At 51.2% G+C, this 60948-nt stretch overlaps 2 protein-coding genes across 9 annotated transcripts; one reads left to right on the plus strand and one right to left on the minus strand.

Moving 5' to 3' along the window:
- Window positions 1-1777: 1777 nt before the first annotated feature.
- LOC115646346 (tumor necrosis factor receptor superfamily member 10A-like) lies at window positions 1778-21885 on the plus strand. Of its 2 annotated transcripts, XM_030552062.1 has the most exons (10): window positions 1778-1997; window positions 12068-12206; window positions 14258-14389; window positions 15710-15824; window positions 16038-16126; window positions 16359-16463; window positions 17135-17166; window positions 18241-18450; window positions 19342-19414; window positions 20066-21885. In XM_030552062.1, exons 1-10 carry the CDS (start codon window positions 1938-1940, stop codon window positions 20353-20355), a joined length of 1245 nt encoding a protein of 414 aa, XP_030407922.1. In that variant the 5' UTR covers window positions 1778-1937; the 3' UTR covers window positions 20356-21885. The 2 variants fall into 2 exon arrangements, with proteins under 2 accessions (XP_030407922.1, XP_030407923.1); XM_030552063.1 differs by lacking the exon at window positions 18241-18450.
- RHOBTB2 (Rho related BTB domain containing 2) lies at window positions 21822-56717 on the minus strand. Of its 7 annotated transcripts, XM_030552054.1 has the most exons (11): window positions 56616-56717; window positions 49660-49740; window positions 37780-37981; window positions 37398-37501; window positions 35899-36084; window positions 34378-35405; window positions 32845-32963; window positions 31474-31624; window positions 25966-26054; window positions 25249-25354; window positions 21822-25012 (listed from the first exon to the last, which is right to left on the minus strand). In XM_030552054.1, exons 2-11 carry the CDS (start codon window positions 49716-49718, stop codon window positions 24768-24770), a joined length of 2289 nt encoding a protein of 762 aa, XP_030407914.1. In that variant the 5' UTR covers window positions 49719-49740; window positions 56616-56717; the 3' UTR covers window positions 21822-24767. The 7 variants fall into 7 exon arrangements, with proteins under 7 accessions (XP_030407914.1, XP_030407917.1, XP_030407915.1 ...); XM_030552057.1 differs by lacking the exons at window positions 49660-49740; window positions 56616-56717 and adding an exon at window positions 48682-48765; XM_030552055.1 differs by lacking the exons at window positions 49660-49740; window positions 56616-56717 and adding an exon at window positions 46223-46582.
- Between the last annotated feature and the right edge of the window lie 4231 nt (window positions 56718-60948).

The raw sequence follows: 60948 nt of genomic DNA on the forward strand, positions 1-60948 counted from the left end.
ATCTGCTTGCAGGGGGGTTCGGGGAACACTGGAGCAACCCGGGGAAGGAGACCTGCTTCCCCGCGGTTTGCTCTTGCGTTCCCCGAACCCCCCTTGAAGCCACCCAACAGCGCTGCAGTGTGGCCACATCTAACACCACTTGCAGCGCTGGTTGCTGTAAGTGTGGCCACTCTGCAGCGCTGGCCCTATACAGCTGTACTAATACAGCTGTAACAACCAGCGCTGCAAAATTGTAGATGGGGACAATAAAGACAGTGCCTGCGTGGGTATTTCCAGCGTAAGGCCTGATCACTGCAAACACTTACCTAACTTTACTACCATGACTAGTCCCTGGGGCTAGAGTTCAGTTAAGCACGTGTGTAAGCATTAGCAGGATCTGAGCCCAAAAGGCAAGAAAGACAATCTGATATAGGCAAACAACAAAAAAGCAATTGTAAAGAAGCATAACACCATTTCTTCTCAGTTTACCCTTCATATTTAAAATTTTATTAAAAAATGTTTAAAAATAGATGATACAGAGTGTTGAAAATTCAGTTATTAGTCATTGGGGATACCATACAGAGTATAGGGAGATATTCGTATTTTGATATTGGATAGTACATAACACATACAGTCTGCAGTATCCCCAATGGGAGGATTTAAGGTAGATGAATCAAGGTACAGTCAGCAAGCAGAGAGGGTACATCACTCATACAGGAATAACAGGCAATCATAGTTATAAATAAGTGGGCCAAGTAATGAGGATAGTATGACCCTCATATGGTGGAGTTCAGTTCGGTTCGGTGGGTTCAGGGGATAAGGTCCAACACACCCACACCCCAATCTCCCCAGCAGCTGCCAGTCGGAGTCCTAAACAACAGGATTAAAGGTAAAGAACAACAAAATGTTCTTCCCCCTTTAATGCAACACTGAAGATGGGAAACTGCTCATTAGAAAGCAGGAAATTGGTTTCCTCCACAGCACTTGCTCAGCCTGGCTGCATTGTTTCAATATCAGCAATGACGTCTTGGGGCTTAATTTGCACTCTTGCAGAGTTAGCAATAAGGTAAGTAACTTTAGACTTGCTCCTTCACTCCCTCAGATTGGTGTAAATCAGGCATCACATGGATTCAGGTATTAAATATGTGTAAGATCTTAATTGGATCCTTTAACTTTTGGAATTTCCTCCAGACTTCATTTGGAACTGAGAATTCTGCTTTTACAACATGCAAACTATTGCTTTTAAATTATTTGTCTTGTTTTGTTCTTGCTATTGTTTTAAGGCAGTGAACAGAGAACTAGATTAAACTTTTAACTAAAGCCTCCATCCTGCAGTCACTTAAGCACACGAGTAGGTTTACTGAAGGGAGTAGTTTTATTGAACTTGGGTAACCCTTGATGATGACCTGTTCTGTTCATTCCCTCTGGGGCACCTGGCATTGGCCACTGTCGGAAGACAGGATACTGGGCTAGCTGGACCAATGGTCCGACCCAGTAGGGCTGTTTTTATGTTGTCTGCAGGACTGGGGCCCTAGGCACATTCAAAACGTTTCCCTCTCCAAATCAGGGGCACATGAGTAAAGTAACACATGCATGAGAGTTTGCAGGATCAGGGCTCCCTTCTTGCAGTGCAGTTCAGTGACACACCATGCCCAGGTGCCTGCAGCTAAGGCGGTTTGGAGAGAGAGGTAGGCACAGATCTACATCTCCAGGTCCAAGGGGCTGGATCCTCCCACGCCCGCCCCTCCCTCCGCCTCTGGGCTCCTCCTCTGCATTGCTTAGTGCAGCTTTCACTTACTTGATTACTGACTAGCGAGCTGTGCGGATCGTTCGCCAAGGAGCTCCCTGAGACCAAGGCACCCCTGTGCTGAGGATACAGGCGCACAGAGCCGCAAGTTAGGAGAGCCCTGACCGGGATAGCGGGGGACTAGGAGTGGTGTCCCCTCCTCACCGGCGGAATGAGCCCGGGGCTGGCCAGCATGAGTGCCAGCCTGCTGCTGCTTCTCTGCCTGCTCGCGGTGAGCCAGCGATCGGCCCCGGGTGTCTCAAGGGAAGGGGGGGCTCTAGGACTCGGAGCGCCCCTTCACCTGGGTGCAGGCTGGGCTGGGGTCGGAGCTCCCTAGGTCTCTTCTCCGCTGCGGAACGTGTCCGGACTTGTGCGCTCCCTTCCTCGCTATGGCTGAGGAGGGGGCAGAGCTGGGGGTGGGATCGCCTGGATAAGCAAGGCAGGGGGAGGCGGCTCATCTGGGCAGGTGTATGTGGGGGGCGTTCACCTGGGCACTTTTCAAGCCGTTTTTATATGTATGTAACGGGGTGGGGAGGCGGCGAAGGGAGCTGATCACAAGAATGCGGTGTGGACAGGTCTGTGCGCTAAAGACTGCGTGTGTGAAGACTGTCCTACCCCTAAGGGAGAGGCACCCCCTCTCCCCCCTATCCAGGGATAGCCCTGTCTACACCTGGGGTTAGGCCCTACCTTGCTCGGGGTGGACTTACAAGCGATGTAGTACCTGGAGAGCGTTGGTGACTAGGGTTTGCTTTGCGCTCTGGCTGGAGTACCCAACCTGCTGCCTAACCCCAAAAGACTTCAGGCTCCCCTGCCCCGCAGAGGTCGCGGGGGACTTTCCCTTCTCCTGGATTCTGAGGGTAGGTTCCCTGTGCAGAGGTTTCCTGCTTGGATCCTACTGCTGCCAGCGGCGCTCCAAGAACATGCCAGCTCCGTGTCTTGGGGCATCTCTTCTAGCAATGGACTTACCAGTTTATTTAGAGAGCATTTGGGTTTAGTAACTTTTTGGGCTCAATTCTGCTGCTTTTACAGAGGAACAAGGGACTTTTTCCTTTTATTTTCTAAACTAATAAGGTTTGAATTTTGGGGAAAGTGGGTCTTAGGATGTGAACTTCTTAGTATATTTTGGTAGTATGTATACACTACAGCAGGGATGGGCAAACTTTTTGGCCCTAGGACCACATCAGGGTTCTGAAACTGTATGGAGGACTGGGTAGGGAAGGCTGTGCCTCCCTCAAACAGCCTGCCCATCCAACCCCCTCTGCTCCTTATCCCCAGACAACCCACTCCTGGGACCCAACCCCCCTCTACTCCCTGACTGCCCTGACCCCTATCCATACCCCTGGGACTCCCATGCCCCTTTACCATGGAACTTCTGGGATTTCCACACCTATCCAACCTTCCCTGACTACTGTGTGCCCCTCCACCCCATCCAACCTCTCCCTGTCCCATGACTGCCTCCCAGAACTCCCTGCCCCTTATCCAACCCCCCTGCTCCTTGCCATGCTGCTCAGAGCAACAGGACTGGCAGCCATGCTGCTGTACCTCCCGGCAGGAGCTCGCAGCTGGAAAGTGCTGGTGGCTTGGCAAGCTGAGGCTGTGGGGGAGGGGACAGAGGCTAGCCTCTCCTGCTGGGAGCTCAAAGGCAGGGCAGAACGGTCCCATGGGCTGGATGTGGCCCACAGGCTGTAGTTTGCCCACCTCTGCGCTATAGCTTGGAGACTCCTGGAAAAAATGGGAGTTTAGTCATTGGCTTCAGTGGAGGCAGGATTTCGCTCATGATCTGTAGTTCTGTTTGGCTGCTGGAAGTGCAGTTGCTTTTTGGATTCTGGCCTGTCCATGCTGTGGTTAAACACAGCGGTGGCTAGTCTGGTTTCAAAGCAGCAGTCTCATACCTTGTCTCTTTCCATGTTCCTCCCCCAGTTGATTTCCCTTTGTTCTGCTATTGACAGCCTTTATTATAATCTGTAGTTGCTTCTCCCACTCCCTCATCTGTGCCTCTGTCTCCTGCCCTGTATGTCAAACGCTTGTATGAACTTCCTCGGGCAACCTGGTGGAGATGCTATCAGATCTAACTTTTTAGAGAGGGGGAAAAAAAGCACACCCCAAGCAACATACTGAAAGAAACAGTTAGGAAGTGATGTGCATCACATACTGATCACGTCATTAGCATCACCCTCTTCCTTCCTCTTGTTACCCCATAATTGCTGAGTCATGTCTGAACTTGACCTGGACTTGGCTAACTTTACTCATGTGACTAGATCCTTTGAACTCCATCTGGGAACTACGTTAGGGCTCCTCCCAGGATTAAAGTTAGAGTGGTTCAAGTGTCTGCAAATCAGGGTCTTCACCTATAAGGGCTTTGGGCAGAGTGCATGGCTTCATTTGTTTCTGTGAAGCACCTAAAATGCTTTTTTTTGTTTGTTTGTTTGTTTTTAAAAGTACACAAAACTTAAAACTGTAATCTCTCTGGGGCATGGGGCATGAAGTGTTATGTCAACTTGGAAGTGTCTTACAAAATGCAGTATAGAGTTAGTACTGTTTCCTTCACTGGTGTGGACATCAAAGCTTTTTTCAGAATGTTGTAAGCCTGGTGTAGATTCTTGGCTGGGCAGAACATAAGTGATCTCTCTCCTGCCATCCATCTCCAGCTTCTGAAAAACAGAGGCTAGAGACACCGTTCCTTACGCATCCTGGCTAATAGCCATTAATGGACTTAACCTCCATAAATTTCTCCAGTTCTCTTTTAAACCCTGTTATAGTCCTAGCCTTCACCACCTCCTCAGGCAAGGAGTTCCACAGGTTGTCTGTACACTGTGTGAAGAAGAACTTCTTTTGATTTGCTTTAAACCTGCTGCCAATTAATTTCATTTGGTGGCCCCTAGTTCTTCTATTATGGGAACAAGTAAATAACTTTTTTCTTTATTCACTTTCTCCACCCCACTCATGATTTTATATACCTCTATCATATCCCCCTTTAGTCTCCCCTTTTCCAAGATGAAAAGCCCTAGCCTCTTTAATCTCTCCTCATATGGGACCTGTTCCAAACCCCTAATCATTTCAGTTGCCCTTCTCTGAACCTTTTCTAATACCAGTATGGGCTTGTCTACATCACAAAGTTGCAGCGCTGGTGAGGGGGTTACAGCACTGCAACTTAGGAGGTGTACACATCTGCAGGGCATCACCAGCGCTGCAACTCCCTGTTTGCAGCGCTGGCCGTACTCCCGTTTTGTCTCTGGTGTAGAGGATCCAGCGCTGGTAATCAAGTGTAGACACTTACCAGCGCTTTTCTTGACCTCCGTGGAATAAGCAGGTATCCCAGCATACCTGAGGAAGCGTCTGATAATCAAGCAGGTCTCCTTCCCCGGTTTGCAGGGGGGTTCGGGGAACGTGAGAGCAAACCGCGGCGAAGCTGGTCTCCTTCCCCGGTTTGCTCTCGCGTTCCCCGAACCCCCGAGCAAGCAGGTCTCCTTCCCTGCAGTTTGCAGGGGGGTTCGGGGAACGTGAGAGCAAACCGCGGTGAAGCTGGTCTCCTTCCCCGGTTTGCTCTCGCGTTCCCCGAACCTCCGTGCAAGCAGGTCTCCTTCCCTGCGGTTTGCAGGGGGGTTCGGGGAATGCGAGAGCAAACCGCGGCGAAGCTGGTCTCCTTCCCCGGTTTGCTCTTGCGTTCCCCGAACCCCCCTTGAAGCCACCCAACAGCGCTGCAGTGTGGCCACATCTAACACCACTTGCAGCGCTGGTTGCTGTAAGTGTGGCCACTCTGCAGCGCTGGCCCTATACAGCTGTACTAATACAGCTGTAACAACCAGCGCTGCAAAATTTTAGATGTAGACATACCCTATATCTTTTTTGAGATGCTCCAAAACTTGGTTTTATTGGCAGGAGAGGAAAAGTGTGTGTGTGACACTAGAACCATGCTGGCCACAAAAAATAATTTAAGGGGGAAAAATGGATCTATTCTATCTTGTATTGCAAATGGGGTACTGTGGTTCTGGGTTATGTTTAAAATGTGTCTAGTTTCTTTCTTTGCTGCAAAAATATACTGATGTCCAATGTGACAGTCCAAACTATGTTCAAACCATCTTGTTTCATGTTTTGTTTCCATCCCTGTTTGAGCAGGGCCTTGCTAAATAATCATACGTTGTACTAATGTCACCTTTTTGTTCTCCTGAACTGTATTAGGAGCTATCAGTGGCTGCTGTTGGTGAAATTCACTCCTGTATGAACAGCCAGCACCATTTAAGTGGTGCCCAGGCCTTGCTGTGGCTCTGTGCATGGGGGGCTGAATTTCATGCTATAAGGGACTCGTACTGCACTAAATAGCAGTCTGCATGACGGACTGTAACTGCCCAGGCCTGTCTTCTGGTGGGGGAATTATCCTCTCTATTCTCCAGGCTTGCCTCTTAAAAATATCTCTAATCTGGGAGAGGTAGCCCTGCAGACCATTATGTATTAATATTACTAGGGTGAGTAATTTTAAGAACATCCATCTCCTCAGGGGTGACTGATTTACATTTCCTGTTTTCATCTCAAAAAGCCTTCCCCTGGCTGTATGGCATGTGCCTCTTGTGTTTTAGCTTCATGAGCTCAGTAAAGGACTCTTGCTGGCAAATCTGTGCGTAGGATGGCCCAGATATGGGCCTGAGTATACGGCTTGGGTGAAGTCCATGTTGGTGGAAATGCTGTACAGTCAAAGGCTAAGCCAGTTCGTCTGAAGGCTGAGGAAGGATTCCCATTGACTTGAGTGGAAGACGGATTAGGCTCCTGGACAGGGCTGTTACAGGTTTTCTCAGCGGATGAAGGATATAGCCATGTGACCTTCGCCCCACCAATGTATCTTAACCTTGAGCTGGAGGGACCAACCCAGTCAGTCCTTGGTGTCTCTGCTGAGTGGGAAGGGGTTAGGGAAGAAGAAAGGTCTTATGGTTAAAACACCGGGTTGGGAGGGCGGCAGGCGGCTCCAGTGGACCTCCCACAGGCATGTCTGTGGATGGTCCACTGGTCTCGCAGCTTCGGTGGAGCAACCGCAGGCACGCCTGCTGGAGGTCCACCGGAGCCACCTGCCGCCCTCCCGGCAAGCGGCAGAGCGCCCCCCGTGGCATGCTGCCCCAAGCACGCGCTTGGCACGCTGGGGCCTGGAGCTGGCCCTGCATGGACCCAAGTCAGAGGGTCAGCATGGTGCAGTATGGGTCCATTAGTACGGCTTAGGCAGGTCTAGCAGTGCGGATGCTCAGGCATAGACTTAGAAACGCTGAGTCCATGAGCTCAGGTTTGCTATGCAATATAGACACACCTTATGTGATCTCAGGCAAGTTTCTTAATCTTTTGTGGCTGTTTCCAAGCTTCTAAACAGGGGATATGTCCCAACAACAGGGGATATGTCCTAACCACAGGGGGCTGAGGCTTAATGTAAAATGTGCCCTCTGAGGATCACCCAGGGCTTTACAGTTTAGATTTTATCCTTTTGAAGGGAATAGCCTGGGAGCTGGCTTGCGGTGGCTGATGTAAGGTGCTGCCGTTGGGCGTCTGTTGATAACATTATCTCATGTTAAGAACATTCTGGTGAGCTTCTATTTGCTCCCTTGCTTGGTGAGTTTCAAGTCTTGTTTGAGACCTGCCTAAGCTATAGGTGAAGCTGTTTTTGTTAGAGTTGGGGTTGATAGTGACTGTAACCTGGTTGTATTAGACAGGCTTTATTACTGAGAGGTGAAAGCAAACTTCATTACCTGTGGGTAATTCAAGTGGATATGTGGATTGTTGGTGAAGTTGTAAAGGCCTTGTGTTCAACTTGATGGCACATCCGTGTTTGTCTGTTTGTATCTATCACAATTGCTCTGTAATGCTGCATCTGATCAATTCCAAAATTTCCAGGAATGTTTTCAGTATCAAGGGCCAGAATCCTATTAAGTTTGCAGGCGGAAGTCAGAAAACTGAAAGAAGGAAAATGGGGGATACACATTGACCCCTTGCCACCTTACTAGTGCAGCCGTAACTTTAAGAACCTCTGCAATTGTCTAGATTGGCGGTTCTCAAATTGCGGGTTGGAACTCCATTTTAATGGGGTCATGAAGGCTGACTTGCTCGGGGCCTGGGGCTGAATCCTGAGGGATTCAGTCCTGGGCAGCAGGGCTCAAGTTACAGGCCCCATGTCTGGGGCTGAAGCCTTGGGCTTTGGTCCCCCTGCCCAGGACAGTGGGGTTCGGGTGGGCTCGGGCTTCAGTTCCTGCTTCGAGGGTCATGTCACTTTTGTTGTCAGAAGGGGCTTGTGGTGCAATGAAGTTTGAGAACCCCAGGTCTAGATCAAACAAATGGCCCTATTAACCCCTTCCTGCATAATACCCCTGCTCCTCCTTCCAATAGAGAGTCATTCAGGGTGTCAACAGGCAGGACCGGTGCTAGGGGTTTTAACGCCCTAGGCGCACAGCAATTTCGCCGCCCCACGCGCTGCTCCCACGGCTCCAGTGGAGCTGCTGCAGTTGTGGCTGCGGACGGTCGGCTGCTCCCGAGGCTCTGGTGGAGCTGCCGCAGTCATGCCTGCGGACGGTCCACCGGAGCCACGGGAGCAGCCGACCGTCTGCAGCTACAACTGCAGCAGCTCCACCGGAGCCGCCTGCCGCCCCCTCTGGCAAAACGCCACCCACCAATAATCCTGGTGCCCTAGGCGATTGCCTAGGCCGCCTAAATGGAAGCGCCGGCCCTGTCAACAGGTTACAATCTCCCAGACAAATCAGGGGAAGTATAGGGGATGTGCACACAGCCCTGGCAGAAGGGGAGAACACGGACCCTTGTATGTGGCTATATAGAACCCCTGGTTGGGGGGAAACTGGGGAACTATGGTGTGGGAGTGCACAGAGCTCTTGGCATTGGGAAAAGTGTGGTGTGGGGGGGGAAGGGAATGGTTGTGTGGGGAATGACATGTACACAGCACATGGAATGAGGGGCACACAGGAACCCCCAGTGAGGGGAGTTGCAGAGTCCTTGCATTGGAGGGGGTGGGTGGCACCCAAGGAACTTGTGGGAGGAATGGAAGTGTGTAGGGAGCTCCTGGTGGGTTCAGTAACTCTGCCTACCCAAGCTGGTGCATGCTCCCCTAGTTGCATCTATGTACCAGTGTGTGCGTGGGATTGTAACCTCCCTAGCTGTATAGAGACACTTCCCCATACCCACTCCTTACTAGCAGGCAGCCATGTGGGAGACTCTGGCTCTGTCCCTCTCCAGAGGCTGGGAGTTCTGTAGGGTGAACAATTTGTGTGTGTGTGTTGTTTTTTTTAAGGGGTTGGGGCTCTTTTCATGCATGTCCTCACTGCATGAGCATCAAGATCCCATGGCTCAGGAGGTTCTGGCCAACTTCCATCCCAATATCCCACCCCCCCACAGTTTCAGTGCCATGAGGTATCCTTGTCTCCAGCCCTGAACTGTGTCGAGTTGTTTTGCATCGTTCAGTAGCAGCCGCTTCTCCTTGCAAAGGTGTGTGATACAATCCTGGATCAGGGAGGTGTTCTTGAAGTGCTTTGGGATCTGTTGGGATGATGAGTGCAGCTACAATGTCAGTGGTATTGCCACAAGTGGCTGTGATGTGATGCCTTGAGTTGATGGATAAGGAACATCCTCCATTGCAGGGCTCTGGAGTTTCCTCTACCTCAAGCTTTGACCCAATCATACTGTTAACCAGGGGATGGCTGTGGCTCTGGGATGATGGGGGTGGGGGAAACCAGGGGTGAATTTCACTCGTGTCCATCCAGCGAAGGATCTGTGTGTGCTTGAAGAAAACAAGAGTGTCTCCCCTGGCTGCTGATGTGCACTTGAAAGTGTAGCCCTGATGCTGCAAAGAACAAACAGAAGGGTTTGCGCTCTCTGTGGGATGGGGGATGGCCTGAAGAATGTTTACGGATCTGAGTCATCTTAGGTTCAGGGAGCACTGTTGCATGAAACCAGCTGCAGCCAGTTTCCTAGCTCACACCCTCCCCAGTAGTTGGGTGGAGAAAGTGTGTGTGTTGACAGGGTTGGGGGAAGTTTACACAGCTCGGATCTGTGCAGTTATTTAATGTCAAGTGCATTTTAATTGTTTCAAACCTTGTTTCCTGCAGAGATTTTTTTTTGTTTGTTTTTTAAAGCTGCTCCTGGCTCACTCAGGGAAACTTTTCTTTCTGCTTAAAAAAAACAAACAAAAAAAAACAAACAGTGTTGCTTCCGACTGGCCTAGAAAGATTGGGATGAGTGAGGAAGGATTAGCACAGGTGGTGCCAGAGACTGGGGTGGGAGGAAAAATGGTCTCTTTTTATAACCACAAAAAAAAGAGGAAGGGAGTGGAAGCTTAGTTTGGTGGAGGGATGATGAAGGCCTGTGGAACGCAGAAAGTGCTGCTGGGATTTTCTCCATTGTTCCCTTCATAAATTTAGTGTAGGGTGTGGGGGACATGGAGATATTGGAGCTGTGCCCCCAGCAGGAGAATCTAAGATCTTCTTTGTACGCGCCCCCAGCTCATCCTGTTTGGGAATGACCACATCCTCCTTCACCCTGTACTTGCTTCTGCAGTTGCACCAGGCTGATTTGTAGCAGGTAGAGACACTACATCCCGTTGTCTGTCTCTCCATCTCTTGCCCCTTCCTTTTCTCCCTCCTTCCCTGGTAAGGAGTGTGTATGGGAGTTTGAGGAAGATTGCAATCTGATAGTTTTGTCCAGGTGTGAATAAAAGTGGGAACCAGGGCTGCCAAGAGCTGGTTTGGGCCCCGGTGAAAATTTTTTTGGGGGGGCCCCAGTGGGAACTAGTGAGGAGGAGCATATGGGAGGGGAGCGGGGAGTGGCAGAGACTAGGGGTCTGTTATGGAAACAGGTAAAAGGGCCACCCAGAGGAGACCCCCCCTTAGAGAAGGATTTTCTTGTGGCACGTGCTGAGAGAAGAGTCCCTGTAACTTCTGGGAGCCTCTTGGATTCTGTCTTCCCACAGCAAGGGTGCTTTCCCTGGATTTGCTGGGCCATCTGGCTTGCCCAGGAAGCTTAGGGCTGGAAGTTGGGGAAAGCCGGATTCTATGGCTAACTTGTGACCTTCAGCAATAGAAGAACTTCTCTGTGTCTTGGTTCCCCCCCCATGTACTTGTGGGGGTAGATAATGGTGCCTGCCTCTGTAAAGATGCTCAGGTGAAAAGTGCAACCATGTTGTCCTGCAGAGGGGCTGGCTGCATTGTGACATGGAGCTGGTATTTTGGCCCAAGATAAATCCAGGGGGTGTCCACACAATAACTCCCTAATATGACCTCTAGAAGGTGAGGTGGTAAGGTCTGATGCAACATCCTCATATGAATGAGTAATGACTAGAGCAGATAAAAAACAGGCCATGGACTTCCTGATTTTCTAGACCAGATAAAGGGGAAATAACACAAGGTTACCTCATATTCAGGGCTGTTCACTGAGAGCTCTGGCCTCGCAAACTGTGAGACTGAAGTTTGAGTCACTCTGAGCTAGGGTGACCAGACAGCAAATCTGAAAAATCAGAATGGGGGTGGGGGGTAATAGCCTATATAAGAAAAAGACCCCAAAATCAGGACTGTCTCTCTAAAATCAGCAAAAAGAACAGAGTACTTTTGGCCCCTTAGAGACCAACAAATTTATTTGAGCATAAGCTTTTGTGGGCTACAGCCCACTTCATCAGATGCACAGAACTGAACATTACAGTAAGGAGATTATAACACACACACACACACCATGAATAGGTGGGAGTTGCCCTACCAACTCTAAAGGGCTGTACCCTACTCTAAGCAGGCTGTTGGTGTTTTTTCTTGTGGCATAGCTGGCAAACTTTTAGTATCATGGGGAGGGAGGGGCAGGCAAGGCAATGATGCTTTTGCATATGCTCCTCCTCCTCCTCCTCCACCTCAATCCCACCACAATTGACCGCTCATTCCCAAGCACCAGACATGGGTGGGAGAGGACCATTACAGGGAAATCTTGATAATCCTGCACCCTTCTGTAGGTCCTTACATCCAGGGGATCCCAGTGAACCTTTATTAACCTCTCCAAGGGATTGAGGACCTTTGTTCCCTGAGGAGATATGAACAAAGAGAGGGGAATGAAGTGCCCAAGGCCACCCAGTGGCAGAGCTGGGACTAGAACCAGGTGTCCTTACTCCCAGTCTTTTGTCCACATCTTTTTTCCTTTGAGTATCTCCCAGTCTGAATCACCACGCAGTTGTCCCCTCCCCCTCAATCCCCATGCTTCCTAGCCTTCTCATCTTCAGCCAGATGCTGTTGCTTCAGCAAATCAGCCACCCAAACTCAACTGACCCTCTGTCTTTAAATCTATTTTTAGCATGAAACAAAGTCAGCAAGTGTCTCGCTGGCCCAGGATCCAGAGGGGCCCCAGCTGATCCCTGTAGCTTTGAGTCGCAGCACAGAGGACTCTGAGTTCTACCAACATGAAGATCATCTTTGCAGAAAGTGCCCTGCAGGTACAATGCTACCAGAGCTGCCTCGTCTGCTCCCCTCTCTTCTGCCCACCTGCCTGCACTGTCACTGCTCTGGGGATAACTAGGGAACTCAACTGCCTGCTGTGTCCTGGACCTTTGCTATTGAGCCCTGCTCTGTCCTCATCCTAGGGGCACAAGGGTGACTTTGATTTCCAGCTCTTTCCCTCTCCTCCTTTACCATCCTGTAGGGGGCATCAGACTCTCCACCCACTGCCCCGTCCTAGGTGTACATGGGGGGTGTGAGTTTCCATTGCAATAATGCTGCCTGTTCCAGCTGTGCCTAGTGCATGTGCCCCTGGGTCTCTGTGTCCATGTCCACCACTCCACTGCCCCATAATACCAGAGCAGTGGGGTTACCAGCACCCTGAGAGAGGGTAGCAATCTCCATCTCATTCCTTCACTGGTGCTCACTCATCCATAATAGCAACATATGAATTACTAGACTGGACCACACCAGTGTCCCTCTAGTACAGAATCCTGTCTCCAACAACAGTCGGCTCCAGATGCTGCTCAAGATGTAAGATCCCCCTGTCAGTTCTAGGGTGGCTGCCCCTTTGCCCCCATTCCGTGGTCTGCTCCAGGAATGCCTCTCGGGTCCCAGACCTCTAACCATCACCTCTCTGTGAGCAGGGATCCACGCTCCTCCCCTTCCTGACTAAGGGCTTAGGCTTCCAGGCCCCTTGCTTTTATCCTGGTAGGTCTGATGAATGTCCAGCCCCTGCACCTTGGTTTCTCTCCAAGGGGCTATGAGTGGTGGTGATTGTTGTGACCGAGCAGCTTTTCTAAAGCAGAGTATGTTTAGTTAATGATAAAAAGGCTCTTGGTGATCATATAAAACAATAAAATGATCTAAATGCTTTCCCAGTAACATCCTCTCCTCCCATTCCCCATAGTCTTATGGAGACCCTGGCAGTTCTGCCCCTTCCACGATACAAAAGGTCCTGTCTAGTTGAGTCAAAACAAAGGTCCCTCTGTCAGGTCAAACTAGCTTCTTATATCCCAAACTCCTGCTTTGTCTGCCAGCCTCCTGCAAACAGGTCACTGCCCTCTTCCCCAGGGGTGTGGGTGGGTAGTCATGTGTAGTCCTGGAAGGATTAGATTTATTTTTTTTTAAACAGGTAAATGTTGATTTTTTTCTTTTTAATAATTTTTTTTTTCCCCCATATGCTCCCAAACAAAAACCACTGATTGAAAATCACAGATAGGAAAAAAAGTAAGAAAACTGCTGGTTGGGAACATAATTTGGATTTCAGGATATTTATATTGTATGTTTTGACATGGAATGTTGACCCATTTGTTTAACAGTTACAGATATTTAATGTTTTGAATCTCAACGTCTGTCACTAAAGGATTACTGCCTCACTACCCATAACTTTCCACAGCTGTGAAAATTTAAATAAGCACTGATATTTGTCAAAATTTATAATTAGGCTGGCAGCATAGGCTTATGAGTGGGGGTGGGAAGAGGGTCCTATAGAAGACCCAGCTCCTAATATTGGGACAATCCTGATTAAAGTCAGGACATCTGGTCACCCTAGCAGCCTCATAGGGCTGACTAGCTGCACAGCCTGCTCTGAGATTTTGCATGAATTCCCCACCCCTTTCCTTTTTGTTCCAGAGTCTGTAGGCCCCCCCAACCCTGCAAGCCAGATGCACATATCTAGAACATCTATTGACATCAAGGGCTAGTCCAAGGGCCCACATAGTCTGATTCACCTCAGCATAATCTTTGAAATGTTTCCTGCTTTTGGGAGCTGTCTCAGACATACAGACAAGTCAGAACATTAAATACAATGGTCTCAAGACACTCCTGTGGTCGTCATATCTCATTAAACCCCTGCAGGAGGGAGACGTGATGATCTGCTTCCAGCATAGTCTCCCCCTGGGCTTCAGGAGTTAAAGATGGGTTTAAGCCCTGAAGCAGGAGATTTTAATATCACTTCCAACATTGTTCTAATTCTAGGTTATCCTAATTATTTATTAGGATATCCATGTAAATCTCTCTTCACACATCTCCTCCTCCTTTCCTGCAGGTTTCTATGTTGAAAAGCATTGTGTTACCTCGAACACTAGCGGGAAGTGCTCTCGGTGTGAAGAAGGAGCTGAATTCACAGAGTACCCCAATGCGCTTCCCAAGTGCCTGACTTGTCGTGTCTGCAGAAAAGGTACTGAGAAGAAATAGATGCTGAGGTCCTCCGCTCGTCCAGGGGGGGCAGTTTTTCCACTGTGCTCAGTTCACCATGCTAGTTTGAGCCAAACCATGGAGGGATTGTAAACTCCGTGGGACAGGTGGTTGGTTCTGTTCGTACAGTGGCTAGCATGATGATCTGCTGGTCAATGACTGGGGCTGTTTGCTGCCACTACACTACAAATAAGTGGCTTACTCTGTGGTAAATGAGCTTGGCTGAGAGCATCTTGCATTAGAGAGGCTAAAAGTTACTGAGTGATGGGCAGATGAATGAGCCCCATGCATAGCGCTTCCTGCTGGTCTATTATTAGGATTGGTGTTTGGCTTTTGGACAGCAGAGCAGGCATAAGCAGGTGCAGCACCATCGACTCCATTGTACCTGCATACGCCAGGGCTGAATATATCCCATTATCTATATAAAATATAACAAACTGTAGGCAATTGTCAAGGCTTGCAAAGACCTTGAGCTCTGCAGCACAGACCTTTCATTTTTGAGTTAATGTAATACCATCTATCATCTGGCAGCAGTTGTAGGTTGTTATCTTCCATGTGGACCAGCTGCTGTGGGTGGAGATGCAATGTATGCTTTACAAGTAGGCTGGAAGGATTAAACTCTTTTATTGGTAAATGTCAATTTCATGTATGTACACCCTGACACAAACTTCCACTGATGATGTCTGCAATTTACAGATGGGCAAAGTAAGCAAAACGCTGCTGGAGAACTTACTAGAGTTTGGTTTAAGGATATCTACTTTTTTATATTTTGACATGGGATGTTGACAATTTTTTTAGCAGTTACAGAATTTCACTGTCATTTAATTGTCTGACCTTCCTCCCCAATGATTTCCCACAGTTGTAATAATTCCGATAGAAAATGCTTAAAAATCAACATTGATATCTGTCAAAATTATATTTGTGGGGGAGGGAGAGAAACACGAATTTTGCCTACCTTATAAACAAGCATGAGAACAGCTGTCCGCTCTTGGGTGTAGGGATGCAATCAATCAGTGCCTCCTACAGGAGTGGCTGAGGGAGGAGACTCTGGCAAAGAATTCTGGGTAAATTGCTATGCTAAGGAAAAGTGACTCAAGATCTTGTCTGTGCAGAGCAGGCAGGATCTTTAGTCCTATCAAGAAGGAACTGAGCCCCTCAGTCCAAACAGAGGTAACAGCCTTTACCTCATTAATGCAAGAAAATCCCTTCTTGCTCATTACACCGATGTTGGATGCTTTGCCTTGGCAACATGGGCTTGGGCAAGGCGGTGCTCTAACAGAGTTGTCTTTCCTATGCTCTCCAGATGAGGTGCAGCTGAGTAAGTGCAATAGCAGTAAGAACACGCAATGTACTTGCAAGAATGGTACCTTCTGCTCTCCAGACCATCCCTGTGAAATATGCCAGAGGTGCACACTCAGGTCAGAGCTGCTGCTGTGCTGGGTTGGGGAAGAAACAGGGGAAATGCCTGACCCAGGCTGTGGGAGGTGGGTGGGTCATCCATGCTAAAGCAGAAGCATCTGATGACTCTGCTCTGTAGGCTTGCTGTTATCGTCATTGTGGGGAATTCTGGGGCTTCCCCTGGCTGGCTGGCCGGCCTCCCTCATTCTGATCCATTCTCATCTGTTTCCCAGGTGTCCTGAAGGAGACATGCAGGTCAGTTCCTGCACACCGCAAAGTGACATCCAGTGTGCACATCCCACAGGCCCGCCTCCTGCGGCAGGTAAGGGCAGAGGGTTGTTGTGGGAGTGGGCATTGAGGGGGAGATGCCTGCAGAAGCAGTGGGAGTTCATGTTTAACTCAGTGCTGTACTTGAAGAAGGAAGGTGGGTGTTCAGGCTCCCTGGGCCTGATTCTTTTCACTTGCTGCTGTGAATAAGAAGAGACTCCACTGGAATTACTGGCTGAGAGGAGAATCTGGCTGTTTTTCATGAGGCCTCGTTTCTTCTCCTTCAGGCGGCGTTGCAGGCTGGATGGTCATTTGTATTGTAGCGCTAGTCATCTTGATCTTGCTTGCAGTCTTGCGGTGGTGCTGGTACAGTCACAACTCGTCTTCTGGAGGTAAGAGATGCTCACAGGGCAGGGGTCATATGGCATGGGGTGGGGGAGGGGGTACATTGAATCCAGGCAGTGAAAGTGACTTGCTCAAAGTTGAAGAACACATCAGCATTTTGGGGGGCATGTATCTTGGGAAGGGATGGAGTTTGTGGGTTCCCCTGTGTTGGCACATCAGTCTTCAGGACTATCTGATGGTGCATGTGGATCTTAGAGCACTTTGGGAGAAGAATTATCAGCTTTGAAAAGAAAAGGTTTTTCAACCTTAACTGTGGTGAGGCCAGGTCCTAGCCTGGTCCTTTTTCAACCTGAAGGACACTTGTGGTCTAATCTGCACACAGCTGTGGCCCACATGACATCCTCTGGGTGTGTGTGTCACATAACATACCAAGAGCTGCATATGCAGCCCACAATGGTAAATAGGAAGAGAACCACTGCCCCTAGTGTAATGTGGAAGGTGGTTTAACCAGTTGTGGGTCTGGTGGTTGTGTTGTAGCAGTCAAACAGAACTCAAATGGCTTGACTGTGGGGTGGGAATGACTCAGTTTAGGCTTGGCTGCAAGCCACTTACCTCTTCCCCTTCCTTCTGCACAAGGAGCCTCTGCAAGGAAAAGACAGGAGCTCAGGGGGAAGGGCAAAAGCTGCTAATCTTTTCCTGCTCCTCTTTCTCTTTCCAGGTGATTCAAGAAAGATGTCAGGCAGCTTCAAGGTGAGTGTCACTTTGGTCAGCTGTGCAGTCTGGGCAGAGTGGATTTAATCAGTCTGATTTTTTTTTTTTAACTCTGATTTTACTCCCTCGCTCCCTCTTTGGGCTTTCAAAGATCTGCCTGTAACCAGAAAGCGTGAGCCTGTTAGGTTCCCATGGAATCTGTATAGGTCCAAGTAAGGAAGCTGCTACCACAGGGCTTCCAAGAGCATGTGGTGGGCAGTGGCTCCTTTTCCTTCACTGTCAGAAAGGGAGGAGCATTGGGCTGGAAACTCTTGTAGTTATGGGGCTGGGGACTGTGGCAGTACAGGGACTCACACAGTTGTGTGACTCAAGGCAATCTCTGGCCAAAAAGTTGTCTCCCCCGCTTCATCTTGGCATCTGTGAGGTAGCTGACAGCTGCACAGAAGCTGATATCTTGTTTGCATGATGGTGGTGAAACATCATCATCCCGTCCCCTTTTTCCTTAGAACCCGCCATCCCAGGCACAAACGCAGCAGGCTGTTCACTTTGCATTCCCATCATTGTGAAGGGGGTGTCTGTCTCATAGCACTCTTGTTCTCATGTCTTGAATGGAGATGTGACAGTGAGATGATTAGGGGTTAGGTTAGCTGGGGAGGGTGCCAGGAGAGGGGAGCGTGAGGCCTGGGGTATGTATCTGAAAGTGTTGAGCTCCTGCAAGTTGGTCTTCTGAGAATTTGGTTGCACCCAAATTAGAAAGCAGGCGTCTTCCAGATGTAAATCTGTCTCAGATGAACAGTCTGGTTTAGTCTCTGAGGGGAGTTTAGATGCTACCCCTGCCTAGCAGAAATGCAGAGTGGTTGGGGACCCCACTTCCAGATTAGAGATTCTCAGGATAGCCAGTATTTCATAGTTAGGCTCTGGGACCACATTGCAACCCTCCATCAAACTTGGGTGCTCAGAGCCCAGATTTGGGGGGTTGGGTCCATCTCTAACTTTTATGACAGCTTCTGAAATCTGCTGCTTCTGAAGTAGTCTCTCTACAGTCCTGATCCTTTGGAATTTGATACCTGCAGATGTGCTACTGCTGGTTTTAAATAATTGTTTTTGTCTTAGTTTTCCTTAACAAAGGCGCATATCCTTTCACCACTGAGGAACTGCACTCGAGGGAGGCTGGCAACTCAGGACAACAGGCGGAATGAGCAGTTAGATCAGGAATCCCAGCATGGGTTGCTGGCTGTGTCAGACCCTAAAGAAGCAGTAAGGAAGAATAGTCGATGTGAGACTACGGCTCTATCTGCAGCAGACAGTGCCCTCAAGCCGGAGGTAACTCACTGATGTTCCCTTACTGCATGTACTGGATCTAAGACTTAATCGGGTCAATCTCAGTCCCTTTTTTTAACATCTGACCTGGTGCAAATTTCTCTTCTAACCAAGAAGCTTCTTGAGAGTTGGAGATCACGAGTTCAGTCTTTGCCACTATGGGGACTAGGTGCTTGTGGCCAAAATGCCCTAGCATGAATCTACGGATCAAGTGATTTTTGGTCTCCAAGCCATGTCCCTGCCCTGTGGGACTGGCCAGGGAAGGAGTGATGAGGGTTAGCAATGTAGAATCTCCCACACAGGCCTGGTCTCTCTTATGGCATGTGGAAGAAGAGAAGAATTGCAGGGTCTGCTGCCTGCAGCACATAACAATATCCCGGCTGAGCAGAAGGCTTGTAACCCTGGGGTGCTGAATGCTCTGCACAAATACCATGGGTCATGAGCAAGATCATGGCTCTTTACCTCCTCTTGTGGAGTGGCAGGGCTGTTCCCCATGTCCCAGATTGGGGGTCCCAGCATATCACTGCTAAGAAGGTTCAGATGATCCTTGTACAGTAGTCTTAACTGAAGAGTCTCACAGGAAGGGCAGACTACTTGGCATAAAATCTCCTGCATGGCTCAGCATCAGCCAGGAGAGAAGAGGAAAGTCTCCTTTTTGCTGGTGCTTACTGGTAGCTGGTAACATCAGTGTGCATTAGATTACAGGCTGCTGGGGGCTTCAGTCTGAGAATCCAGCCCAAAAACCATGGGATGGAGGCGATCCTGACAATCAAGAGCAGCTGTGCCCAGAGGCTCATACAGTTGTGCTCAGACCTGCCCCATTGGGATCTTTCCATGTGTCAGCCTGCTGCCTATGGTAATGGAGGTGTGTTGTCATTTTCTCATGTGTTGCAGGGAAACCCAGCATCTCAAATGGTGAGCAGGAGGAGGAAACTGGTTCCAAGGAGAGGAAAGGACCCAATAGAGAGTAAGTGTTTTGTTTGGGGTGGTCTGTTGTAGTGCTTTGGGCCTCTATGGGATGTGTTGTAGCCTTAATGGGTGCCTTCTGAGTGCCACCGTGCAGCTAAAAACAGGGCTGGTCAAAATACTTCAAAAAGCTTTTGTGCTAATTTTTTTGCGTAGAAATACAGAAGGGAGGAAAGAGAATAGAAATGGGAACTTGAGGGGAGACAAGTCTTCTATGAACTTTCCCTTCATGTAAGAAGCCATTTCATGGGGGGAGACTGACACAACCTCCGCTAGCTCTGGATAAAAGTCCCCTCAGCCTGGCAGACATAGAATCCCTTGAGGAGAAAGGGAACCTTAGTGGCGATCATCCTTCCCATGTGTGTTCCTGACTGTCATATAACTTGGGGATAACTAATTGGGGTCCAAAATCTGTGTCCCAGTGATCTTCACGGCCACGTGGGGAATAGGCCAGGGAAGAAGAATATTGCACAGTGAGTATGGGTGGAGTTACATCCAGTCTGATGAGAATATAAGAGAAGCTGGCCTAGTGTGGCATGATGGGATGTGGAAGCTACTAGAACAGATGGCTGGGTTGCTAGAGCATAATACGTTTCCAGTGTCCCTATCTACCCTGTTCTCATTGGGTGCTTGTGCCTTGGCTCTCCCCCAGCTTTGCGGTGCTCCTTCGACACCTTCACTCAAGAAGTGCCCTTCAAGGACTGGAGACGGTTTGGGAGAGCCCTCCTCCTCACAGAAAATGAGATTGAGATCGCAGAGAGGAGTGACAAGTACTCACAGGAGCCACATTACCAGATGTTATGCACCTGGCTGAACAAAGCAGGAGTAGGGGCTTCTGTCAACCAGCTACTGGAGACACTAGATAAGATTGATCTCAGGGGCGTTGCAGACATTATCTGCTCCAAGCTTATTGGCCTTTATGAGGAAGAAGAATTAAACTGAGGAACAGGGTGGGATTGCCTTGCTTCTCTCCAAGCCAGAACCATAAATGCCTCTGAAATCCTGGATACCCCCTGCCCAAAGATCTCCTGGGCTGCTCCTGAGTAAGGCATCCTTGGTAGATACCAGCTGGGCTGGGTGAATTGGTTGTCTTTTAGAGACAAGAGCCTTGCAAGCCCTCTAGGAAGAGTGATGCTGCAAAAGCTGTTTAACAAACAGATTCTTCCTCTGAATGACAGAATCTAAGTTACTGTCAGACATCCAGGCTGGGATTTCCTTGTAACACTCTGTTGCAATGACTCTGCTAATATGTTACTGTGGAGCACCACTGGAATCTTACCCCGTGGGTATTGGCATCGCCTGGCTTTTTCCGGCTGCAGGGACTCGGCTTTTGGCAGCTGGAGGGAACTGCAACTGGCAAAGCTGGCATGTTTGTCATTCAGGGCCACCTCCAAAAGCTCTGACTAAATGTTATACCACCTGCTGCTGCTGGATGCTTTAGCCTTCTAGAAAACTTGACAAGCCTCAGCCAACTGGCCAGAGCCTCTACCTCCATCTGTGACAGGCAGGTTTTAATTGGTTCTTGGGTCACTTGTTACCTGCTGTACATTTTAGCTGTAGCTACCTGTTTTATTTGCTGTAGGGTTAGACCATCTAGTACCTAAAACCTGAGGACTTTACTGGAGTGAGGGGCAGATAACTGTCTACCCTATTGGTACTGAAACTGTGATCCAGGGGGATTGTTGTCTTCTAGAAGATGCCAAATCCCAGCAGAGAGGAATAATGGCTCAGTGGTTAGAGCACTACATGGGACTCAGGAGACCTGGGTTCACATCCTTGCTTTGCCATACTTCAGGTGGGACCTTGAGTGAGTCCTCTGTGCCTCCATTCCCCTTCTGAGCAATGGGGAAAATAGCCCTGCCCTACCTCATGAGAGACTGTGAAATTAAACATGTGTTCCTCCCCTATCAGATGCATAGGGACGCACTGTCCAGACACCAGTCCTAGTATCTTTTGTACATCGTTCAGGGACAATTTTATTGGCTGTTGGAATTACCTGCAGTTACTGAGCTGGCTGAACCTGACCTATCTGCAAGGGGCAACCATCCAGCCCTCCAACACACCAGACTGGCTGGTCTCGGCTATCCACCACGCCAGCCCTTGTTAGCAGGCCTCTGCTCAGCATGCAGATTGGACAGCAGTAACTTCCTCACCTCCAGCATCTCATGGAAAAGATGGAGGCTACTCATGCTTGAATGTCAAAAGTACCCTCCCCTTCCCTGACACAATCCCTCCCTGGGTTTTAAAGCTGTGCTTAAAACAAGAAGCAAGAGTAGATGCCATATTTATGTATTTATTAGGAATTTTAAATGTAAATATTAACTTAAAAGGTAATATAAAAATAGGATTTTTTTCCCCTGTGTGGTGGTAGTTTATACAGAGCTCTAGCCCTGCCAGTTTTTTTTTTTAATATTTCCAGTTTTTATACATTACTTGTATGAAGGAAGAATAAACTTTTTTTATACGCTAAAATGTCTCATTCTTCCCCCCTGCTCACAGCCTTCAGCCACAATGTTGACGTAGTGGTCTGGGTTTCAGTGGAGATGGAGCTGGTGTGTATCTACAGAGCTCACACATTTACATCGTCTGGTTCACACAGTTCATTGTGACTTATGTTATGATCCTTCCACACTGGCTTTCCCCTTCATGGTAGTAACCACAGCATAGCAAACTCTTGCTCCTGGGTATCTGCATCTCTCCTCTCTCCACTAACCAATTAACAGTCCTATGACATTTGACACCCATGTGGCACAGCTGTAAATTACATCAGGTGCATGGCAAAGGAGAATCAGACTTTCAGTGGCACTTGCCCCAAACCCACCTTGTTTTGTGTCAAAACCAACATTTGCCTGGCAGAAGCAAAGTCATCCACTGTAATAAGCTTTCTGCAGCTGGAGGTGGGAGTGGGGCCTCCTTGATAGGTTTGTGTAGTATCAAAACCAGCACTGATGCTCTCTTAATAAATTGCTGCATCTTCACTAACCCAGGTTGTAGAGAAACTGCACCCTAGGGAGCTTAACACAGGTCTGACTTCTAAGGAAAGGTTGGCATGTTTCAAATGAGACACAACCAGAGGGTGACATCTGGGTGCTGTATCCCCTACCAACTTCCCCATCATTGCAGAGGGAGAGGCTGGCTCCTAAGGCTAGCATGCCATTGGGCGTAAGGTTGACTTTTTTTTCCTGTGCTCAAAGCACTGCCTTGTGCAGATGCTGAAGTGGATCTTAACTGACTGGGAGGTGGAAGCAGATGTGCACATCAAGTGGGCAGAAGATAAGTGCCCCTCCCAGGGAGGGGACCAGCAAAAGAATAACTGACCCTTTGTACAGAGAGGGAATAGGCAGCCCCATCCTGCCCTTGCCCACCTCCTAGGTCTTGGTTGTTAAATCATGCTGCCAAAGCACATAAACAGGATTGTTGCCCTCAGAGCTCCCTGACTCCATTCTAGTTGTCATCCCTCTGAATGCATGGCTGTTGGATTAGACCCCAATTCCTCACCATCTCCCTTGTCAGTTATTGCTTGGGTGTAGCCCAGCCTTGTGGAGGTGACTATGACTCATAGTGGAACTGGCCCTCTGCTCCAGGTGGGGTAGTGAGTGTAAAATGCACACTATTCTGCAACTGTCCCTGCCCTCTGGGGGGGAGCAGAGTAACCCCACCTAGGTGTAAAAATATGATCCCTCAAGACACCTGTATATGAAACTAGCATCCTCCAAATCTGCTGTGTGGGATAGCTCTTTAACACCTGCTAGGCAGGGCCAGACCAGGTTGCCAATGCCCCCTTTCCAAAAGTGATTACTCTGCCAAAGCACACATGTTCTCTCCCTTTGCCTTGTTTCCCTGACTCCCGGCCCTGAGGCACCACATTCAAATGGAGAGGGCACTAGACTAGATGCTGGCTCCTTAACATGGAGTTTTATGCCTGATTTGGATTCAGCTGATGGCAAATCAACCACTCTGTGCCTCTATGGATGGAGCCTGCTAAATAGTATTATGCAGCCCTCTAGCAAAACTCCTGCTGACTTTAATGGGAACTTTGCCTGTGTAAGGTTGATTGATGGCTCTGCTGTTAAACTATTTCATGTGAGTGGTGGAGCTCAGGTGCCTTGCCTTAAACATCCTCCAACCAGTCTGTGGCTTGGCTGGGTGTGTGGCTGGCTTGGTAGGGGCCTGGGAGTGATCAGTCAGGACTGAGATTCACAGCTGCAGGCAGGCCTTGCCTTCCCAAGCAGCACCTACTTCCTTCCAAACACACAGGGACCATGCTAGTCTTTAAAATACCATTTATTACAACGGAGCCTTCAGAGCTAAAATCCCAACCAATGGGAGAGTTGGGGCTGTGTGTTTGTGAGGGGTCTTTAAAAAAGAAGTCAGAGGCTAGGGTTCCACATTGGTACAGAAGCAGCCTGTCCCAAAACAGTCCTCTGGGTAGGCCGCTTCTCAGCTCATCATCCCCAGCTCTCCACCTGATCCTGGCTAAACCCACAGCCTTGTCACAGAATCACAGCAGACCCCAGCTGGGATTGTTCAATGCAAGATCCTCCTGGGAGAGCTCACTAAGCAGGAAGGAAGGCAGAGGACTGGGGTGGGGTTCTCAGTCGGTGGAGGAGCTGGCTGCTTTGTGAATATACTCTCCACCTGCAGCAAAGGGAGACTGATTCCTAGGCTGAATCTGCTTAGGTGTCCATGGGGCTTTCCTGGAAGGTTGTACAGGCTTAGGCTGGTCCCAGAAGGTGCATCCTGCCTAAGCAAATGTTCCAGAGGCCAGAGCCAGGCTGTTAAGTGCAAAGAGAGACAGGCCTGCTCCCTGTCAAAGGAGCCCCAGCGGAAATCTCAGGGCATGTTCCTGCTCCGGCTTGAAATGTCCCAGGGGTGAGGAGGAGTGAGTCACCATCGGACAAAACAAGACACAACCTCCAGTTAAAAAATAAAAGCAGAACCCAAAGGAATTTCATTTTTCTCCTTGTAGAATATTGGTTTTAAAACAAAAGAAAGCTCACGCTCTGGTAAATGTGAGGTTCTCCTGCTGATGAGTCTCTGCAAAGCCTTCTGCATGCCAGCAACCCGCCGTGGGGGCCCTGCTCTAACAACCACCCTGTTCTTGTCTCCAGCCAGAGCAACTACAGCAGGGATCAGGACCCTGGAGAACTCCTAAGGGGATCCAGAGACTCATGGTTCTGAGCCCCCCTATATGGTACCTGCGCACTCTACCAAGGACTCTTTTCCCACATTCTCCACTGAAGGGTTTAGCTGGTGGTGTCTACTCCAAGCCTGGTGGACTAGATGCTGGTACGGGTCAGTCGGTCGGCTGCCACCTTCTCACAGGGACACTGGAGTGAGGGCAATGGGAGCTATCAAACCACAGCTGAGGAGGACGACGACGATGAAGAGGAGGAGGAGGAGGCTGTGGCTGCTGATGAGGAAGGGGAGGCAGAAGGGGACGAGGATGTGTTCCAGAAAAGCCACCTCCTCTTGGGCTGCCGTTTCTGGTGGAGGTAGTCTTCCTTCTCGCGCTCCTTCTTGGCCCGCTGGTAGTGATCCTCTTCCTTCAGGTACCAGACCGGCGGCCAGCGGTGCTTCTCAAAGTACTCCTGGTTCTCTGAAGGGGGCAACAGCACAGGGGCATGTTAACAACACAACCAGAGCAGGTGGCATCCCACCAAGCCCTGCAGTGGCATGTGCATACAGCACTGAGCTCACTACCCCTTCCCAGAGTACAGGGCAGTGCTCTCCTGGCTACCTCTTCCTGGGTCTCTTAGGGCTGACCCCACTGTCCCTCCCTGCTGTACTCCACTCTGCTGGTGAGTGATGCAGAGGGCAGTAGCTAGCACTAACCTGCTGACATGGCCTTCATATCCCGGGGGAACTTCCGACAGACATTGTTGTAGTTGGTGCAAATGTGATGAAGGCACCAATCTGCAAGCTGGTACGCACAGTGGAACTGGAAGAGAGAGAGAGACTGTTATGAGCACCAGCGCAATCCCTGCAAGGGGACATCATCTGCCTTACAAAGTAACGCCACTGCAGTGCAGCCACCTCTGGGGTGGAAGGCAGGCATCATTTATCAATGCACAGCTAACCGCAGAGCCCTTTAGCGAAGTGGAGGAGAATAAGGCATCCAGCTGGAAATGCGACAGGCAGTTACCCACGCTGGAATTTGGCTACCCTGCAATAGGGTATTCTATGACCACAAGAGGTCAGGATGTTGCTTTCACATCCTGTTTGAAAGGCCACAGCCCCGGGGGCCATTGGATTCAGTACTGATGGAAAAGTTCCACCACCACCACTTCATGCACAACCAGTGTCCCTTACAGGTCTCCCACCCAACCGGCGACTCAACCTGGCCCTGTGGTAGCGTGCAAGACTTGATGGGCTCATAGTGGAGCATGAAGTTACTGCTTACAAAAGGTCTCTATCTACCGCCACTCCATCTTCCCGGCCTTTCCTTCTTTGAATTCTCATCCCCCTGTGAGTGCAGCAAGAGCCATAACCAGAGGGCCATGAAAAGTCACAGGGCAGCCTCGGAACTACCCAGAAATGAGCAACTCATACCTGCGCCAATTCCAGGAACACGAGGACGTCCCCATCGATATCCACCAACATCTGCGATGCCTCCATCAGGCCCGCCACCATGTACTGCTCTGTAACACACACAGGGGGGTTAGGGAGCATCTCTCAGCACTGCCCTGTGACACAAACGCTATCATCAGAGGGTTTATCCTGGCTGAGATTCAGAGCTCATCTACGGGGACACGGAGATTTAGTGCATGGCAAACGGGTGTAAATCTACAGTGCACTAGCTTGCCATGAGCTAACTGGCTGGGGTGGATCCTGCAGTAGGTCAAAGCACGCTATGGATCTTCTAGTGCATGGCAAACCAGAGCACTGTAGATTCACACACAGACATCCCCAGCTTGCTTTCCACGAAGTCTCCCTATAACAAATTCTCAAGGTAGACTCTGACCAGAGAGAGGGAGTGTGAGCTCCAAACTGAAAATCTGACCATTTCAATCTGAAAACAGACGTTTTGACCCAATTTCATTGGGTGAAAATGTTCAAAAGGTTTGGGGGGGTGTGACGAACTGGGAATGTTCTTGATGTTTCCTCTGAATACTGTGTTGGTGCCTCAGTGTCCCCTAGGCAGTTCTTAAGTATCTGGCAGAGCAAAGGGCCAGTGCACCTAAATGCCTGACACTCTGTCTCTTAGCAACTGATGGCCTGGGCCTCTCCTCTGCAAAGGTGCCAGCTGAAGGTGTTGGAGACAAAGGGATCAGGTGACCTCCTGGCCCGGGAAAGGGGCTGAGCAGAGAGGAGGGACTAGGGGGGGTTGTTAGTCTGGAGCTGGCTGGGGTCAAGGGTGGAGGGCAGACCTGGGGGTCTGGCTCACTGCCCCCCAGAATGGACCCAGCCGAGGGGTCCGGTTCGCTGTATCTACAAGCTCTGTTTTAGACCCTGTTCCTGTCATCGAATAAACCTCTGTTTTACTAGCTGGCTAAGAGTCACGTCTGACTGCAAAGTGGAGGTGCAGAACCCAGTGGCTTCCCCAGGACCCCGCTGGGGTGGAGTCGCTGTGGGAAGTGCACGGAGGGGCAGAGGATGCTGAATGCTCCAAGGAGAGACCCAGGAGGTGAAGACGTGTAAGCTTCTTGCCCTGAACAAGTCTGCTCCAAGGGAGAGGAGGCTCCCCAAAGTCCTGCCTGGCTTGGTGGGGAGCAGTTCCGGAGCATCGCCCGGGGACTCCGTGACAACTGGTGGCAGCGGCGGGACGTACTGCACCCCGTGAATGGCGCTGCTTGCAGTAAGTGACTGGGGAGCAGTAAAACAAAGGAGGGATAATGAGGACCAGGCGTGCTGAAGGCTCAGAGAGGGACAGTTTCAGGGGGCAGTTAACCTCTGGGAGTGTGTGACCAGCGAGAAGGACTGTTGGAGTAACGGGGTCCCCCTGAGGATTGCAGCGAGCAGTCTCAGGGGCGGAGGAGCTTGCGGCTGGACCCTGGGAGAGAGAAGGATCTTTGCAGTAGCAGGGTTCCCCTGGGGATTGCAGGAGCAGTCCCAGGGGCGGAGGAGTCTGCAGCTCGACCCTGGCAAAGAGGTGGTGATCACGAGAAGGGCTGGCACACCAGGGGTTCTTCCTGGAAACCATGGGGGAGCCAAGAGCACACAGGCCTGTGAGTCCAGAGCCACTTGGGAACGGTGAAGTGATGGCCTATCACCATCTCCTTAAGAAGGACATTGTGATCCTGTGCACAAAGAGAGGGTTACGCATGGGGAAATTCAACAAGGCACAGTCAATCATGCAGTTGGAGGAGAAGGACCGCTCTGAGGAGCAGATTCCTGGCCCAGATGAGGCTACAAGAGGATCTGAGAGCAGCTGGAGCATCAGCCAGGCATCCCCGGGAGTCTGGTCCCCAATCAGACGAGGGTCTTCACGATTGGGTTCCCAATCAGGAGATTGGAGATAGATGGGATGGGAGCAGAGCCCGAGAGAGCGAGAGGACCGTGAGAGAGAGCAAGAGCCCGAGGAAAAGCTGCAGGAGAAGCAGCAGCAGCGTGGACTGGTGATGGTGGAGCAGAGAGACATAGGGGGCTGCCCAGGGGTCAGTGGAGAAACAAGCCTGCGGGGGCAAGACCCTGGGACAGAGAGAACTGTGGTGGTGCAGCCCCAGATGCTGAGGGACTGTGGGACCTGGGTGAAGTTCCCTGGGGTGAAGCCCCTCACACTGCCTATGGCCCAGATCCCTGTGCAGACCCAGGAGGGGTCGGGCTGGCTGGTAGTTGGGGTTCTCCAGGATATCGGCTCGGAGGCCCTGTTGAGGGGTGACTGTCTCCCCATGGGACAGGATCCAGGCCCCGCTCCTGTAACGGCCGAGGGTTTGAATTCAAATCCAGGGAACCAATTGGCTAGGATGGAAATGGTCAGTGAAAATGCAAATGACCTGGCTGGCAAGGGAGAGGGGCTGCTGGGCTCAGGATACCTGTCTACCTATAACGAGCCCCCTGGGGCTGAGTGGGAGGGAGAGATGCTCCCCGCCCCCCTGCACACCGGAGAGGGGGCTCACGCTGGCTCTGATGCTGTGACCAGAGCAGAGAGCTCGCTGCCTGCCCCCACTGGGACAGCAAGGGCAGCGCTGAGCACGGAGGGAGCTGAGACCCCAGCTGAGTGGGGGGACACCCAGGCAGGGCAGGTCAGCTGCCAAACAGGTTTGCCTGGTCCAGACGTGCTGCTGGAAAGTGATTACAAAACAGGGAGGGAGCTACCAGGGAAAGGGCTCAGGGGGGCTGTGACCCCAGGCCCAGCCAGCGAGAGGGAGCAGGTCCCACTCCCTGCCCCAGCAGCTGGATCCCAGACCGAGCTGCAGAAGGATCCCTCCTTGGAGAAGCTGAGAGAACTTGCTGGCCACAGCACTGCAAACCCCCTTGGGGAAGGCTGCAGGGACAGAGTCCTGCAGGAGAAGGGATTCCTGTACCGGAAATGGGCTCCCCAAGGGGAAGTAGAACTGGGGGGAATCGGGAGACAGCTGGTGGTGCCCCAGGAATCCACAGGGTTCTTCCCTTTCGAGCTGCTGGATGGGAGGAGAGTGAGGGGACCCCTGAACCTGAAGAGGGAGGATTGGATGAAGAAGGGGGAAGACCCCCGGGGGGATCTCTTCCCTGAGGTGGGAGAGAATCTCCCCATCAGGTGTTCCCTGTTCAGAGTCACTGGGAAAGCAGCCCAGAACCTGGAGAGAGAGGTCAGGGACATGCTGGCTTTAGATGGGATCCAGCCATTTTACAGCCCATGGGCCTCACCCGTGGGGCTGATCCCCAAGCGAGACAGGATGATCTGGTTTTATGGGGGCTATCAGAAGCTTAAAGCCATCACAGTGTCCGATGCCGACCCCATGCCTAGGCCTGGGGAGATTCTAGACAAGCTGAGAGGGATGGAGAACTTGGCCCTGGCAGACACTGATAACGTGTATCTTTAGCCAGACCTGGGAGGAACAGGTGTCCCAGGTGAAGAGGGGGCTGGGCGGCCTCAAGGAGGTGGGACTGACGGTAAAAGCTGGAAAGTGCAAGGGGGGACGGCAGAGGTGTTGTGTCTGGGCCACAAAGTGGGAAGCGGCTGCCCAAGCCCAGAGCTGGCAAAGGCCAAGATGGGGGCTCTTAACCAAGGGAGCCCGAATCACAGACCAGAGTGCTGGGAAAAGACCCAATCCCAGCTTGAAGCCCAGGGGTACTGGGGTGGCAAAGGGTGTGGGCTGCATAAACCTTCCCACATGTGGCCTGCAAGTGCCATCAAGCACACCCAACCTAAGGGAGGGTGTGAGACTGGACTGTCCTGGTGTAACTCACACCAAGGAATGGGAGAGATGCTGGTGCATCCATGGGAACCTTTGTGGGTTCGAACTTCCCCAGGTCACTGGCTAAAGTGACCTGGCTCAGTTCGGTCTCGAAAGGGAGAGAGATGTGACGAACTGGGAATGTTCTTGATGTTTCCTCTGAATACTGTGTTAGTGCCTCAGTGTCCCCTTGGCAGTTCTTAAGTATCTGGCAGAGCAAAGGGCCAGTGCACCTAAATGCCTGACACTCTGTCTCTTAGCAACTGATGGCCTGGGCCCCTCCTCTGCAAAGGTGCCAGCTGAAGGTGTTGGAGACAAAGGGATCAGGTGACCTCCTGGCCCAGGAAAGGGGCTGAGCAGAGAGGAGGGACTAGGGGGGGTTGTTAGTCTGGAGCTGGCTGGGGTCAAGGGTGGAGGGCAGACCTGGGGGTCTGGCTCACTGCCCCCCAGAATGGACCCAGCCGAGGGGTCCGGTTCGCTGTATCTACAAGCTCTGTTTTAGACCCTGTTCCTGTCATCGAATAAACCTCTGTTTTACTGGCTGGCTAAGAGTCACGTCTGACTGCAAAGTGGGGGTGCAGAACCCAGTGGCTTCCCCAGGACCCCGCTGGGGTCGACTCGCTGTGGGAAGTGCACGGAGGGGCAGAGGATGCTGAATGCTCCAAGGAGAGACCCAGGAGGTGAAGACGTGTGAGCTTCTTGCCCTGAACAAGTCTGCTCCAAGGGAGAGGAGGCTCCCCAAAGTCCTGACTGGCTTGGTGGGGAGGAGTTCCGGAGCATAGCCCGGGGACTCCGTGACAGGGGGTTGTTCCAATGTGGAACAAAAACAGATCTTGAAGCTTCAGAAGTTGTTAGAAAATTGCCTTGTCATCTTCTGGCCGCTGCCAACATCCCAAGCCATCGGACACCTGTTATCCTCTGGCCAGCTCTACGGACAACACCCTACCCCACTGGACCCGTGTTGAACTTCATCAGTTCTACCAACACCTCTGCACAGCACCTGTGTCACCCTCTGGCTGGCTCTACACCCAACACCCCAAATCACCAGACCCATGTCATCCTCTGGCCCATTCTACAGACAACCACTCAGGCAAGTGGACGTGTGTTGCCCTCCAGCCAGCTTTACCGCCAGCGCCAAGCCACTGGCCCTGCGTGAGACCAGGAAGGGTGACAGATCCAGCAGTGTGCATCGGCCATGCTGCAGCTAGTGGGAGACTCGGCACTGAGTTTGTCATGCCTCTGAACTGCAGTGATTCCCCAAGCCAGCCCATACTCACGGGTTCCCAAGCCCTCTCCCTTACATAGACAAGTGCTGTCAGGCTGTCCTACTGGGCTCTGGTTTTTGGGTTCAACCTGCATTGGGATGAACCTTGGAAAGCTGTCAGGAGAACCCCAAAGCCTGTTTCCCTAAGTCACCATCCCTTCCAATGGAGATGAGTGTATGGAGTCCCCAATTAGGGAGGGCCTCTGGGTCCCTCCACTCACTGCTGGAGGAAGGAGCACCAGATAAAATGGTCACATCCCAGCTTTTGCTGCCTTCTCCACAGGAAGCAGTGACCCCAGCACCCCTCCCCCCCCCGTCCTTGATCATTCAGATTCACTTCTAGCTGTAAGCTAGGGTCACAGAATCCCCCTCTCCCGATTCCTATTCCCTGATTTAGGATGCAGTTGTGGGTGACAAAGCCTGGCTTGTCCTGGGTGCTGCCTGACCACAGGCCCTTCTTGTGTCACCCCAAGTTACCTGTGAGAGCCACCAGGTGTGGCAGACACAGCCGATTGGCCAGGATGATGAGCTTCATGTCGTCGAGGTCCGGGCTGGAGCTGAACTGGCCAGTGTACAGGTACTCAAGAACAGCCCGCATGCAGCTCTTACTGGTGTAAGGGAACACCACCTGTGCAGGAGGGATGTGGACACAGACAGGGTTACCTTCCATGGGGGTGCAGGTTCTGTGCCCTGTCTCACGCTCCCAGTATTTGGGAGACGCGCACACTGCCCCTCCCCAGTCCCCCTACAGCAGGAATCGGTCTGGTTCAATCACACCTGCCCTGTCTTTCTGTGGCCTGGCTGCACCCACCCCTTCTTGTCTGTACTGGGGATTTCAGCTGTCCATGGCCAAGCAGGGTAAGCTCCACTGGTACAAATGCCCACTGCACCACCCCCTGAACTGTTCATGTCTGTCTGTACAAGCACCATTTTCTGACTGACTCCTTGTCTGACTGACCCCCCACCCCCTTTGTCTGAGCTTTTCCTCGTCTCTTCAGACTTCTAGTTCTCAATCAGGCCATGCACAGTGCGGGCAATGGCCCTGAAAAGTGCTTGGGCCTGATTCTCATTTACTCCCTTCCTGTGCTTAGGGAGGAAGAGGTAGGATGGGCTTTCAGCTCCCTTTGCATTTCCTGTATTCTACAGCTGTTCCAGGGCCCTGCCTGGCCCCTTGTGTAAGTCAGAGTGGCCCCAAGGCTGCTAGAACATATTCGCTCCCTATGGACCCTGGGGAGCAGAGAACAGCCACAGTGCACGGCACTGCGGCCACCCACTCTGCTGGGGGCTGGGAGCAGAGTCCTTCCATGAGTTCTCCAGCTGTGCAAGGGGGATCTCGGGGGACCATTCCCATTCACTTCAAGGATACTTTATGCTGTCAGAGTGGCACAGAGGGACGTGTGTGTAATGGAGAGATCTCAGTCTCAGGAACTTCCTTCTGCCCTCCTGAACATCCCTTTCCCCCTGCCTGGTCTCTTCCTGCTCTGGGGAACTTTTCCCTTTGACCTCATCCAGTCACTGCTTGCTGTGAAATCTTGGCTTCCCTCCCCTTCTGCCCCATGAGCCCTGGCTAGAGAGAGGAAAAGCACTGAGTCGGTGCAAAAGGCACTCAGGCTTTTCTCTCTCTCTCCTTAATGCTGCAGCTCTGGGCCTCTGGGATACCACTACGGCAATGCAGGCAGCGGAAGTGCCTGCTCATCAGAACCGCTGTTCAGGTGCTACATGGAGCAAGATGCAGGCTGCATCCCCTTCTCTAGGACTCTTGGCAGCACTGGGCTGGACTGCAGGGAGGGAGAGGAAGAGAAAGCAAATCCCAACCCTGCCACGGGCATTTGCTGCCGCCCTCCTCACCTCTTGGGTGGAGCTCTCCACAAAAGGACCCCCGAACATAGCAGCCATCCAGTCACAGCTGGAGATGAGCAAGGGCTTGTGGGCACTAATAGCACCATCGTCCAGGATGAAGGTGACATCTGCAAACAAGCAAAGAGGCGTCCATCAAGGAAGGAGCTCACAGCCTGTCAACCGCTCCCCATGTGTGGGGCAGCCTCAGGCAGCATCCCTGCCCCTCCCTACAAGAAATCCAGCAGAGATATAACTTTGAGGCTGCACCTGCAGGCCCAGAAGAGGCAGTCACTCCGGGGATCAATTCAGGAGCAGCCAAGTCTCTGGACACTAAACTCAAAAAGGTTTCCCCATCTCCAGCATCTTTCTCCTTTCTGCCTGCTTGTGAGCATCCCAGGGGAAGGCTTGGAACAAAGCCAAGCAGAACATATACCACCTAGGCAGGGCCTTTTAGACACAGCTCTCAGCGTGCTCTACACAGGTATCATGACTCCCATTTTACAGATGGGGAAACAAAGGCACAAAAGCATAAATGCTTGCAAACCAAGCCTTGGCAGACCTCAGAGTGGGAGAAGTCACCTTTCTTGGTTCCCTATCCCCAGGACCACGCTGTCTTCCCAGAACCCAAGATCTAATCCAGATTAACTACTGGCTACTTATGTGACCTTGGGGTTTGTCTGAATGGAACAAATTCAGCCAGAGTGATGCTGGGACATTTCCGTCACAATGTCATAACATCGTACCATGATGTCACGACAAAGCGTGATGACACAGCACCAGAATATCATGGCAACGTCATACCCAGATGTGGTTTCAGAAGCCCTGGAAGGGGGTCTCAGTACCCAGGAATGTCCCATAAATGGTGAATTTCCCATCATGAATGGGGATAATTCTACATAATCCAGAACAAGTGGAAACTAAGTTGCTCAAGCTGCTCTTGTTCAAATAACCAGAGCTGGAAAACTGGCTGGAGGGCAGAAATTTTGCAGGAAACCAGTCGCTCGAGCTAGGGCTTTCTGGGAGAAAGAAACTATGACATCACAATTGCATAAAATCTGCACTGGAAGCTCTCCAGAAGCCGTGGGGAAAGACTGGGCTGGACAGCCTTGAAGAGTGATAGCCTGTTTATTGGTAGCACATCACCATCCTGGGCAGCCGCGCTGGAAGCTGCCCCATTAACGTGCCTCAGCCCTTTTCTGGAGGGAGCATGGCTAAGCCTCGAGTTCAGTTTCCATGGCCCACTCAGTCCTTGGGTCCCTTTCCTGAGACTGCTAACAAGGGATCCCATGAGCAGCAGCTGAGATAGACACCTATCCAGGAACTGGACTGAGATGCACCTACTCGCTCACGGGCCAGCTAATAGCCATCAGATGGTGTCAACTCTCAGTCACAACTGACCCAGACCAGACTCAGAGAGGCTCCCCGCAACATACCCAGTCCCCTGAGCCCCAGACTCCTCCTCACTGGTGAGCGAACCCCCACTACCTGAGCAGTCTAGTGCCCCACAGCTATTGCTCCAACAGGGAACCCCCTGAGCCATACCAGAGAAAGTCCCTTTGGCCAGGCACTCCTTCACACGATTGGTCCTCCTGACGTGAAAGGCTTTGGTGATCTCCTGGTTCATGAACGCCTCGTTGTTCAGGATGTTGGCCACCATCATCCTGAGGTCGAAGACCTCCAGCAGCTCAGCGATATGGGCAATGTGCATGAGGTCCCGCTCGTTCTCGTCCAGCTCCCCCGTGTACAGGTACTTGAGCACCGCCCGGAAGGGTCCGGGCTGGATGGAAGGGTCCATCTTCACCACCACCATAAGCCGGGATTTGTAGGTCAGGGGGTCGTCGGCCATCTCTTCCTGGATGCTGACGAAGGCACGGCTCCAGGAAGACAGGATCCTCCCCCGCCTCAGCCCGCGCTGCCCTTTCTCGTAGCTGTTGCCTCGCAGGATCCCGTCGCTGGTGGAGGGTCTAAGGCACGGTGGACGCTGGCTGGAGCTGAACTCCTCGGTGCTTTCGCAGATGTCGAAGCTGGCAGCTCGGAGGAGGAAGTCACGCCCATGGTGCCTCTCCTCCTGGTGCAGCGTCCGCTCGGTGGCAGCGGTGGAGACGGCAACCCTGGAACTGCCCCCAGCTGCCCCCTGCTGGTCCTCCTCACTCAGGTCCATCAGGAACAGGTCGTAGAACTTGGAGGAGGAGGTGGAGAGGTAGATCTTGTGGGCATAGATTTTGATCTTCTCTTGCAGCACTAGAATGACATCTGCACACAGTGGGTCCTCCAGCAGGTGGGCTGGGTGCTCCTCATTGTTGGAAGGGGGGTCTGGGACCATGATGATGGGTGGGGGTGGCTTGGGAGGCAGGAAAGGGGCCTGGAGCAGTGGCCTCTGGACGTTGCGGAGGTGGGACTTCCAGAACTGCAGGTGCCGGCGGGAGATAAGGGCAGCTCGGATGGCATTGTCAAAGACATCCTTGATACCGAATTGGGCTACCACGCTGGTCTCGTAATAGGGGATGCCCAGCTCCTTGGCCACCTCCCTCCCCTTCTCTGGTGGCAGAATCTCATTGGGTTTGATTGGCCTGGAACCGAGAAGGGTGGGAAACAACAGTAAGAGCTGCTCAGAGACCCAGTGACCTTGGAAACACGTAGCAAGGGGACTGCGCAGAGGTACAGCATGGGGGAGTGTAAGGCCCTGTGCAGTGGCAAACATAGAACTCCCCTGGGCATAGCAGGCTGCCTGGGGCCAGGAACATCACACCCATGGGTCAACCAATGCCACTTTGGCTCACTCTTCATCTTATTTTTCTCCCCTCCTCGCTATCTCCTATTCCTTCCTGCCTTTCTCCCATTCTTCCTCTCTGCCTCCCTTCTCCCACTCTGTTCCTCTCACACAGATGTGCCCAAAAGAGAATTGCTCTGTATTGCACATTTCACAGACTGGGTCCATCTGGAAGATTTTGCTGCTTCGCCTCTCTGCAAGCAGCTGTCTGCTCCCTGGTAACCAATACATGTCCCCTTGGGCTTGCCCTGACATCCCTCGCATCCTGTGCGCTACTTTATCCCAATGTCTACCTGGCCAAGGGTCGTCTGGCTCGATTGACGGCTTCCAGGTCGGCATAGCGAAGGTCAAGCTGGCAGCCCACCAGGATGACAGGTGCTCGGGGGCAGAAATGCTTGATCTCTGGATACCACATGGTCTTAACATGGTGCAGGGAGTTCGGGTTAGCAATGGAGAAGCATAAAACCACAACATCAGACCTGAGAGTGGAGAAGAGGCAGGGTTCCATTACAATTCTGTCCCCCAGGGGCCATGTATTCATCCTATACAGGATTCAGGCATATGCACCTGCCCTGCACAGGTGCATAAGTGCAAGGCAGACTCCCTGCACAAGGGATCCGCACCAGGAGGAAACACTGGTTCCCTGCATGGTGGTGACCTGTAAACCCAGACCTGAGCTTAGGGTGCAAGATTCAATTATATATCCTGTGCTTTAAAATGCTTTAAAATAGGGAAACAGCAGCTATTAGAGCTGTAATGCAAAACATGCAAGTAAAGAAACACAAGAATCTGGATAACCACTAAGGCAGGCTTGGCCATAAACTGAGGTATTGTGGGCCTGTTAGTACTTTTGATAGTCTAGCAAAGGAGTTAGCAAGACTGCTTAATGTAAGGTTAGAAGATTTAGCAACATCTTGCAATATGTAGCTTGTGCTGAAAAGTACACCACAGAAGGTTGAAGTAATGGATTTCTAGGGATGTTTAGGGGTATATGTAACCATGCAAAAACCACATTGGAACATTAATTGATGTAATCGAGGTATTAACTGCAGGAAGTTGAATTATGGCTAGTCGGAATATCACTCATGGGCCGGGGCTGAAACCTGACCAAATATGGTTCCGGACACATGTGGAATGAAACAGGAAAATCTGTATAAAAGATGATCAGACCAAGCCCCACTTGGGACATCAGGGATGACCATGACAAAAGCCTGAGTATGAACGAGTTGTCTTGTGGTGACCTCTCCTTACTTTTTCTTCTATTTTTGCTGGTACCAGTCTCCATAAGGTTGCATGTATGTCAACATTTGGAGACTGCTTTATTTTGTGCCAGCCTGAGGCTATAAGTAAGTATGCATGATCCGGAGGTGGGAGAAGGGGGTTGTTATTTTATCTTGCTTCATTTCATTTTTCTATTATTTCAGTGATAGAGGTCTGTATTAAATAAACTTTGGGGGTGTGTTTCACCAATCTCAAACTCAATAAAATGTGAACTATTAATGACTTGTACAATTTGCACCCTAAACTTATCTACGGCTAGAACAGGAGCCAGTCTTCCCCTCTGCCCCGCGAGTACAATGCATGCTCCCTGTATGGAAGCCAGCTCTCCACCCCTGTTTGTGATGCAATGCCCCGCCCCCTGCACAGGAACCAGCCTCCCCTCCCCAAGGGGTGCAATGCACATTCCTGGCATGGAAGCCAGTCCCATGTTGTCCTCCTCCTCCCCCACCCTTTCATGCATTTTCTCCCTCTAGTTCCTAGGCCCAAAGGAAAGACCAATTTGCCACTTTACCTTCCGTAAGCAAAGCGTCTATCTTTGTGGTGGTCCCCAAAGGTATCCCAGAGGCGCAAGGACACACTAACATCATCCACCACATCTCGGGAGCGCTCCAGCACCTGAGGGAACAGAAAAGGTCAGCCGCTTCCCAAGGCAGGGGATGGAATTAGCTAGCTCCCGTCTCCCCCTGGAGGTAGGACATTAAAGGGGAGTTAATGACACTGCTGACTCCAGGCAGGGGAAAAATGCATGGGAGGGTGGACTGCAATCATGATAGTGCCCTGTCCTGTTGGACAGCCTGTCTGCACCATGCTCCAAGAGAGGGGTGTCCTGCGACAGCTACAGTCCCCCCAGCCCCGTCAGCACCAGTCCTGCCCGCAAGGCAGACGTCACTCACCTCCTGGCAAACACGATACTGGTCAATGGCCCAGACCGTGGGCACGTGGGTGGCGAGAAGCTGGTACTGGGTCAGCGTGGCATTGCAGGCGCGGGCACAAATGAGCCGAGTCTTGCCCACCGCGTTGTCCCCAACCACGACGCACTTGATAGTTTCTACGTTTGGCCTCTCATAATCCATGTCAGAATCCATTAACTGGGACCTGGGGAGAAAGCAAGAGAGAGGGGCCAGCGGAGACGCTAAGTCAGTGCTCCAGACCTGTTTGCAAGGCAGCTCTGGGTGCTGCACCAAGCCAGCCTATGCCTCCTTTGCTCCCATGAAAGCCCTTGGACTAATCTGCAGGAGGGAGGTCCTGCTATCCCACAGAGCAAGTGGGCCACAGTAGGGTGGCCCCCACTCTCCACAGAGAGCTGCCAGCTGGCCAAGTGGGAGGGAGTCCTCTCTTCCCCTGAAGAGGCCAGCCACCCCCACCTCACTCCATACAAACTCCGTAGGCAGGAAGCAGCTATCCTACTCATTCCAGTGGGAAAAGATTTCCCAGGCAGAGCCAGTCTGGGGCAATGGCAGACACCAGAGAAGACAGCCAATAAACAAGCACGGTCGACTGGGACCTAGGACGTGGCCACAACTCAGGGTGAGGACTGGGGTTGGGATCTCCTGGGAGCACCCAACCTAGGGAACCTTGCACCTGTGGAAAGAGTATGGAACTTAGGCCCAATTCAGCCTCTGCTGCAACAGAGTGGGGGGGGATGGGACCCAGGGGATTTGCAACCCACCCTGCAGGTGCTCAGAGCCAGGGAAGGGTGGCAGAATCTGTGAAACAGCACTATTTGCATGGGCAAGAGACAGTGCCTGGGAATGCACCCGAGAGTGGGCATCCTCCAGCTTCATCTCTGCGCCTGCCATACTCACAAGGACTGATTTAAAGGGAAACCTGCATGGTCTGTGTCCCTCCCAGAGAACTTTCCCACGGAGGGGGCAGCTGCCAGGCCGTCGGAGTTGCTCCATCTCTCACACACCCAGAGTCATTTCTCCTAGCAGGGAACCTCGTCCAGGCTCCTCATGAGCTTCTCCCCCTTCCTCACATCCCTGAGGCCCCCAGCCACCCTGAGCTGCAGAGACCTTGGTTGGCTGCTTCCCCCGCAATCCCAATGAGAGCCCAGCGAGGACCATGCCGCCCAAAGCAGCTTTGTGCAGAGAACAACAAACAACAGCCCTTGGAAGGGGAATGGAGCCAAGGCAGCTCCCCACCCCTTCTTAACATGCACTCCAGGCAGATTCCCTTTAAAATTTAATGGGTTCTTGGAAGCATTCACTGCTCTGCCTCTGATAAGCCACATGCCCTGTCTGTTTGCTTGGACTCTCCTCCCTCCCCTGTCTCTCCAGCCCAGGCTCATGCTTGTTCATGTGAGAGAGATTTTTTTTCCCATTCCTCCCTTCCCGGCACTAGCTAACGAAGCTTCCAGATCCACCTGAGCAAACACAGCCTCCCTCTCTCCCCCACCCGGCAGATGTCTTCCTCCACCACACCCACACCCACACCCTAAAGGGCATAACAGAATAAACTCAGGGCTGGCTGCTTCTCCTCCTGCCGGCACTGCAACTGGAATAACTGGTACCAGGGACACCTCAATCCCGTGTTCCCATTTGGCTCAAACAGGACAAGATAGCCAGAGCAAAGTTCAAGACTGCCTGAGGGGATTTTTCTCCTTCTACATAGAGTGGTGCTGGCTTTTGAAAAGGAACACCTTTGTGTTCCTGAAGGCTCAGCAGTGACTGGCAGGGCACGGCTGTGGGGAAGCTGGGGTCCTGCACAGCATGCCCAGCTCATGCTGCTAGTTTTCCAGCAGATGCTTTTGGGGCACGGCTGGGAGGATGTTTGCGCTGCTGGAGTTGTAGCTAGGCACTGAGAGGCTGACGCTTCGAGCCAGCTCTCAGCTGCTCTAGGCACACACAGCCATGCTCTGCCAGTGCTGAGCTCTGGAAATGTAGTGAGCAGGAGTCTAGAGCAAAAACAATTAACCCGTGGCAGTTTAAATCAGGGATTTACAAGATTTCTGTGGGAGGAAAGGGGGAAAAGAACTTCTCTTTGTAACAACAAACCCAAGTTGCCCGACTCTGAACTCTCTCTTGAGCAGCATTACCTCTAGGCACAGGACTTCTGATGTGCTGCATACATACACCAGCCCACAGGCATGCAGAGCTAATACCAAGGTAACGATAGCAACCGAGAGCTGCAGAAGGGGATATGAATGCAGCTCTCAGCAGCCTAAGCTAAAAGTACAAAAAGGACTTTCTAAAGTTCCCTTCCACGCCCAACTCCCAAGGAGCCCCATTCTGGCAGAGCCTGAGCACCCTTCACTTGCAGGGGCTCAGCATCTAGCAGGATCAAGCCCCAAGTTTTGTGGGTTCAAAGACAACGCATCAGGCCAGCTCCTGAGTGGATGGGGAAACCAGCATGTCTCAGGGCAAAGATTATTTTAACTGAGGTGCTCACATCCTGCAGAAGATCTCTGCTATTTGTAATGCCAGGAAAGAAAATGAGCTTTAGGTCGGTGCTCAGATACTGTGGTGATGGGCACAACGCGTAGATATTAGAGAAACAGAATTTTTTTTAAAGCAGCCATAAGGAATCCTTCCTGAGCACTCTTCCTTTTCTGCCCAAACCCCATGCTCCCCCTAGCATCCTACATGGTTCAGCCCTAGAAGGGGAGAGACGTGGGAGTAGTAAGCTCTTCGGAAGGTCTCTAAAATGTATAACTACAACATCTTCTTCCTGGTGCCCCTAGAGTGCCCATCAGTTAAAACAAGAAGCAAACTGCAGAGCAGAGCCAGAATTTTGGGTGACGTGAGGTCCATTTGGAAGGTGGACCGCTGTGCACCTCGGGATCGCCTGGAGGGCTTTGGTTCAGTGGCATATGTCTTGGCATTAGCCCCTGTGCAGTAAATTCGGAGCCCATTTGGCTAAGCACAGATTAGTTTTTAACTCAGGCCCCCATGGTAGAAATATAGGGAGTTTAAAAAATGCCAGCAAGAGCAGGCTTCAGCATCCATGCAAAGAAATGCAGGAGAAAGGAGAGGCAAAGGATGGCACAAAATGAAGGAGATGTAAAACTCCTGACACAGCAGCTGGTGCGTGTGTGTGGCAAATCAGTGTCCATGCGACACTTCACCCTCACCAGAGACACATTCATTCTGTTACATCTATCTCCTACAATCCAATGTCCCAGTTCCTCATTCCCCTCTTCTGTGTCCACACCAGGAACCAATCCAACTCCCACTGAGATAAATGGAATGAGATGGATCTGGCCCTGAGACTGTGTCACTGGCTCCCACTCCATATATCCCCCAGTCATAACCCCATCTCAATCCTTCTCATCTCTCCCCCAGCATCTGCTTCGTTCCCTCTCCTGATCCACCCTTAAACCTTAAATCACCCCATACACCCTCTCTCTGCCATTTCCCTTCCCCATCATGGGCTCCTCTCTCTGCCCCATCTCCAGTGCAACCCCTTATTCCCTGCCAGCAATGCACCCCATAAGTACATCTTCCTGATCCAAACGTTCACTCCCCTTAGCCCTTCTCTGGATCCCCCTCCCAAGGCACCGAATCCACCTCCTTTACCTCCCAAGGAGAACAGAGATTTGTTCATTTTCACCAGTCCCAGTCTCTGGTTACCAAGGAAACTAAAGAATCACCCCAGGGAGCCCAATGTGTTTCCTAGCAACTCTCAGAGTAAAAATCCTCCATCCAGCATCTTGCGAGGGCACACACACACACACACACACACACACTCACTCTCTCTCTTAAACAGAAGGAATGCAACAAAAATAGAATGGTCTCATGAATGCAGCACCTACTACCGGGAACCTAAGCCACTAGAAAAGGAGGGCAGGTGAAATCTGAGCATCTCCAACAAAAAATGATCAGAAGAGAAATTAGGTGCCAAGAATCTTGCCGGCTAAGGCCTCGCACAATATCATTTGTAATAGTAATCATAATAATTGCAGTGCAGAAAGAAATACAGATCTAAACACAGGGCACAGTGCAAACAAAGCGAAGACAAAACACAAATATGTTTGCACAGCTTTTGCAAATCAAGCACAAATTAACTGTAAATATAGTTTTAAAAAGAGCAATAATAAAATGCAAGTAGGTTGCAAAGATTCTGAACAAACACATACAACTCCAAACAGTCACAAAACGCATCTATATTGCAACGATTTTAGGAATCGGAACTATAGTGCCAAGATTTATTCAATGAAATCTAATCGGCAGGAACAGCCTTTACAAAGGACTCCCGCGTCAGTGCAACCCAACCAGGGGCATCGCAAGAAACTCGGGATTTGCCGTTCCAGCCTCTCCGGAGCTGCACCTTTAACAGCAGGAGCGCAAAACACAACCCCCGGCAATTCCATTCAGGGTTTTGGGGCGTGTGTTTTTTAACGGCCCGGCCACTTTCCCTGCTCAGCCCAGGCCGGAGTTACTAGGGAGGGAGCTGGCGGAGCAGATGTCACGGAGCTCGGTTACTTACACCAACACATAGCGGGGAATTTCCAGTGGGCAGAATGAAGCGCTCCCCGGGAGACATGTCCATGGCCAGAAGCGCGCGGCCCAGATCCTGGCACCCAAGGCGGCGCTGGGGGCTAAAGTCGGCTGCTCAGCTGCTCCCACCCGCCGGTCTGTGCCAGCACCAGAGAGGATGCAGGCCCCTGCTCTGCATCTGCAGCCATTGCCTCTTCCTCAGCAGCATCCTCCCGGCCCCGGCCCTGTGCGCAGTAGCATGGGAAGGCGGCCGGGCTCCTCTCTCGCCCACCTGCCCGGCGGGGCCCTGCTCCCAGCTGGGGCTGCCTCAAGGGACGATGCTGGCTCTGCTCCGGGCTGCGGTGTCACTGAGCCCGCGGGCGAGGCAGTTCCCGGCAGGGCTCGCCTACCTCCCCCTTTTCATTCACAAAAACAAGAACCAGCCACAGGCCCCGCCTCTCTCTCCCCCCCAGCTGCCCATTGGCTGAGAGGGGGAGCAGGGGCATTTCCTGTGCCAGGCCTGCCTGGGCAAAGACAGATCAACCAAGACGTGGTGGGGAGAGGAGACAGCTCAGGTGCCCTGAATCTGGGGGAGTTTGCCGTCCTCTGCCTTTGCTTCTACCACCCTCCCCCTCTATCTGCACCCCTCCCCTTCCGTCCCTCCATCCCCTGCACCCCTCCAGGGCCGGCGCTTCTATTTAGGTGACCTAGGCCGTCACCTAGGGCGCCAGGATTTGAGGGGGTGGCATTTTGCCGGGAGGGCGGCAGGCTGCTCCGGTGGACCTGCCGCAGGCGTACCTGTTGGGGGTCCGCTGGTCCTGCCGCGGCTCCGGTGGAGCATCCGCAGGCACGCCTGTGGCAGGTCCACCAGAGCCGCGGGACCGGCGAGTGGCAGAGCGCCCCCCGCAGCGTGCCACCGTGCTTGGGGCAGTGAAATGCCTAGAGCTGGCCCTGCGCCTAGGGCACCAAAAACCCTGGCGCCGCTCCTGCACCCCTCCTCCTGCACCTCTTCCCTTCCGTCCCTCCATCCCCTGCACTCCTCCCCTCCCGCTGCATCTCTTCCCTTCCCTCCATCCCCTGAAACCCTCCTCCTGCATCTCTTCCCTTCCATCCATCTCCCCATATCCTCCTCCACTCACCCACTCCATCTGTCCATGCTCCTGCCCCCATCCACCCCACTGCAGCTCCATCCATCCTCCTTCACCATCTGCCTGCTCCCAGTCACCATCCCCAGAAGGGACAAGCAGCTGACTCCCTCATTCCTGAGTCCAAGGCTGTTCCCATGGGAATCTGTTTCTCAGGCCTGTGCCCTTTTGCTCTCTGGCCCTCACTGGTAGTTTCTGTTCCTCTCTTGGTTTGGTGTTGCACAGAGGATCTGTCCAAGCTCCTGTTTCCCCATCCCGTGACCCGCAGTGGGTCTGTTCTGATCTCCATTTCCACCAATGGGTCTCAATTCTCTTAGGCAGCTGGGCTTGGACCAATGGCAGCTACTTTTACTCCTGGGGGAATGTTGTGCCACTGTGCATGCACAGATGTCATGTCCCCCACATGTCTGTCCCCCACAGATTTCTTCCCCACAGAAACATGACTTTTCGACAGGGAAGCAAAGGGAAGCCACAAGAGTGGTCATGTGCTGCTCCCCAGTAGCATGAGTGTGTTGTTTCGGGTGCTCGGAGCAGCCAGCAGAGTGGAAAATCACAGGAGGGCTGGGATGGGCAGGGCTGGGGACACCCTGGCCAGTTGCTCCTACCCTGTACCAAGCTCAGCTACTAATCCTGGCTGTGCTGGGGAGGACGGACCTCCTCTTCCTCTGCCAGGAGCGGACAGGGCTGGAACAGAACCACCCCCAGAAACCTCTCTGGCTACTGTAAGTACTGTCCCCACCCCCACCTCCACTTCCTGCCCCCATCGCTCCTCAGCTGTGGAAGGAAGGAGATCACTGTATGGGGAGCTGCTCCCACATCCTCCCAACGCCTATGCATCCGGACCCACTTCATACCTAGATTGTCCCATCAAACCTCACGCTCTGCCCCCAGAACCCCTCCACTGACCTCCCTGAACCCGAACTCACACGCTGACAAGCCTCACCCTCTGCACACGGAGCCCTCATGCACCTAGATCCCCTCCACCAAGCCCCACTCCCTGCATCTGGGCCCCATCCCTGCATCCAGACTGCCCCCTGCACTCAAATCTCCACCCCAAGAAGCCCCACCCCACCTGCACCTGGACCACCCTGACTAGTCTCCGCACTCAGACTCCTACCCCACTGAACCCCACCAAGCCAGCACCCAGACCCACACCTCATCAAGCCAGCACCAGGACCCCCCCAACCACCTTTAACTGCACCCAGAATCCCCTCCTCCCCACAATGAGCCCCTGTTCATCCAGATTTCCCTTGCACCCAGACCCCACATCACGCTGCCCGCATCCAGATTGCCCCACCCAGAACCCTATCACCCCATACCTGGATCTCCCTACACTAAGCCCGTCCATACCTGGATCCTGCTGGGCTGAGCCTGCCTGCCTATATCTACTGTGCTTGGCACGGAGGGGCAGGGCCCCGGGATGTTTCTGGGACAGTCCTGGTCCTTGTGCTGTGTCAGGGTTGGGTGCAACTTTACCGCCGAGTCCATATCCGGGAGAGAGGGGGCGCAGGGTGATCTCCTACCTCTGTGCAGTCGGTGGCCTGTGCTCCCCACTGCCATGCTGGAGCCTCCACATTTATTTATCGACAAATAGAATTAGCAGAATTTTTCAGAATTTTAAAATATTGTGTGCAGAATTTGACATTTTTTGGAGCATAATTTTAAATGTTTTGATTGCAGAATACCCTCAGAAGTATACTTTGCAGGCTGGACTGCCACTGGCAGAGCGTCCCATGGGGGCCTGGTGAAGGATGCTGCATTAATCGGGAGAGGGGCAGCTCTGATAGGGAGACCCCTTACCCAGTCACTAGCAGGAGTTTCTGGATGGCTCAAGGGAGCCGCATTGGGATAGAGATCTTTACAGGGATGGGACAGGTGACAGACAGAACTCTCCTCCGACCTGGAGGTGTGGGTTGAGGAGGTATGCGGAAATCTGTCTGTGCAGGGGTAGCGGGAGGAATTCTCCATCCTGGATTACACAGGAGGTCAGACTAGGTGATCTAATGGTTCCTTCTGGCCTTGGAAGCTATGAATCTTTACAACAGCCTTCAGGGCTGTCAAACAGGCACCTCTGGTCATTCAGTCCCACCAGCACCTACCAAGGTGAGTTGCCCCATCTCATTGACCCAGCTCCCTGGCCCCTTCTCACAGATCTGCTCACCTCCAGCTCCACCCACCCCATGATCTTCCCACTCCACGGGGTCTCTGCTGCACCCGTCTCACACCTCTCCACTGCCTCCGCCTCAGACTCATCTCTGTGGTCCCTCCTCCCAGCCCAGCTCCCCCCAGGCCCTCTGCACTGCCCCCACTTGCTGCATCACAACCCAGCTCACAACCCAAGGACAGAGCAGGGAGACTAAAAACTCTAAGTCATCTCTGCGGCCTGACCAATGAGAAGCAGCTTTGCTTCCCCACAGCCCAGGCCAGCTGCTGTGCCCCAGCATAGCCAGATCATCTGATGCCTCATTGTCCTTCTCAAGGCTTTCCCCCCCACTCGCCTCCCCTGTGCCTAACCAAAATAACCCCAGCTCCTGTTCCCTTCCCGTTAGGATTGGATCTGGCCAGCCATGATCCCTCAGAACCACTCAAAGGTCTGGCATTGATGCAATGCGGCGTCAGCCGGCGTCAGCACTCTAGCATCTGCCTCACCTCGCACCTTTGCAGTCCAGTCACACAGACATCCAGCAGCTCCTAACGTAATGGTGCCAGAATGGCCCTCCCTGCCACCCCCCCTCCTCAGCACCATTGCTCATCTGCCCCATGCCGTTCCTCACCTAACTCGTAAGACAGGAATCTCTCTCTCCATAGCAGAAGAAATCTGGAGTACTTGTCTGGGGGGTCCTTTTGTTTTTTAAGTCTGGCATATGCTTCTCCCTGGTGAGTCTCCGTATTCCACAGGGACCCTGGAAGCTAGCAATGAGGCTGTCGCCTTCTTGGGGAAAGCTATTAATTTCCCTGCATTGTGCTGGAATGAAAACTGCAAGCTGCTGAGCTGCAGCTTTTAGCTTCCGTCTTCGAGTGGGTCACGGGGAAGGAACACGTAAAGCTCGCCTGCCAGCCGCATGATTTGGCTTATTTGCTCTGTCGTAGCAGGTGCTTAATTGTGGCATAAAAGTTTCTGGCAGCTTTACGATCAGTTTAATTCCTGAGTGACTCCCCACCGTCTGAAGCAAGACAAAAGCACAATTGTGGTGTTTGGTCCAAACCTCCAGGCTGTATGTTGGCACTGAAAAACAGCTCAAACAAGCACATTCCTGCAGCTACTCCAGTCTCAGCTTCTCCCAGCAGGAGGTGCCCCCTGGAATGGTGTAGATGCGAGGCAAGGTCCAGCGAGCAGATACTGGCAAAAGAATGCCGGCTCTGGATGAGCTCACAGCTATTCCGTTCCCAGCTTCTTCCAACAGGAAGTGCTACAGGAAACAATGCTGGACTGCTGGCCCCAGGGCAGCTTTCAGGTAGCTCTGGGCTCAATCTCTTCTAGCAGGCACTTCAGGGAATGTTGCCAGAGCATTAGCTACTATGGGGGAGGCCAAGTGGGAGGTGCTGCAGGCACTGGCCCAGGAATGCTGACTGTGGGGAAGCCCATAGCTACTCAGGTTCCTGCTTCTCCCAGTAGACGGTACCATAGGGAAAGATGTTGCATGGAGGGGAATTCAGTTATTCCAGACCTAGCCTCTCTAAGAAGGAAATATTGTAGGGAATGGGGTAAAAATTATTAGCTACTCCAGTCCCTCAACAGAGGCAGAGTACTGACTCTAGAGAAGTCCACAGGTATTCCTCTGGTAATGTCTTCCAACAGGAGAGGCTGTAGGGAATAGTCCAGGAATGTTGTCTCATTGGGGGTTCTCATCTCAGCTGTACTCCAGATGTAAGGTCCAGATTCTGTTCTAGAGGATCCACCTTTCCCCACTCCCTGGCTACAGCTGCAGTGCATATGGCTGGTTAAGTCAGTCCTGTAATTCCCCAGTGAGTAGGAAGTGAATGGCCAGTAGGGGCTAAGATAGTTATGATGAGGTGCTCAGGTGTGATACCACAAAGAGAGCAGTATGAAAGCAAAGAGAGAAAAAGGGATGGATGGATAGAGGAGTACCTATGATGACAGACTGACAGATGGAGAGACTCATAGAAATGTAAGGCTGGGAGAGACCTCGAGAGGGTCACCTAGTCTAACCTTCCATGCTGAGGCAGCATTAAGTATCCTGACCTAGACCATCCCAGACAGGCATGTGTGTGTGAGAGAGAGAATCTGCAGATAGTTCATTTCCATTCAGAAGGTCTAAAGCTCTATTGATCCATCTATTTCTGTCAGACATTTGAATTGCTGAGCCTCAGTGTATGGATTTCTCCCATCCCAAATCATTACCCAGCCCTTTGTATGTAAAATGTAGACACTGCCTAGCTGATGGGGCAGGAACATGAGCTTTTTCCTCTTTCTCCCTTGTCTCTTCCTAGAAGGCTGATCGAGACTACAATCTGATCACGAGCCTAGGTCACCAGAAGCCCCAGCCCCTCTTACAGTCTCATCACAGCCTCAGACAAAGGGATCTCTGGCTGAGCTGAGAGAGAACAGCCAAGCATGAGCCTAAGCTGCCCTTGGAGCTCCAGCTATAAGTCAGTAGCTGGATCCAATGCAAAGCAGAGGAAGCAGCATCCCCTCCCGTCCCCGTCTGCTGTTTTATCACAGCTGTAATTAAAATGCAGTTTACTCTGTGTGCCGGTGTCTCTCTCTGATATAAGCCTCTTGAACTCATCCCAAAAGGCTCCCAGCTGCCGTGCTTTATAATCATCCTCGCTTCCAATCAAATAGCTCCAAACCCAAATACACACACTGAGCTTTTCGTCCAGCCATCACAGCAGCCACAGGTCAAGCTGGGGAGTTGTGTGCAGAAAGGGTATGAACAGGCAAATGAAAGGACATCAGGAAGGCGGAGAGGGCCAACAGCCAGCTTTGCCACCAGCTTCCAGAAGTGCCTTTCTTGGAACAATTGTGTCTCTCTCTAGGCTTGTATACTGTGATCATCTCTTGGACCTAGAAACCCTCCAGCCCCCTACCCAGCCCCAGCCCCACATTCTCTGTTGTCCAGAATCTCAGGCCTCTACCCAGACCCAGTACTGCATTCTCTGTTACCCAGAAGCCTCATGGAGTCCCTGCCCAGCGATATGTGCAGTGACTTCCCAGAGAAATTCACGTCACTGATAAATAATCTTCCTCCAACCTCTGTATGTCCCTCACCTGCTGTGGCCTGGGCCTGGTGGGGTGTCTGGCAAAGTTCAGCTCCTCTTCTGCTGGAGAGCTTGGTGCTAGCTGCCAAAGTCCTGTCATCGCACAACAGGCTGAGCTGAGTCAGCTCTGGGTGTGGTCATGAAGAACTGTACCTTCCGGGTAAAGTTCAGATGCTGCCAGTGAAGGGCAGAGAGCTGCCACAGGCTGTGTCAGAGGGACAGGTTCTCTGCCTATTCTGATAGCAAGGGGTGTAGCTGACCATGCACTGATGTATAGGGAGATTATTGTCCAGGACAAGCCCCCAGCTAGGCTGCATTCCCAAGCAGTAACATTAATGTGAGCGTCCAGGAAGCACCATCCTCTTTCCTCTCAAATCATACCCACGCTCTGCCTTCCCATGAGTCCACACGAAGGAACCCTCAACACATCGTCCTGGAGAACTTAAAGTGCAGGCCATGCTGCTGGGAGAGAGTCATATGTACCAGATATTCAGTGATATTCAGTGGAATTCACCCTGCAGAGCAGGGGATCTTAAGGCACTAGGCTGCCTGGGCAGTATGTCCCGCTAAACTTAAAAAAGGCACAGAGCTCTGTTGTGGTACAACCATGTCTACTTTGGGGTGGGGGCGGGTGAAGTGTTGCAGATTCCTTTGGGGGTGTACTCTGAATTCACAGCAACCTTTGCCTTTCTTGATAGAGCTGGGAATATTTCAGCTTTCTGCATTCCCAGGGCAGAGAACTTGCCCTACCCACCTCCAAGCCTTGCTATGAGCTAATCACCAAGGGGTATCCCTCTGCCAGGAACCACCTGGGACTTCTTCCTCCAGTGACTGGAGATACAGACCTGGGGTACATTAAATGGCACACAATGAGCAGAATCCCTGGACACCTTTCTGGCTAGGAAAATAAATCTGGACTGACTATGTCAGGGTCTAGCAACAGCTACAAAACATAAAGGAGGAAAATGCGAGTGAGCTAGGTACTTACGAGCTGTGGTACATCTTGGTCTTCTTCACAGCGTGGTGGGCTTTGGCTTGGGCTTCCATCTCTTTCTCTTCTCAGCAGCCTCTGAAAGGAGAGGTGGGAAAGGCGCAGGTGAGATGAGTTGACCTGGAACCCCTCCCTGCCTGGCTTTCCTGCAGGTTGCCCTCTCCCTCCCCAGAGGCAGCCCCGGGATGGAGGGATCCTAGACCATCACTCTTGCATGATGGATACTGGGCTTCTTAAAATCCAGTTCTAATGCAGCAACATGAAGACTCAGGGCTGCACAGTCTCAGGTGATGGGGAGGAAAATTCTCAGTGATGCTGAACTTCACATCCATTTCTTTCTTCTCTAATTCCTTCACATGGTGCAGTTCTTAAGAACCCCCACAGCAGGGGATGGGGAGGGAGCAGCATTATTCCTAGTCATCATTCTAAACTGTTTTACCCTTTCATCTGAGGATCTGAAAGCACTTTACAGACTTTCATTAAGGTTGCCTCACCCTTCCTTCCAGGGAGATGGGGCGGTCTTATCTCCATTTTACAGATAGGAAAACTGAGGCTCAGAGAGAGGAGGTGACTTGCCCAAGTCAAGGCTGAGCCAGGACTAGAACCCAGGAATCTTGACTCCTCATCCCCTGCTCAAATCACTATGTGCTGGACAGCTTTTGCTGAGAGCATTACAGTCAGTTTTTTTGTGACCTAAGCAAAACCCAGCACCCCAGAGTTCAAAGCAGACCAATGAGCCCTCTTGCATGTTTATTTTGTCTAAAGTTTCCCTCATTTGAACTCTGGAGTGAGGTAGCACAAAAGGTATTTTCTCCTCCTCTCTCTATTCAGTTGCTATATCAACAGTTTCTAAACACATCAGGGGCAGGGCTGGCAAGCTGGAGCCTGGATAAAAGAAGCAGCTGCTGCACCAGGCACGCTTTCAGACACAGAGATTTGGAAACTGTAAGGAGCTTGAGGCTGAGTTTTGTGTCTCCAACATGACACCATTCATACGGTGCCAGTTCTTTATGGCATGCAGTGTAGTTGTAGCCGTGTCCGTCCCCAGATATTAGAGAGACAAGGTGGGGGAGGGAATATCTTTTATTGGACCAATTTTTGTTGGTGAGAGTCTGAGAGAGACAAAGCTTTCAGGTCAGAAGATGAGCTCTGTATCAGCTTGAAAGCTGGTCTCTCTCACCAACAGACATTGGTTCAATAAAAGATATTACCTCACCCACTTTGCCTCTAGTTTTTGATAGCACATTCTGACCAACTCAGACATACCTAAGTGCCCAACACCCATCTCTGATTTCCCTGTCCCTGGAAAGACAATAACCCCTTCTATCCCAGGAGGCAACAATACAAAAGTGAGTGGGGATATTTTTCATAAAAATGATCCAGAAGTTTCCACCTTCTCCATATGCTCACTATGGGTATGCACAGTGCCTAGCACAATGGGGCTCTGACTTGCTTGGGGCCTCTTCCATAGTATTAAAGACGCACGGGGCATGAGCTGATCAGGACACAGGTGTCAATGGCAAAATTCGAGTGATTTGCACCAGTTTATCATTTAATGGGTGTGCAGAATGAGTGTGCTTTTCACACTGATGGGAGGTGTAGTAGGAAAAGCCCCTTTTTAATGTACTTTTCACCTTACCCCGCAAGGCCAGGGTCAGATCCAGTCATTGCTTTAACCCTGATTCAGGAGATTTGCACCTACTAAGGGCAAGGGCTGAATATGGTCCTATGTCAGTGCAGGTTTCATGACTTTGCCACTTTCCCCATGTCTGACCAACTGACACCCAAAGTGTATCTCATACTTTCATTCATACTGGGGTAGAATTTCATAAGTCCATTGACACATTCTTAGGGTTTAAGGCCAAGGGACCAACAGACCATCTGACCTCCTACATAACATAGGCCAGACAATTCCACTTAGTTACTCCAGTATTAAGACAAAAAACCTTTGGCCTTGGAGAAGTGAATTGGCCAAATGCTAGGCCAATGTGCAAGCAGGCTTGAGTCTGAAATGACCAGTTAGGAAGTGGTTCTTTATACAGCATCATGCAAATCGCGGCTGTATGGCTGTGTTCTGCCATCAGCCCCAGTCTCATTCTGAGCATGCACGACAAACTCGGAGCCTGCAGGGAGAGCTGCAGCTGCCGGTATGAAACATTTACAGGCCTGACTCCCCAGTGAACTGCCGCTTCATACAGTATTCACAGCTTCATGCAGTATTGAGAGCTTCTGACGTCTTATAAAAAACTGTGAAAAGCTTTCTATTTGGAGACCATTCTGCTTATAATAGTGTGTCCCGTGGTCTCTGCTTTTCTCTCTCCCTGGGCTTTTTATTGCTGGGGAGAGCGGCACAAAAATAGGAAGATAATATTGCCAGTGGTACCTCACACTTTTCAATGCTCGGCAATGAATTAATTCACACAAAGCATCTGCGAGGCAGCTAAATATGGTTATCCTCCTCCTTCCTTTTTACAGTGGGGGGAAACTGAGGCCCAGAGAGGGGAGAGGAAAAGGTACCAGGTTGGGGCTTTGGGTTCTATTCCTGGTACTGCCACTCTCTGGACTCACTATGTGACCTTGGCCAAATCCCATTGGTTAAAGGAAAAAATAATAACATTGCTTTTCTCCCACGCTTTGTCTATTTAGACTGCAAGCTCTTCAGGGAAGGGGCTGTCTCTTAGAGTATGTATGTACAAGGCTCTGATCCCAGTGGGAGCCTCCAGGTGCTCCAGTAATAATAATATAAGGCCTCAGAGGGAGTCAGTGTCTTCCTGGGGTGAGCACTCAGCACTGCCTCATACTCTCTAACCTGGGCTCCGTCGAGCTGGGGCCTGAAACTCTTAACTCTTTTTTTCATATACAGGCTTCATAGATAATGGAGTGGCTGCCTCTGCGAAACCTCTGCTTATGTTCCAATGCCAGCTCCAGTCTCCCTCATGCACCCAGCCAGGACTTAGCAGGGTTTCCTTTACTGTGACTCGTCCTGGCTGATGGGGGGCTGCGAACCTTTAAATCCCAATCAAGACCACCCTAGCTGGCCCTCTTCTTGAGGCCAAGTCTTGAATGGATACTGAATTCCCAGGGTGGGTGCGTGAGGCTCCTTACCCCGCGCTCTGCTCTGTGGACAATCAAGGGCTTCATTCTCTAGGGCTCTCGTTGGGGCATGTGTCCCCAGCACTAAATTCACACATAAAGAAGAAGAAAAATGAAGATTCTGTTTCCAAGCAACTGTCTCCAATAGCAATAAAGGCTGAGAGAGTTGTGGGGAGAGATGTGCAGAGGAAATGGAAGCAGGGTAAGCAGAGCTGCCTCTGAAGAGAATCCTTCTTCCAGTTTGCTTCTGAATGTCCCAGATAACACCCCCTACTTTTCTTCTTGCCCCTGCCATCGCTTGAAGGCCACTTAGCACCTGCAGTTCCCACTGAAGGCGGGCACAGACTCAGAAGACATGTTCACACTACAGTTAAACACCCATGGCTAGCCAGTGTCCCTGACTTGGGCTGTAAAATGACAGTGCAGACATTCAGACCTGGGCTGGAGCCTGAGCTCTGGGACCCAGTCCTGCTGACACAGGCCGGCCATGGGTGTTTAATTGCAGTTTAGACATAACCAGAAAGCTCTCTGGCCCTAATGGCTATGATCCCATGACAGAGCTGGGAGTGGGAAAAGCTGGAGGAGGATGTTAAACCATCTCCTCTGCCTAAAAAGCCAAAGCGCATCAGGACCGTTGGCTGGATTTTGGAGGGAAAAGGGAATGAATGGTTTTAAGATATGTCCTGCATTCAGGGCCACCCAGAGGATTCAGGGGCCCTGGGGTCTTCAGCGGCAGGGGACCCCTGCTTCAGCAGTAATTTGGCTACAGGGAGTCCTTCCGCTCCAGGACCCGCCACCGAAGTGCCCTGAAGACCCGCAGTGGGGGCCCCCTGCCTCTGAATTGCTGCCGAAGACCCAGCACTTGGGCGTTGGGTCCCGCTTCGGTGGTAATTCGGCGGTGGGGGGGGCCGGGCCCCACGAGAGTTTTCCGGGGCCCCTGGAGCAAGTGAAGGACCCTGCTCCAGGGCCCCCGAAAAACTCTAGTAGGCCCCTGGAAGGCCCAGGGCATGAGGCAAATTGCCCCATTTGCCCCGCCCGGGTGGCCCTGCCTGCATTTGTTAAATTGAATGCCTTATTATTTGTAAAAACAAACACACACAAAAATGGAAGCACTTTGTACGTATAATAATAATCATCAATTAACCACTTTAGTTCTATAAGACCTATTCCAAATCAGGGCCATAAGGCTATACCCCCTAGACTAGAGACTCATAGGAAGGCATGGTTCTGCCCCAAAGAGCTTACAATATAACCCAAGACAAGGGGCAACAAGTGAGTGTAACAAACAATAGAAGGCAATGGAGGATGAGGTTAACAGTAATATCTAGTAGTTAGATAGGCTTCAAACTGGCCTGCTTCTGCTGCCATTGAAATCCATGGAAAGACTCCCATAGGATAAGGATCAGGTCCAATATTGTTAGCCAATACATACACGTTAGGCAGAGTATACGCCATATTAATAGATATTATGTGTACAGTATTAATATATCAGAGGGGTAGCCGTGTTAGTCTGGATCTGTAAAAAGCAACAAAGAGTCCTGTGGCATCTTATAGACTAACAGACGTTTTGGAGCATGAGCTTTCGTGGGTGAATACCTGCTTCGTCAGACGCATGTGGTGGAAACTTCCAGAGGCAGGTATAAATATGCAGGCAAGAATCAGGCTAGAGATAACGAGGTTAGTTCAGTCAGGGAGGATAAGGCCCTCTTCTAGCAGTTGAGGTGTGAACACCAAGGGAGGAGAAACTGCTTTTGTAGTTGGCAAGCCATTCACACAGTCTTTGTTTAATCCTGAGCTGGTGGTATCTATTAATATAGATATCTAAATGTTGGGACGTGATGTTAACTGAATGCATGATGCTCTCCCCACAGTTCTGCTCACCCATGTCAAGTATCTCACAACACTTTGCAAAGCTGAAGTCAAGCTTTGTCATTAGAAAACAGGAAGTCTGTGAAAGCCAAGATGCGTGAATGGTGTGTCTGAGCACAGGTTGGGATGTACCTCCACGCACAAATGGTTTGGAATGCAGTGTCCAAATCAGAGATAAGAAAAATGCACAGTAAGACCACAAACTGAGCAACTCTTCCAGACTGGTGGGTTGGATTTTAGAAATGTTAAAAAGTGTTGTAATTTATGAAGCCATCCTATAAATACGACTAGCTGAAATGCCTATCTTGGAAGCACACCTCCTGTGGAAGGAGAACACATGGTGAGAATTTGCTTCCCAGAGGAAGAAAAATACTGTTTTTCTTTAGACAATACATTTGTCTAAGTAAGGTTATTTGGTCTCTTGAGCATTTTTAAGAACGAACCGCAAGTGCAGTCAAACAATTGGCTACACCTTTTAGCGAATAATCCGCACTATTTGAGGGCTCCTGAAGCATTTGAAATATTTCTTTTAAAATTGTCTTTTAAAATTCCCTGTCGGACTACAAGCCCAGGAGCCCTCTTAGCCTTTGCTACTAAACCTTTCCCTGGGCTCACTGGCTTCAGTTTTGTAACATACCCTCTCCCTCCCCTTCCGGATAGTGCTGGAGATTTTCTCCTGCTCCCCAGGTAGGGTGAGCAGAACCAGAACCTATTCTCTCCAAAGTTCAAGGGATGACACCGCTTGCTGTCTGTCTTATATGGCTCTTATCTCCATAGTATCTGAGCACCTCGCAAGGATCAATGGATTTCATCCTCTCAACATCCCTGGGAGATAGGGAAGTGTCACCCCCTTTTACAGCTGGCAAATTGAGGCACAGGGGGAATTAAGTGACTTACTCAGGGTCACACAGAAAGTCTGTGGCTGAACCAAAATCAAACCCAGGTCTCGAGCCTCCATCCATGCGCTATTCACTAGATCATCCTTCCTGGAGTCTAAGAGCTGAGACAGCCCTGCTACTTCTAACAGTTTTTTTTTTTAACTGATTTAACTGCTGGATGAAACATAGTCAGTGGTTTCTATTCCTGTCACACTGAGTGGCTTTGAGCAAGTCACAGCCCCAGTCTATGCCTCAGTTTCCCCATCTATAACACTGGGATAATAATAGCCACTTTTCTAAAACAATTTGAGCTCTACTGACTCTAAGAGCTGAGTATTATTGTCAGACAGGGAGCTAGGACCAAGCCACAGAACCTGGCGATGGACTCTGAATTTCTCAGAATCAGTTGTCTGGCTCATCCCATTCCAGAGAGGCTAGAATTTCCTCAGCATCTGGGGTGTTTGGACCTAATGTACCAGTCCCTCTCGGCTCCCTTTGCATTGTTCAGGGGTGATTGTCTCTGATGCCTGTTCTCTATGCAGCACTATTAGCTTCCTGATAAAAATGAGGAAACTCCCTTAATCAAAAGTACTGCCAGTATTCCACACATATTAAACTGCACACGGAGCACACAGGCCCTGAGTACACAGACAGTCAAATCTCATCAAAAGGCCTATCATGCAAGGTGCTGAGCCCCCACAGAAGTCAATGGGAGTGGAAGATCGGGTCAGTACGTCAGAATCTGCATCACAGGTATATGAACTACTAGACGTCCCTTCACCCCATGCACACCAGCACTTTTAAAGAGTCACTTCTATCCATGCAGAACACAGCTTTACCAGAAAGAAAGAAAGACCTCCCTTCCGCACGCCCTCCAGGAATCAGTTCGTGGTTGGAGGTTGCACCATAGACCTCCCCACCCACCCACCCCCCACAACCCAGTCAAGTGAAAGACCTAACTCCTGCTGAATTCCATCTCAGAACTCCCATTTATTTAAGTATGGAGCAGAATCGGCCCCTTAAATACAGGTGAACCATCAGCAAAAAGGGAGGCAGAATCATTAAAAGCAGCAACCAAGGTTCAGAGCCAAGTAATGCACCCGGCACCCCTACCTGTGTGCTGTTTCTTGCTGCCTTAACGCATGTGGCTGTACGATCTCTCCACTCTTCCACTCCGTCTTCCTGTGTCCAAGGAACAGCTGGTAGGATCTCCCAGTTCCTTGAAGTACTAACTGGCCTGAGCAGGTAAGTTCCATTCTTATACATCTGCCCATGTGATCTGAACAAATGCCCTAGGGATGAGTTTTTGAATCAGCCAAAAAAAGTAGTGCTGGGAACAAAACCTGTTGAGCCGGAATCTACGCTCAACAGAAAGGAATTTTCCACTTACAGAAATTCAATCCAGCTCAGGGGTTTACAGCCTGCTCTTTTCCTGCTTTGAAGATCACATCTAGGGGAACAGGATGAGACAAAGAAAGGAAGAAGAACAATGGGAGAGAGAAACTGATATTATGCTTATATAGGGCTATAGATAGATGATAATACCTAGCTCCTACATAACGCTTATCAGTAGATCTTAAAGCCTTTTACAAAGGTGGTCAATATCGTGATCTCCATTTTACAGATGCTAAAATTGAGGCACAGAGAGTCAAAGTGACTTACCCAAGGTCACTAAGCAGACCAAGGAATAGAACCCAGGTCTCCTAAATCCCAGTCCAGTGGTCTATCCATTAGGCACAACTGCCTCTAGATAGAGAGAGGGGAAGGCAAGAGGGATGGCTAGGTAGATATAATCTGTCTGGATGGATGGATAGTATGGAAGGCAGGATGGATGAACAGATTAGATCCAATAGGATCCCACAGCTCTTTACAAACTTTACTGACTGATCCTACAAAGTACATCATTTCACCTACAACTGAAAGTTAACCACCTCTGGAACAGAACAGGGCAGCTATTCAAAAGCATCCCTTTCAGGACATAAAATGAAAAGGAACACAGTATCCAACAGGGGAAATGTATGGAATCAGCCCTTATCACAACCTCACAGCTGACACTTATATTCTAACACTATGGGAATTTTAACGGACACACACTCTCAAGACCTTACATGAAGAGTGCACTCCCTGCAGCTCAGTGGCCGCTGTCCCCAAAGCCCTCGTCCTCCAAAGGCACATTCTGCCTTGTTCTGGTTCTGTTCTCACCTTGCATGCTCTAGGTGCTGAGGCTAATGCACCCCAGTCCAGGGGAATGGAGAGATGACCATTGGCCAGGTAATGGAAAGGGGAGGGTGAGTCAGTGGGAACAAAGAGATGCTGATGAGTCAATGGGAACCAGGAGGTGATAATAAGATAATGGGCAATGGGTAGTTATCAAATCAGTGCAAGACAGAAATGTGATGGGAAATTTCTAAGAACCAATTCTAACACTTTGTGTTAACCAAATTCTGGGGTGAATCACCAACACTCATTCACAGCAGGAAGGAACCGTGTCTGTGCCCTCCCCGGGGAATCTCTCCCCAGCCACCAGCAACTAGCAACACAGGCTCTGCAAGGCCCATTCTATTCTTCTTCTGCAGATTAGCAATTAGCACACCCCACTTTGCTATTCTCAAGGGCCCGGTCCCTCACCTTCTGCTCACACATAAGGCACATGGATCCACTGCCTCTGTGGGAGCAGTGCACCCCAGTTTATTAGTTTCGTTCAGTTCAACACACAACTTAGTTCAAGGCACTGAAGTTTATTTAACATCACTTAAAGATACAAAATAAAAGCAAGCGTAAGGATTTGGAAACATAAGGTTACAGGTCAAAGAAACACATACAATGTAATCTATAAACTATCCTTATTAACAAGTTACTTTCCTGTCTAATAAGGCATTTCTCACTCAATGGTCAGTCCTTACAGAGCTTGTCCAGTCCAGACAGCAGGGATTTACCTTTCATGAGACGCCCTGGCTGGTAGTCTCTCCTCTGTAATGGATAAAATCTTGGGTCCTCACCTCTTCATTTACAGTTACAGACTGTTGTTTCTTACCCCAGGGTGTCCCCTATTCAGAGACTTTTCTTGGGGTTTTATTGTCTTTGCAAATCCTCAAGCTGGCACCTGGTCCTGACAGTACACGATGCTGGCTCCATGGATGTCCATTGCTCTCAGGTATTCACTGAGTCGTGACTGTGAGATCCTCCTTCCCTTAGGTGGCAGGTTTCACTTCTAATATTTTATTTTTTTCGCAGTAACCATGACAGTCAGCTAGACTGTAGCTTCCGGCAGAGACCACGCACAACCTCCTCTGGTGAGATGTTGAGAAGCCGGTCAGACACAGAGGTGTACTTGCCAGTCCCTGGGTCTGTCTGTGACCGTCACACCAGAACAACGGAGACAGTTCCATAAATTATCGGTGTCAGATGAGGACATAGGTTGCCACTGATTCAATGGACAGCAGACAGAAATGTGCCACCACTGAACACATACAGGTTGTTTTCTGCTGGTGCAGCTGTTACCTCACCTTCTAATTGAGATGCTGCCATGCCCTGGGGCCTCGCTGGCCCGGTGTGCTGGGCAGTCACCTGATGCTTAGTCACAGGTACAGTATGTTCTCACAGGAGGCAGCGTGCTGTTTTCAGGTCCAAGTGGCAATGTACTTGAGGGTGAGAAGATGGGAATTTAACCATGAAACTTCATGACCATGATCTGCCCAAAACTGCAACCATCAGAGGGCTGGGAAGTGTTGTACTTCAAGAGAGAGCCCAGGCACACAGCCATGTTTGCTTCAGTCCTGCACTGTCTGCACTCTTGCTGCTTGCTCCAGAAGGGAGCTCTCCTCTGAGCAACCTGCAGATCCTCTAAGTTCGGCCTCTGCAAACTGCTTGGCATCAGCCCTGGGGCCCCACCTACAGCCCCTGTTCTGAATCCTGCCAATTCAAACTGCCTGGCCTCAGCCCAGTGCCCCAGCTGCAGTCACTACAGCCTGCCTGTCCTCAGCCCCTATGCCCACTGCAGCCCCTGCAAACAGCCCAATCTCGGCCTGTGGGCCAACTCTACCCTCTGCAAACTGGACAGCCTCAGAAACAAGCCCTGCTTCACCCTCAGGTCCAGTTCCTGCAAGCAGCCTAAGGGCTCCGATTCTTAATCCACCAAAGTCCAGGGGTGCTCTGCCTGACTACGAGCTATGGGATGTGACCCTCTGTCAATCTCCATCCCAGATCTCTTCAGTCTGGTGAGCTCCAGGGTTTCTCTCCCAATTCTCATGACACTGTCATGAGTCTCGTGATAATGATTGTTTTCTTTAAAGCCCCAGCTCCTGGAGTCAAGCGGAGATGTGATGATGTCAGTTTTCATCCTTAAAGAAAAAGTAAGTTTCTAGCCCTTGTGGCTGCGGAGAAAACTTCAAAATGTGAACCCCCCCCCAGTGCACCCTAAAGGCCCAAAAAGCAGAAGGCAAATAAAAAGAACACCTAATCTATTATTTTTACATCATCTCATGATTTTAAAGCCAATCTCATGATTTTGGCAAGCCTGACTCATGATTTTTGAGCATTTGGAGTTGGCAATTGTGACGAAGTGTGCTCTGAATACTGTGTTGGTGCCTCAGTGTCCCCATGGCAGTTCTTAAGTATCTGGCAGAGCAAAGGGCCAGTGCACCTAAATGCCTGACACACTGTCTCCTAGCAACTGATGGCCTGGGCCCCTCCTCTGCAAAGGTGCCAGCTGAAGGTGTTGGAGACAAAGGGATCAGGTGACCTCCTGGCCCAGGAAAGGAGCTGAGGAGAGAGGAGGGGCTGGGAGGGGTTGTTAGTCTGGAGCTGGCTGGGGTCAAGGGTGGAGGGCAGACCTGGGGGTCTGGCTCACTGCCCCCCAGAATGGACCCAGCCGAGGGATCCGGTTCGCTGTACCTACAAGCTCTGTTTTAGACCCTGTTCCTGTCATCGAATAAACCTCTGTTTTACTGGCTGGCTGAGAGTCACATCTGACTGCAAAGTGGGGGTGCAAAACCCGGTGGCTTCCCCAGGACCCTGCTGGGGTGGACTCGCTGTGGGAAGCGCACGGAGGGGCAGAGGATGCTGAATGCTCCAAGGAGAGACCCAGGAGGTGAAGCTGTGTGAGCTTCTTGCCCTGAACAAGTCTGCTCCAAGGGAGAGGAGGCTCCCCCAAGTCCTGAGTGGCTTGGTGGGGAGCAGTTCCAGAGCATCGCCCAGTGACTCTGTGACAACTGGTGGCAGCGGCAGGACGTACTGCACCCCGTGAATGGCGCTGCTTGCAGTAAGTGACTGGGGAGCAGTAAAACAAAGGAGGGATAATGAGGACCAGGCGTGCTGAAGGCTCAGAGTGGGACGGTTTCAGGGGGCAGTTAACCTCTGGGAGTGTGTGACCAGCGAGAAGGATTGTTGGAGTAACGGGGTCCCCCTGAGGACTGCAGCGAGCAGTCTCAGGGGCGGAGGAGCTTGC

Source organism: Gopherus evgoodei, chromosome 2 (genome assembly GCF_007399415.2).
Source record: "Gopherus evgoodei ecotype Sinaloan lineage chromosome 2, rGopEvg1_v1.p, whole genome shotgun sequence".
Lineage (NCBI taxonomy): Eukaryota > Metazoa > Chordata > Testudines > Testudinidae > Gopherus > Gopherus evgoodei.

Bases quoted from the DNA above. Each gene is read 5' to 3' on its own strand.
- LOC115646346 (XM_030552062.1), top strand. From the start codon at position 1,938: ATGAGCCCGGGGCTGGCCAGCATGAGTGCCAGCCTGCTGCTGCTTCTC. The intron at 12,207-14,257 runs GTACAATGCTAC...CCTTTCCTGCAG, and splicing joins TTGCAGAAAGTGCCCTGCAG to GTTTCTATGTTGAAAAGCAT. The intron at 16,464-17,134 runs GTAAGAGATGCT...TTCTCTTTCCAG, and splicing joins TCACAACTCGTCTTCTGGAG to GTGATTCAAGAAAGATGTCA.
- RHOBTB2 (XM_030552053.1), bottom strand. From the start codon at position 39,176: ATGAGCCTGGGCTGGAGAGACAGGGGAGGGAGGAGAGTCCAAGCAAAC. The intron at 37,502-37,779 runs GTGAGTGACGTC...CTGTTCCCTCAG, and splicing joins AGTATCGTGTTTGCCAGGAG to GTGCTGGAGCGCTCCCGAGA. The intron at 31,625-32,844 runs GTGAGGAGGGCG...CCTCCTGCACAG, and splicing joins TGGAGAGCTCCACCCAAGAG to GTGGTGTTCCCTTACACCAG.